Raw genomic sequence first — 72,089 nt, 5'->3', positions numbered from 1 at the left:
CAGATTCAGAATATATTTTGAAGGTAGGACTGACAGCACTTGCCAGTGGACTGATGTGTATGAGAAGCAGAGAGAGAAATCAAATGACTCCTTCGTTTTAGAGCAACCTGCTGAGTAACGGTGGAGGCATTTGCAAAATTGGGGAAGACAGCTTTGGGATTGGGGTTCATTTTGAACATACTGATTTTCTGAGATGCTCATTTGAATGCAAGCAGGATAGCAAGTAGGTAAATAACTTACATGTCTCAAGCTCTGGGAGAGGTCCAGACCAGAGGTATAAATTTGGGAGGCACCATTTTCTAACCAGTATGTGCAATGATATGGCTGGATGTGATCATCAGAGAGTATAAACCAGCAACAGCCAGTACTGAGCCCCGCAGCACACAAAGGAGATGGAGAAGGAACCGCCAATGAAAAGGAAAAACCCAGGAGAATATGAAGTTGTGGCAGCTAAGAGAAAAAGTGTTTCCCTGGGAAGGGAGTGACCCAGTCCTGGTGACAGAAGAGGAATGATGAGTGGCCACTGGGCTTAGCAACCCGCACATGGAGTATTTGGGTGGTGGGAGAGACAAGGCTCAAAATATATGGAGAGAGAAATGAGTCTGTGCAAAGTTCCCATTTATAAGCAGGGTGTTCATTTTCATCAACACATTGTCAAAATGGAAATTCTCTCCTGTCAAGAATATACTTGATATTGCTGTGAAGACAATTATTAACATAGGCTATTTATTTGCTTTTTTATGTGAATCATGTAAGATAGAGTTTATCAGAGTCCCTATGTTTGTTGGGTACAAACCTGCAGCAATAATACAAACGATGAAGGTAACGTTATGTCAAGTTGTATGTTTTATGTATCCCAAGTACCAATAATAGAAACAAATGTTGGTCAATTATTCTAGACGAAAGATTAAACTGTCTTTATATTCTCTCGGTAGAAAATTATATTACAGAATTTTGTCATGTGAGGAAACAGAGAACATGCAGAACCAAGAAAGGTAAGGGACAAGTTATATAAAACTGTGTCAGACACTTAAGTAATAAAAAAATTTTTTTCTGGATTTTGTAATGTTTGTGATCTCTACCAGCTTTTTAAAATTCTTAATTCGTTGTGACTTATTTTCTCATTCCACATATTTATTTTCATGCCTAGTTTTGTATTCATAATTTGATAATTTGATACTCTTACAGAGGCTTCCCCACCCAGAAAATTGTATAAGCTTCAGGTCCACAAAACCTGCATCCATCCCTGAATGGAGGGGACGGAAACCAGAATGGGATATGTTCAAGAAATGGTGGGAAGAAAAGAAGTACAGACAGCCACTATGAAAGCTCTTCAGTGGCACAGGAGTAAGGCCGGGGGGTGGGGAGCATGGAGCGTGGAGGAGGGGTTACAAAAGGAAAGTTAAATCATGGGAGGAGTGCCTGGGAAATGACACCACAGATGTCTCACATCAATTGGAGATCCTTGGCTGTCACATCTTCTGGAGTTTTCAGTGATGGATAACAAGGGAGCTGGGAGCTTGGAAGATAGACCACACACAACTGAGCATCACCAAAGAGCCTGTATCTCCAGAATTTCTCCTGGTTCCAGCCTTACACTCTGACCTTGTGTGGGCACCAGAGAGAAAGGGAGGTTTGGCAGAAGCTGCATTCTAAATCACCTCAGGGACACAATTTCAGTGGGTTTTTAGCCATTGTTAAATGGCATTTGATTTTTGTTTAAGTAAAAGAGCCTGTTCCATCAAAATCTTATGGGCACACCCAATATCTATCAGAGATTAAAACACAGACTGGGCTTCCCTGGTGGCGCAGTGGTTGAGAGTCCGCCTGCCAATGCAGGGGACACGGGTTCGTGCCCCGGTCCGGGAAGATCCCACATGCCGCGGAACAGCTGGGCCCGTGAGCCATGGCCGCTGAGCCTGCGCATCCGGAGCCTGTGCTCCACAACGGGAGAGGCCACAACAGTGAGAGGCCCGCGTACCACAAAAAAAAAAACTCCCAAGAGTGGTCACTGAATTCTGATTTTTACCTGAACAGTTAGAACGTGTGATTTTCTGTGTGAATGACTCCTGGTCTTACCCATTCAGCACTGCTCCCGCCCTCACCATAACTTGTTCTGCTAACCCCAAAGCACCTCTGGCTTCCACCTAGCAGGTACATGGACCACAGTTTCAGTTCAACTCCCATTGTGTCATTGAGGAAACTGAAAATCAGTTACTCTTCAGAGCTTCCAGATCCAGCTCTGAGACCAGAGCCAATGGTCTGGAGAATCCCCAAACATTGTTCTTTCCAGTGAAGTTGTATTTTAAAACATCATAATAGAATTGACAGAAAACGATTCCTTCAGGTGGTGTAAAAAACTTCTCCAACAGGAAGAATTGAGGCTCTGTTTCCACCATGGTAATTCAGCTGATTGCTTGTACACAGCTCATGTGTGGAGTGGATAGCAATTTGCATCTATATCACGGCAGTTACACTAAACATTTACCCTTTGCAAAACGCCAAAGCGGATGCAGAGAGTTCTGCAGTTTATTTACTGCACAGCAGTACTCAGCTCAGGGGCCCACGCTCAGCACTGCCTCTTTTTATAACTGACACAATGGTGTCATCTGCTCACCAAGCTGTGTACCCCCCAAGGCAGTGTCTGTGAGGAGGAGGGTGCCTCTTCTAATTCACACAAAAGCACCCCATGGACTAGCAGTGGCCCCCACAGTGAAAATGGCTTACACAGTTTATCTTAATCCTCAGTTAATTACTGCAACCTTATGAGGTGGCTCCTATCACGCACACTTCACAGCTGAGGAACCTGCCTTGCTATGGGTTTCCCACATTACACAGCCAGTAGGTGGTAAAGCAGGAATCGAACCCAGGTCTGCAGTGCCTAAGCATCTACAAAGATGTTCTGGTGCAGACGATGAAAAGCTGTATGGTTACCAGTGTCAATCTGACCTCACAACATTAACATACAGTCCCAGGGAGAATAGTCGCCGTGGGATCTTCCCCAAGTCCCCGTATGCCCCTTCCTCTCAACTATGCTCCAAAATAAGCATGTAAAAATGAAACCAAGTAAATTGGAAGGCTGTTGCATTAGCTATTTCATTGTGAAACATCACATATAAGAAAGCACATAAAACAAATGTATGTGCCACTAGAGATGATCATACTAAGTGAAGGAAGTCAGAAAGAGAAAGACAAATCCCATATGATATCACTTATATGTGGAATCTAAAATATGACACAAATGAGCATATCTACAAAACAGAAGCAGACTCACAGACATAGAGAACAGACCTGTGGTTGCCAAGGGGGGTGGGGGGAGGGAGAGGGTTGGACTGGGAGGCTGGGGTTAGTAGATGCAAACTATTACACTTAAGATGGGTAAACAACAAGGTCCTACTGTATAGCACAGGGAACTATATTCAATATCCTATGATAAACCATAATGGAAAAGAATATAAAAAAAGAACGCACATATGTGTATAACTGAGTCACTTTGCTGTAGAGAAGAGATTGGCATAGCATTGTAAATCAACTATACTTCAGTAAAAAAAAAAGAACAAATGTATAGTTTAAATAATAAAGTGAACACTCCTATAATCACCACCTAAGTCTAGAAATCACCAGCACTTCCGGAGACACCTTCCTATTAGTTCCTTCCCAGTCATAACTTCTGCCCGCATCCCTAGAGGTAACCTTCCCCTGACTTTTATGTTAAGGGTTTATCTTTTTTGATATCCACATATACATACCTGACCAATATGGTTAAGGTCACTTGGGCCAGAGTCTCTGTTCTAGGCATTTGAAATAAGATCCTTCCCCTCATGGAGCTTCTGTTCTAGCAAATTTGTGTCTGTTTTTGAACTTGATACAAATATCATGCAGACATATAGCACTGTATTTCTTCTGCACAACATTGTGATATTCACTCACTTTGTTATATGTTAGTTGTAGTTATCTTTCATTGCTCTCTATAGTAACCCATATACAAATGTTTCATAATTTATTTCTTCATTCTGTTGTTGATGGACATCTGGGTCGTTTCCAGTTTGGGACTATGAGCTTTCTCGTACATGTACCCAGATGGACATGAGAATGAAATCTCTAGTACATAGACCTATGAGTAGAATTGCTAGAGCATTAGATATGCAAATCTTCAAATTTATGACATAATAAAACTACTGTCCAAAAATGGTTGTACCTATCTACCATCTCACCAGCCACGTATGAGTTCCTAGTAATACACAGTTTTGCAAGTACTTGTTATTGTCAGACTTTAAAATGTTTGCTAATCTGATGTGTTAGTGATATCTCAGTGTGATCTTGTTTTGCATATCTCCAAACATGCATTGTTGGATTTCCTCTTTTGTGAAGTGTCTATTCTAGTCTTTTGCTCACTGACAGTGAAATACAGAAGCAAACCTGATCTTGAGTATATGTCTGATACTGTCAGTCTACAGGTTGTCATTATAATTTGGATGGTATTTTTTTTTTTTTTTGGCCATGCCACATGGCACACAGGTTCTTGGTTCCCCAACCAGGGATCAAGCCCGTATCCCCTGCAGTGGAAGTGAGGAGTCTTAACCACTGGACCACCAGGGAAGTCCCTAGATATTATTGTTGACATGATGACAGTTGTACCACAGGCTGATGGGGTCTAGAATTTGCTGAGCACCTATTATATGCCAGACACTATGCCAAGGAAGCTACAGCGGAAACTCACCTCAAAAGGTAATTCCAAGATAATTGTAAATAGAAGCAAAACAACAATGTAAAGACAACTTTTTATCATCTAATTCAAGATATTGGTCTAGCTAGAAAAATAAAATTGTTAAATTACAATGAAAAAAATTCATTTTTCTTTGAACATACTCTATTGATAGGACATTTGACTAAAGGAGAACAACAACAACAAAATGGAAAACAGAAGAAAAAAATCTTACTTCCTCAATCTACCAAGATCAAACGAGAATCTCATGTTATTGAAGGGAGCCAACGAGTATATTCCACTGTGTGAGAGAATTATAGAGAAACCCAGGGGCTTCTAGAGAAACTGGGACTTTGTGACATTTGCTCCCTGTTCGTGAAAGTAGGAGGGAATTAATATTGTTTATACACCAGGCATACATTACTTCATCTAATCTTCACAAACTCTACAAAATAGGTATTTTTTCATCTTACAGGTGAGGAAACGGTAGTTTGAGGGGTTATGACACTTTGCGGAGGTTACTCCCTAAAAAGTAGTGGATCTGCGAATTGAACTTGTCTGCCTCATTCCAGAGTTCTTTACATCTCACCACAATCCCTAGGCAGTGGGTCCAGAAAGCATGCCAAATGAGGACATTGTTGCCAAAGTCCAGGAGACCAACTGAGTCAGCAACACTGACAGGAGGCAGGGAGGTGGGGAGAATTTACCACAGAAGCCATTATTCTTTATGATTTATTAGGCTTTCAGAAGTGGGATGGCGAATTGCTGACATGATTTTCTGGTGCACTTTGATGAGCAGTTGAGGATACCAAAAGGACCCTCTATCTAAATTATCTCTCTAACCCACTATTCTATCTTTTTTTTTAAAAATTAATAGCTCTCCTTTTAAAATGAATTGCCTAGTTGGGGAGAGCAAGGGTCAAGAGCCCTGGGAAACTGCAGCTTAGTTTTGAGAAACTCTTGAGACATCCAGTGTCCATGGCAAGTAGGCGGTTATATAAATGGATTTGGGACACAGAGGACAGGTACAGGCTGGAGAAAATAAACTGTGGAACCATGACTGAAGTCACGTGCAAAGATGCGAGCACCTAAGGGATTAGGATAATCCCCAGGGCTCCACTATGTTCCTAGTGTTAATCAATTAATAGGCTGGAATTGGAAAATCCTAAAACACCAAAAGCAAATTCAGATGGTCCAAAATGACTCAAGATCCTCTCCCAGAATGTCAGTAGGAGAAAAATGCAATGATCTGGAGTCTCTATTTTTCCTCTAAAGACTTAACTGTTTCTAAGAGATCTGATCTCTTCAAATTTAACTCATTTGCAATCTAGTCTCTTAGTACAGGAGACCAGGATAAGTAGCCTAACTTCAGTTGTCTTTTTACAGTAAGAACCTAATCCTTCAGTCTGCGTTTCTTTGTCATACTGCACCCATCTCTTCTATTAATACAAGCGTAGATTCCCTCAGATGTCTAGATCCAAACCTAAAGTCATCCAACTGCCAAAGGCTGTTTCATGTCCCTATTCACGGGGAATCTAGGTTGGAAAGACTTGGAAATATCGTTAGAAAAATGATCATCTGGGCAAAAAAATGTCAAACTCATGGGCCAACATAATCCAAGAATATTAAAAGCCATAATTTAAGTCCAGGTGAGTCAATTACATTCCTAGATAAATTAGGAACTGATGCAAATGATTCAAATAATAGCCCTTTATTTCATTTACCTCCCTCATCAAAATATTTTGGACTATCTTCGATGTGATTATTTTGTTTAAATCAATACTTTTTTTAACTTCAGTTGCCCCTAAATTAAACTATACATCAGTGGAATGCCAACATATAAAGAGAAGGAAGTTAATATAGACTGGAAACCTTTCTAGTTTCACAAATAACCTTTTAAAGTATAAATTTTACTAACTACATACAAATGAACTGTGGACAGGTTGGAAAACTGGAGAGAAGTGGTTGTGCCGTTGGTTGAATTAAAACTGATGAAACAAAAAAGTCCTTGGAGGAGTTAGGGAAATGATCTCAAAGAACTCAACTGAGACTATTCACAGATTAAATTAAAATCTTTTCTGAAGCAACTTACATTTTAGGGTAAAGGGAAAAGGCAAAGGGTACTGTAGACTAAGCAAATAATAGACAGATTTGGGCACTGTCACTAAGGTACACACATATCTAATAATGGCAAAGCAAGGTGCTACCGAGAGTAAATCTAAACTTTGTAGATAACGAGATTTTCCTTAACTGTAATCTAATAACTCCATCCACTTTAGAATTGATTATATAAATTTGAAAATTGCCTATGAAAAAGATTCCTTACCACCAGATTCCTTGCTAAACCATCTGCGTTACAAACTTTACGGGTATGGTTTCTCTCGAAAATACATAAAAGCTGAGTCTACTAAAGATACTGAAAAGATAAGAGAACTTCTCATCTTCCCAACTGACAATACATCTCTTCAAAACTCTATGTGAGCATTGAAAAACTCAAAGGCTTTCAGAGGCAGGGCAAGTTACAAAGGTGAGAAGTGATCCTGAAATGGAAGGGTACATGCCCTGCCCCAAAGCAGAAAGGCGTTCAAATTCCAGATTTGTTTTGTTTACAAGATAGGTATTTTTCCCATTTACAGTTGAGGAAACAAAATATATACAGGTACATTCCTCCTGGAGTGGCCACTTTCAAACCCATGTACCAAGGATATTCTTCGAAGCATTATGTACAAGAGACTAGAAAAATCTAATGATCCAACAATTAAATTCTATGCAGTCATTTAAAACTTGTTTTCTAAGAGTTAATGATAGAACCTATTTTTTCAATTATTGTCATCATTTTACTTGCAAACATTCCTCAGTATTTAAATGGGTTTAATAGGAAAGTTGGATACTGTTTCAATAGTTAGATTTGGGGATAAGTTTTGAACTCAAATCCCCCTCTGCCACCAATTAGCTTTGAGATGCTAGGGAGGTTATTTAATCTCTAAGTTTCCTCACCTGTAAAATAGGCTAAATGATACACTCTTGTGAATGTTATGAGAATTAAAATAAGATCTACATAAAGCAATATGCATAAGTTCCTATAATACAGCAGTCAACAAATGATAATAAATAAATTCTAACGAATCTTTTGGCTAATCGTGGCTATATTTTGCAATTACCTCATTCTAGTATTACCAAGGACCAAGGGTTAGGATCAAGCAAATTCTATATAAGACACATTCTGGCAGATATATGTTGAGATTGGCTGGTTTGTTTTAAATAGATGTGTTCTATAACCCCTACCCTTAATTTGGGACGTCCAAACTCACTCTATTATACTGTATGACCCAGTATCTTGGAAATTTCAATTGAATGTTTACCCAACTACCCGAGCTGATTCAAAGCTTTTTTAAAAGATAATTTTGGCCTTACCTGTCAATCTCATGAGGCCAGCCTCAGATGACAGTTCCCATTCCAGTTGAGCTGAGACTGCTAAGTTTTCACTGCAAACTTTATGCTGTCATACCTTCTCTCCCGGCTCCCCAGCCACACACGCACAGAGGAACCGTCCTGCTCTCTACAGCCCGGCTACTCACACTGTGATCTATGGGTGAGCACTGTTAGCTTCACCTGGAGCTAATTAGCAATGCAGCGTCTTAAGCTCCTTCTCAGCCCTCCTGAATAAAAATCTGCATTTTAACTAGATCCCCAGGTGATCCATGTGCACGTTAACACTGGAGAAGCACTGCCCCACAGTACCTGCTGCTTTTTAATTAACAAGATCATCAGCGGGTTCCAGGAGCCACTGAGAGATACACAGTGAACTGAGTTTATGAGACCCTGAAGAAGTGACACAGACTACATGTCCTTTTCCTTTGTGTTTTATGTTCTCTTGCTCATTTTTATGTAACAGCAAAGAAACACACCTGGACCATATTATCGTGACCTCAGAGAAAACTGAATTATCTGACTGGCTGAATTATACCTCAAGTTAATTATTCATATACAATAGTTTCCCCCTTATCCACAGTTACAGTTTCTGGTTTCAGTTACCCACAGTCAACCAGAGTCCAAAAAATATTAAATGGAAAATTCCAGAGATAAACAATTCATGAGTTTTAAATTGCGCACCGTTCTGAGTAACATGATATCTCACGCTGTCCTGCTGCATCCTGCCCAGGACCCTCAACCATTGACATTGTCCACTCCTGACACCCAAAATCAACCACTATATGATCATGGCTTGATGATCCAGGATCACCCAAAGCAGATGATCCTCCTTCTGTCATATGGTCAGAAGATCAATAGTAGCCTAATGATATTCACAACACCTGCGTCACTCACGTCACTTCATCTCATCATGTAGGCACTTTAACATCTCACAACATCACAAGAAGGATGAGTACAGGTAAATATAAGATATCTTGGGAGACCACATTCAGGTAACTTTTATTACAGGATAGTGTTACAAATGTTTTATTTTATTATTGTTGTTGTTAATCTCTTACCGTGCCTAATTTATAAATTAAACTTTATCATAGGTATGTATGTATAGGAAAAAAACATAGTATATATAGGGCTCAGTACTGTTTGCAGCTTCAGGTATCCCCAGAGGGTCTTGGAACATATCCCATGTGGATAAAGGGGGACAAAAGGGGACTACTGTACCTCTGCAGTTTGGTTTTGGACATTAAAAGCAAATAACATCAGTTGAAAACTCTGAGTCCCCTAGTACAATTTTGTATTCAAATATATTCCCATCATTTGTAAAAGATATCTTATGAGGTTAAACACTATTTTCAGAAATGCTATTTAAAAGCAGAATGTATATGTGAAGTCACCATATAGTGAGTACTTACTATATACAAGACACTGTGCTAACTATTTTGTATACATTATCTTATTTACCTAAGTACACAGTGCTAGAACTATTTTACAGATAAGATGAAGCTCACAGATTATGAACTTGTCTAAGATCACACAATTGTTAAATGACAAACCTCAGATATAAATCCAAACCAAAACTTCATACTAAACACTACTGCTCGGTCCATGTGATCCACAAAATTCTGAGACTGAGCCATATAGGCAGTAAATGCTGTGAGAATTCCTGCAGTCAAAAACACATCAAATATCTAATTTTGCTTAATGGAGTATCACCAAAACTTATTTGCTCATGGAGTCCCCTCCTTTCCCCCAAGCCTATAAACTACTGTTAGATCACCCTTTAGACATGTACCACAATGTACTAACCTTTACAACATTTTTTAAATGTTTTTAGAACTCCCTGTCACTCAACATTTTTAAGGCATATTAGGGACGCTCCAAGAAGGAATTCAAATGCTTACATGTCAAAGATATGGGCAGAACTGGTAACCCAAGAAATTTTACCAGGAAAATAACTTCTGGAATACAAATATTTCCACTTAGTCAGATGTGCTTTGTTTAAAAAATGGAGGGACCATCTAGGGTACAAAGAATCCAAATGGGAAAACAAATTAAGGTGTCATACAGCACCTTAAACACTCAGATTTTGTAAAATACTGAATCTACTCACCAAATACAAGTTCAATTTACCATTGATTTTCCAAAAAATATCTTCTACCAAACAAAGTACATCTATACACTATGCTATAGCGCCATCATTTAAAATAAACAAATAAAACCTTAAGAGTCAAGGAGGGACTTCTCTCATGGCACAGTGGTTAAGAATCCACCTGCCAATGCAGGGGACACGGGTTCGAGCCCTGGTCCGGGAAGATCCCACGTGTTGCAGAGCAACTAAGCCCCTGTGCTACAACTACTGAGCCAGCGCTCTAGAGCCCGCAAGCCACAACTACTGAAGCCCACGTGCCCTAGAGCCCATGCTCTGCAACAAGAGAAGCCACTGCAAGAAGTCCGCACACTGCAACAAAGAGTAGCCCCCGCTCGCTGCAACTAGAGAAAGCCCACACGCAGCAATGAAGAACAAACGCAGCCAAAAATAAATAAAATTTTTTAAAAAAACTTAAAAAAAATGAGTCAAGGAGTTATTTTCTAGAGCATTATAAAATGAAGATCTGAAAAAGATTCTAATTATATGGATTCACCATTCCCAAAATAATACTTTAGTTTCAAGATGGCAAAGTCCTATCCACCTCCTCCTCTTGAAAATCACCCCCAAAATGAACAAGAAACTGAAAAGCAAACTCAACTACAGTGCACCTAGGAGACATTATAACTGCAAACTATAATGAAAAGAGAACAGATGGAGGAATGGCAAATGCCTTAGCAAAGGAAGGTCAAATCTAAATGTTTGCAGAGGGAGAAGCCCATGAGAAGCAGGCTGATTAACTCACACAGACCCCAGATGGGCTCAGGAATTGCAGGGACCATGTACCACAAAGGCAGAGATGAGTCACTGGGCTGAAAACCAAGGGAGACTCAAGGTGCTGGGATCCAGCAGTGATAAAAACTGGGTAAAAATCCTGCCCTCGTGAAGCTGCATTAGAGGATGCAGGCAAAAGTTAAATTTAAAAGTGCTTTGGAAAACAAAGCAGGGAATGAAAAGTATTGGGGGGGTGGGCACAATTTAAATAGGATGGTACCTGGTTCTCATTGAGAAAGTGACATCTAAAAAAAGACAAAGGTAGGGAAGAACGTGTAGATACCTGGTACAGCAGGAGTAGTATGAAATGTTTCACTTTTTTTCAAAAGGCTTATTCTGATTTTTTAATGGAGAAAAAGTAACGGTGTGAGGGCTTGAGGTATAACATTGTTAGCCCTCACTCATATCTGGTTGTCTTCTTCCTGAGCACTCAGAAGATAACACACCCATGCCTATTAGTTAGCACCATGCAATTAGTTCTAGCCAATAAAACATGAATGGAAAGCATGTGCTGAGGCATTATTATCTGCTGGGACTCCATGCTCTTTTCCTGCTGTAGTAACTTTAGAAACCGTGAGCTCAGAAGGTGGTGTCACAGAATATAGGGATCCTGATCCCTGTATCATCAGTGGAGGAGAGCTTTACTGATATACAATAGATTTTGTGAGAACAAGAAATAAATTTTGGTTAAATCCAGAGGTTTCAGGGTTTACTAGTAGTAGAACTTAGCTATCCAACTAATTCATGGCTAAAGAAAGAAGACCTGTTAGGAAAATATTATAATGATCAGGTTAGAATGTTGGTAATGGTGGAGGTGGGAGAAGCTGGATTCTGAGTATTCTGAAAGTCGAGCCAACAGGGACTGTTGGAAAATTAGTATATATAAGAAACAGTTAAACCCCACCCTTTCAGTTTCCCAGCTCCACCCTATATTATCAGATGATGACCCTCCCTTCCACCTTTCTCCTCTCCACCTGAGCCTCTACCACTACCACCACCAATCACTTCAAAAGAAGACAGAAGAGAAAGTCTCTGAAGAAAACTGCAAGAGTTCCTTATTCAGGGACAGTAAGTCCTCAGTTCCTAAGGACCACTATTCCGACAGAAGATTGAAGAACTCTTCTTTGGAGAAAAATGAATATCCCCAGAAGAAAGACCTGCAGAGTGATTTGGGGGATCTGGGGGCTGGAATCTAACAAAAGCCACCTCATCACTTGATTAAGTGGTAGTGAAGTCCAATAGTCAATAATCAGCCTTTAGTGCTTCAATCTTTAATAGAAATAGCCCAAAACATGCAAACAATTGAGAAAATGCTCTAACAGGGAAGTCAGGAAAAAAGAGTGGAAAACTCAAAGGAATAAAGTAACAAAGGGAGGAAAAAAATTTTCAGAAAAATAATTTAAAGTCTAAAAGTAGTAAAAAAAAAATACCGCATTAGTGAAACATGAACAGGATGCTATCAAAAAGAATAAGAATATGAAGTAGTCTAATAGTCACTAGTAAGACAGTTGCAAAAAGGTAGTGATATGAAATTAAGGGAAAGAAATCACCAAAGAAATAATACAAGAATGCTTCCCAGAACTGAAGGAAATAACCAAATTTCCAAAACATGGAACAGGGGAAAATAACACACACTAAGAAACATTACAAATTTTCAAAACAACAGAGAGAAAAACAGAAGCTAAAAGCTTCCAAAAGGAAAAACAGGTCAGAAACAAAAAAATCAATAATCAAAATGGCATCAGACTTTAATAGCAAGACTGGGTGCTAGGACACAACAGAACAATGCCTTGAAAAATAGGAAAATGATTTCAAACGGTTAAGTGGGAGGTTAGAATAAAGAAATTTTAGAATGCAAGATTTCCAAAAATTCTACCTTCTCCAAACCTTTTCTCAAGATACTTACTGCAGAATATGCTCACTAAAACTAGGGCATAAACCAAGTCAAAGTAAAACATAGGATCCAGGAAATGAGGTTCAACTCAGAAGAGAAGGATGGGTTATTCCTGGCATAAGGGCAAAGGGAAGCTGAGGAACCAGCTAGTAACAAGCTGAGGAACCAACTAGTCCATATTGGAACAGGATGACAAAGAGCTCTAGGAGAGGTTCCCCAGGAAAAATAAAAACATAGAAATATGTTTGATCTGTGAAAATGCCATATTAGAGGCATTTTATAGAGCTTTTGGAAGATGTAGGACAACTTAGCTAGAGAGCCAAAGAAAATTAGGTAAACAAAATAGGCACTTATTAACTCCAAGGGAAAAAAAAAGTTGTACAAGAAAGGTAGACATAACAGATCTACTTAACTGAATACTGAACAATATTTACTTAGAGAGTTAAAATCCTCATTTAATATTATAAGATGTTGGTAAGTAACATCTAAAATTATTAGGAGAAAATGAACATTACTATAAATGCAGAAAAAACAAGTAAGAGTTAATGTCACTGACTCTAGGGAACTGGAAGGGGTAGAGGTGGGGGATTGGGTGGCCTCTGTTTTTTGGTATGCATCTTTTACCGTTATTTGACTTTATAAACCCCGCATTTATTATTTTGGAGATATATAGATATACTATATAGATATTACTTAGAAGAGATAAAATACTTTTACAGCAGCTAACAGTACTCACCACTCTACCAAGGAAAGAAAGTTAGAAAATCAATGTTGCTCCAATAGTCTTAATAATACATGACAGGTGTACTATTCCAAAGGACGTTAGCTCTGTGCTTAAAAGACTTAAGGTCTTTTAAGGAGACCAAGACTTAGAAAAAAAGAAACCAGGTCTTCAGAAGCAGTCATATAATCTGGCCAGTGAGCATAGATTCAAACTCATCTGAACCACATTCCAACATAAACAAAACCAAGGAATTTTTTTAGGTCTTCTAAAAGCATGCGGTATGGCATTTGAAAAACTAACAAACCACTGCGTTCAGATAAGATAAACAAAGGAATCTAGGGAAAAAAAGTATTTTTTATTATCCACAGGCAGTCAGACTATATAATTCACTTATGGCACATTTCAATTTTATTTTGACAGTATGTTACAAACTTACTTCTACATGCAGGCATCAGTCTAGCCAAAACTTTAAGGGCACTTTTTTCTTAACCATAACACTTATTCTTCTCTATCCAAAGATATTTCCGACAAGAGATGGCGAACTCAGAAAAGAAGCAACTCCATTAGTCTCAAAGATGAATGATCTCAGCATAGAATGCCCAATGGGGAAGAGAAATACTAAAAAAAAAAAAAAAAAAAAGCTAAAAGGAAACAGTGCATTAGCTTTCTAACCCCTTTAGGAATCAAAATGATTCCTTTCATTTTTATGTGTTTTAGCATTTCAGAACATTATAAATACCCTCATTTAAGCAGCCAGCCAGCACAATGGCCCATAGCCTCCCTTCTTTTCCCTCAAATACACCAAACTCCTCCCCAGTTGTGCCAGTTATTCTCCCTTACGCCACCCGCACAACCACCACCAGATCCCTGCCTTCCCATCTCTGCCCCCAGGAAGATGATCCCTGCTGTGTGCATCTCTAGAGAGCGCTTGCTGGCTGGCTGCCAGTTGGGTTTGGTCAACAGGCAGCCCCAGCAGATCAGGTGGAGGATCTTTCTTTCTGACTCCCTCCCTGTCTTGGGCACCACATCTTTGGCAACCGCTGCATCCCATGGCATCCCTTCCTTCCTGTTCTCACTCTCCCTGAGATCTAGTAACACTATTTCCCCTTGACCCCCTTGCTCTAGAGGCGGTAATGGCTTTAGGCTGTGGCTAGTCTATCCAGCCTCTCACCACTGCTTGTTTCTTCCCTTCAGGCTGCCCATATCTCTAAGCAACTCTTAACTTCTTTTCAAGTGAACCAGCTAGGGTAATTCTATTACCAGCCAGAACTCTGACCAATTCATTATCTCAAAGCCTTTTTGCACTTCATGTTCACTATACCTAACGTGTTCTTCACTTAGCCCTTTTGTATACTGGCTCCTTAGAGATCAGGTGTCAAACTCCTATCACCCTCCTCAGAGGGGCTTCCCTGACCACCAAATCTAGTATTAGCTCCCACCTCAAGCACTCTCTTAGTCCCTTCCATTTTTATCATCTCTCTTTCCTAGAAATTAAGCTCCTAAAAGTAGGAGCCTAACTAGGCTGTCTTGTTCACCTTTTACCCAGTGTACAGCATGGAGTCTAATAACAGCAGGAGTTAAAGACTTCGTGTGAAATGACATGGTTTCAAATCAAACTTAAAAAAAAAATTCCTTCAAGTTTAATTTTTAAAGCAAAAGAGTCCCAAGACAATCTCCAACTCTTACGGGATGTTATTCCCATAAGCAGGTAAAACTCATTTAAAATGAATGCAAATGTTTGGTAGAACATAATTTCTTAAGAATATTCCCGCCTATAACACTAGTTCTCGATTGTTTTCTGTAGCAATCCAATAATTGATTATATTCCCACATGGGATACACTGTCAGGGTCTATCAGATAACGGGGACTAGTCCAAAGATTTAACAGGCTCAGATGGTGTTCAATCCCCCAAAGGTAGCTCTAAGTCCTACTACTTTCAAGAAAGCAATTGTGAATATGAGAATTAAGTTATTATACAGTATCACAGGGATATGCATGAGTCAACTCTTATTTATTTTAAAATTAAGACCCATCAAGCATTTGTAACAATTCACTGCAATTCAAACTTAACTACCAGAGCCCCATAACCCAAGAGTATGAATGTGAACTAAAGGGCCACTCATCTAAACCAAAATCTGACCTATTATGGATCAGAAAAGAAATACTAGACAAACAGATCAGTTTAGACAGTTGATCCTTCTACAACACAGGTTTAAACTGCATAGGTCCACTTATACATGGATTTATTTTCAGTAAACATGTTCTACAGTACTACACAACCCCCGGTTGGTTGGATCCTCAGATGTAGAACCGAGGATGCAGAGGGCCAACCATAAAGTTATACTCGGACTTTCAACCGCAGGCAGGGTGGACACCCCTAACCCCTGCATTATGCAAGGGTCAACTGTAAATTAGTTTCATGTTACGCTTCTGTAATGATCATCTCCACAAGAATTAAAGCTAGTAAATGCCCAAAATAATTTTATATAGAACTTTAGCTCTAAGTTAATATATTCAGTCAAACATCTTTTCATAAACTGTTCTTATTTTCCACATAAACACAGAGAATTCCTGGAATGTAGATTTCTATAATTATACTTAACTTACTTTAAGCTTTTATTAAAAATGAAAGAAGTCCAAGAGAACAATTTATATGCAACTATACCATGTTTAAGTGGCTTTCCTATTCCTGTTAAAGCTTTATATTTAAAATGTCTACATAATATGTGCTTCGCAGGCTTGACACTATCAAAGTTTACCACACATGTGACTTTAGCAGCTTTATTGCACAATGATCTACGTTAACACTGCATATTTGTTTAGCTCACCCTATGTCGTAAAGTGCTATTCATAGGTGGGAAAGGAACAAAGCTTACTAAACACTGAAATTCTCCATGATATTTCCTACCTCAGTCAGGGAAAAGAAAGCTAATTTAGTGCTACCAACCTGAATAGCAGATTTCCATTTATATATATATATAACCAGAAAGAAAAAAAAAAAAAAACAGATCTAAGAGTTTTGTTTAGTCAATTAAAATATGTCAAAAGAATTCCAAGATGATTAATGCTAAATGCCTAACAGTCTAGTTTCTGAATACTCTAACTTAAAAAAAAAACTAACCAGTTTAAATAAAACCACCCAAGAAAGAATCTTCCAAAAATGAAGATAAAATTTAGATAAAATGAGATTCTTCAAATTCAAAGAACTTTTAACTTTAACAAAGGGTACACACAGTCGTTATGATTTTAATTATTATTCCTAAACAATTAAATTTGTATTTTTACTTGCTTATATGACAAATGCTTACTACCAATGAGTCATAGAAAATGCCATACAACTGACCAGATAGTTACTTCACATTTTATAATATGTTTAATGACACTAAAAATGTATCAAGAACTTTTCAAACATGCGAACATAAACCAGAACAATCTGATATATAATATTTGTGCCAAAGAATGAAAATTACAAGACACAAAAAGAAAGCAAAAGTATATGACAATTATCAGTGTATCTTCACTAATATTTATGAAAAATAATTATTTGATATAAGCTCAAATATTTTCATAGAGGAACTAAAAAAAATTGAAGAAAAAAAATTTCCCAAAAAATCATATGAAGTGAAAAGCTTCGTATATTAGCCAAGAATTTTGTGTTTCCTGCAAGAAACCATGTTTCCTACACATGCAAGTATGGGCATTACAGCTAAGAGAACTCTTAAAAATGTCCTTAAGAATACAGTTTGTGGTCTTCAAAAAACAAAACAGTAGTATTCATTTTCCAGGCAACATATTCTGAATATTAAATACATAATTTTTCATTTAAATATACTACCGTTTCTATGGCCTTTTTTTACCTATCTATACCTTTGTTTTCCCATTAAAAAGGAATGCACAACACAAGGCTTAGTACTAATTTCTATCCAGAAGGCATTTAAAAAATATCTTCTCTTAGGACGTAAACATGATATAAAAATGAAAAACCAAACACAAAAGAAGCACAATAAATACTTTTGTATCCCTTCCCCTAACCCCGAAACAGGAATGTAAGTATCAGCAACACAAGCTGACATAAATAAATTAGATTTTCCGTGCATAAAAAGATAATCCAGTTAACCATTTCAGTGTTAACTATGAAAAAGTACCTTTTTCCCGGTGTTTGTGAAAGGCAGGAAGGCTGTTTAGGCTTTCGGTTTTAAGAAGAAACATACACAAAAAACAAGTGTGGCGACAGGATACTTAGATGATATGTAATGAGTTACAAAGGTTAACACCAAGGCATTATTTTGCTCACATTTTTTATCCTAAGTCACATCAGATGCTTAAACTACATGGTCTCTTGGTATTCTAGATATTTTGCTGTGATGGGTTCTTCAAGCTGAATTCCTCCACTGCCCATTAATGCAAATGCTGGGTACATAGTATGCGAACAGTCCACTTGGCGCTCATAAAGGCATTTCATGTGATCCATGTCATAGAAACCCACTTTGCCTTTATCATAGTCGAGGAAAACCCCTATACTTGTTGGCATGGGGAGAACTCGATTTTCAGGTTCATTAGAAGAAGTAGGTGACTTGGGAATAAAAAATTTCTTCATGCCTATAGTAACTAACGTAAAGGGTTGTGAAGAATCAAAACAGGTATCCTCACTTCCGCTGTCATGCCCACTGTCTTGCTCGTATCTAAAATACAACACAGACAGACAAAGCAGAATCTTATCTGTATCAGCACAGGCTTTCAAGTAGCTTCAAGACATTTTCACAAGATAGTATATATTGAGTTAAAATTAAAATCAATTGTACATCAAAACCTTTCTGGTAAACCATAATCAATTAAAAACATAAGGACTACACATTGCCACTTAGAATTACACCACAAACTCAGCCCCAAATTCTGTCATTCAGTAGCATCCATTTTTACCTATATTATCTGAGAACCTAAAAATAATAATTTTGGCCTATCAAAAATAAAACAGGGGGAAGGGAACTGAAGGGACTTGACAAAGATTAAATATTCCTAGCACAAAAATCATATACAAAACAATTAAAAACCAAGACAGGCCCCCTAATCCAAGGAATTATCAGACTAAGTAAAATAAATGGGCACTGCAAAATAATGCAGGAGAAAAAACCATGTTTCATTCTCCTGCTAAGAACTATATTTACTGGTTGGGAGCTCTCCATGGATCTATGATGCAAGCAAGTATTATGAAGGGTTTTTTCCCCCCCTTGATTATAAAACAGTGACACCTTGAAGAAAATTTTGATACAAAGTTCCTTCCATTTTTTCCCTATGCATAGATTGCTTCTTATATATTTGTGATAATACTACATCAACAACTTTAATCAGGTCTTTTCACTTCTAATATTTCTCATGTTGTAAATTTTTTTAGCATTATTAATAATAATCTACCAAGTAGACATGCCACTATGTTTAAGGGACTATTTCCCTATTTCAATTTTCGCTGTTATTTCAATTTCTCATCTTGGTGCAAAAAGTTTTTCCTATTACTCAGATTGTTAATCTGGGATTTCTGTAGACATAAATGGTCAAAAATTACTTGACTGGACTAGTGCACACTACACCATCTAACAAAAATAAACTGTACAGTCTCCATTAAGTAGTCAAACTCAAGAAACTGGAATTCTCTGCCATGGAAACACGTTTACCATGACCCAATTTTGTAAGTACTTACGGGACAGTTTAAAGAATTGTATCCTTTAACAAAAGAACAACTTAATATCAATTGTGAAATATGGCATTTAGAGGCATTTCACTATTTATGCAATTTTATCACATCATTAAGGTACCTGATTGAAAGACTTTGAAAATTCTAAATTGCGAAGCTATACCATAATCAAGAGGTGTACCCAAAACAGACTTACTTCCTCACAGCATGAGAAATTAACTGCTGAATCTCATTATTCACTGTGTGAATACAACACAACCTGACTCCTTTTCTTAGCCAGCTAGCTACATAAGCACAGCCAAAACACCTGAGTCTAAGAAATGTATACTCTAAATACTAAATACTCTAAATGCAACAAGTAAATCCAAGTCTATTTTCAGTCTCACCTTGCTAAACCAGGATGTTTACTTCCTAAAGAACTAAAGAATTATCAGTAGAAGAATCTACCTTGGACTAACTGTATCCCGGTGAGTCCGGAGCCATTCTTGTAGTTTATCACTGGAAGCAACTCCCACTTTTACCAGGTATGAATATGGTTCTACACGGAAGGCCCAAAAGTGCTTCCCTTTTGTAATTCCAACATCTCCAATGATGTAGTCTAAGCTTGTGTAGTAACCCACTTGGATCCGCTCTGCAGCAAGCAGAAGATTAAATCCAGCTCTGCTCTCTACATGGTCTCTCTTCAAGTTCAGCAAGAGGTGTTCATTATTGTAGCCGCATTTTTCATCAAAAAGGAAACTGAAAACTGTAAACAGAGCAGAAAATTAGTCTGCAAATTGTTAGCATTTCTACAATCTATGGTTAAATTTAACAGGTTTTTCAAATAGAAATTACTAAAAAGATATAGGAAGAGGAATATCTCATTCTACCCTACACAAACTATGACAAAACAAAACCCCAACTTAGAAATAATTTCCAGTAAATTCTCTGTACCTGAAAATCTTCAGAAATTTCAAAGCAGAAGAAACATTTTAAATGCATGAGAAATTTATGAATGCAGTTCCTTGGAATAGATATAGCAAATCTATCCTAAGTATTTTACACTCTTGAATCTGTCCTTTTATCCCTAAAATAAGCGGCTGTACATTTTCAAAAATATCTGTGTATTTTATTAAAATTTTATTCCAAATTTTATAAATATGGAAACTATTAGCAATTTTAATAAGGTCTTTTCCTTATCAATCAAGATGGCAGACATGAGAAACAGTGTACAGTGTTAAAAAAAAAAGCACAGGCTTTGGGTTCAGAGAGACCTGGGTTTGATGCCTGGCTCAAGCATTTAACTAGAGTTTAACCTAAACTTTGATTTCCTCAACTACAGAATGGAGATAATGTTGCCGGTGAATTTAACGTTCTTTCTTCGTCGCGAAAGAATTTGGAGAATTCCAAATTCAAGAAGTGGATTTATTTAGAGAGAAACACACCCCACAGACAGAGTGTGGTCCATCTTGGAAGGCAAGAAGCCTTGGGAGAAACACACTCCACAGAGTGTGGTCCATCTTGGAGGGCAAGAAGCCGTGGGAGAAACACATTCCACAGACAGAGCGTGGGCCATCTTGGAAGACAAGAAGCAAGAGGCCTCGAAATACGGCGTGGTTAGTTTTTATGGGCTGGATAATTTCATAAGCTAATGAGTAGGAGGATTATTCCAATTATTTTGGGGAAGGGGCGGGGATAGCCAGGAATTGGGCTACCACTCACTTTTTTTTTTTTTAACATCTTTGTTGGAGTATAATTGCTTTACAGTGGTGTGTTACCACCCACTTCCTGACCTTTTATGGTTGGCCTCAAAACTGTCATGGTGCTAGCAGATGTGTCACTAACATGCTAATGTATTACAATGAGCGTATGAGGCTCAAGGTCTACTGGAAGTCGAATCTTCCGCCATCTTGGACCTAGTTGGTTCTCACTAGTTTTCTTCATGTACTATGGCTACATCTTTCTTTTAAAGGTTGTGCCCTGCCCCTTCCCTCCTGTTTCAATAACACTACTCTTCTATCAACTTAAACCCATTAAGCCTAACATTTGGTGGCTGCTAGCCCCAAAAGTGGAAACATTCCAAACGCCCATCAATAGATGAATAGGTAAAGAAAATGTGGTATATACATACAATGGAATACTATTCAGCCTAAAAAAGCAAGGAAATTCTGATACATGCTACAACATGCATGAACCTTGAAATAAGCCAGTCACAAAAGGATTATGTGAATCCATTCACATGAGGTACTTAGAAAAGGCAAATTCATAGAGGCAGAGGTAGAATAAAGGTTGCCAAGCTCTGGGGGAAGGGTGGATGGGGAGTTACTGTTTAATGGGCACAGAGTGTCAGTTTGGAAAAATGAAAAAGTTCCAGAGATTGTGAGTGGTGATGGTTGCACAACACTGTTGAATGTACTTAATGCCACTGATCTGTAAAAATGGTTAAAATGGCAAATTTTAACTATACAATACCACAATTGTAAAAAAACTGTCTGCTAACAAGCTAAAACTATTCTCCATATGTGATTTGACCAGTCTTCCTGGTAATGCCTATTGCCCTGGCATGGCAATTCACACCGTCTCTCAATCTCAAAAGTCTCCCAGTTTGCAAAATAAATTCAAATGGTCACCCTATTCATGTGGTTTCTCTTGGAGAAAAGAAACACAGTTTTTAATGTTTCCTTTCCTCCATCCCCCTTCACTTTGTCACTGAAAACAGTAGCTACTTTCAGGTTTCCTTTTTCTTCCAATTTCAGTCAGAGACTAGAAAAGAAAGCGGAAACTGCATAAACAGTAAAATATTTACTTAATACTTGCAAATGGATCCTAAAACTCTCTTTTGGATTTTATTAAAATTCAAGAAAAATAATTTGAGGCAACCCTATTTATTTGTATTTCTTTTTAATTAGCCACAATGTACATGAAAAACAGAGTGAATAGTACACTCTGGACAAAAAGGGAAGGATGGGCAGAGTGCACAAAATATAGGTACATAAGCCACTAACAATGGGCAGGAGCAATGAGGTCTAAAAGCCAAATAAAGGAATCTCTGAGGCCGTGACCAACCGGGCAGAATGATTTCCTGCTCACCAGGATGAGCACAACTTTGGTTCTAAATGTCCCTTATCCACGGAGACACTGTAGTGAACATCAACTTAACCTGTAAGTCATTCTCATTCTATAAAAATTTACAGGTGTTGTTTAAGTAGTATCAGTGGTTATTAACTTGGAAAGGGGAGGGAAGATTGCTGGGCAGGAGGAGCTTTTAGTGTAGGAAAAAGCTATCCACGTGGTTCTAATACCTGCCTTCCATCCCCATGTGCTCGTAATCACTGAGTTAGAAAAGCCAGACAAGTCAGAATTAGGTAAATTAAAATTATTCTTCACATTGTTGTACCAATAAATTTTTAAAATATCTGCCTAGATCCTATGTTAATAGAGATTTCTATAAACTGATCAAAAATACAGAATTATACTATTTAATACTTGTAAGGTAGCATTTATGCTATTTTAATCCCAAATTAATAGCCCTGCTCACTCAAATGTCATGTTTTTTCTGTATCTGATGTCAGTCAGAAATCTAATCCTGTTCTCAGCCTAGATGGTGAAATTCAAGTATTCAGTCTATTTCTAAATCCTAGCTGGGTATGGAATCTACTTTTCTAGAGTATTTTACAGATGAGAGGTGGTTTTAATGTAGGTCTGCATGGACACATTAACTGGTTTATTTTTTATCACAGTCTTTTCCAACTCTATGCTTTTCTTATTCCCACTATTCACAATACCTGGAGCTGGAGGAGTATGAAGAATCAATTCCCTGCTGCAAGGACTGCAGATTGAACCCTTGTAGGCTCTTACTCTGAAAGCATAGTTACAATTACTTTCAAGATCGGAAATGACTTTACTTGTGCCACACACTTCTATCTCATTCCAAGACAACATTTCTTCATCTCTATTAATCTTCCGGTATTCGAGGACATAGCTATCAGCTTTATCCTTTTCTGGATGGTGCCAATTTATCAAAGCATTGTTATAAACTTTGCTCTGTTCCTCATTGATCTCTGGCACATCTATGCCTGAAAGAATTATGAAATAGAAAACAATGTTAAAATATTATTTCAGAACCTTTATTTTTCCTCAGTAAAAATGATTTATTGACAATAAAGGATTTCTCTGCTGTTCAAGAACTTTCTACATTTATAATACTGTGTATAAGAAAAAGAATAAATCCTGCAAATACAACAGGATGTTGGACTTTGAGGACATGCTAAGTGAAATAAGTGAGACATAGAAAAACAAATGCTGACTGCGTGATTCCACTTTCGTGAGGTATCTAAAGTAGCCAAATTCATAAAATCAAAGACTGGAATGGTGGTTACCAGGGGCTGAGGAGCAGGGAGAAATGGGCGCTTATTAATCAATAGGCATAAAGTTTCAGCTAAGCAAGATGAATAAGCTCTAGAGATGTGCTGTACAACTTGTGTCTGTAGACAACAATACTGTATTGTATACCAGATATAGAGGCTAGATCTCACGGTAAGTTTTATCATAATAAAATTTAAAAAGGAAAGTAAATTGAGATTTTTAAAAGGTATATTTATGTTTATAACTGAAAGGGGAAAGAAGAATGAAAAATAAGACAGACAAAATAAGTAAAACTCAATTTTAGCTTTACATATTAATTCTGAAACACCATAAATTAAAATTTTTAACCACATACTCTTCAATTTCCATCTACTGAATAACAACCCTAGACTTGAAATTTATGTGTCCTCCTAAAAATTATTTTAATAAATATTTTTAAATCTAAGTTTGGTCAGTATAATAATAAACAAACTTCAATAAAACATTATATAGTTTTCTTTCATATTATCTTCCACAGAGTTGCAAAGCAACTTATTTATTTACTTTAAAATTTATTTATTTATTTATTTGGCTGCACCGGGTCTTAGTTGGGCATGCGGGATCTTCGTTGCCCTGTGCGGGATCTTCGTTGCAGCGTGCAGGATCTTTAGTTGCAGCATGTGGACTCCTAGTTGTGTCATGTGGGATTCAGTTCCCTGACCAGGGATCGAACCCGGGCCCCCTGCATTGGGAGCATGGAGTCTTAACCACTGGACCACCAGGGAAGTCTGGCAAAGCAATTTAAATGACTTTTTCTTGGTATAAACAAGATACGTATTTTTTTAAGAAAATCAGAAACTACATAAAACACACACAAATTAAGTAACTCAAAGATTATCACTACAATAATTTTGTGTAGCTCCTGCCAGTGTTTTTCTTCCAGTGGCATTCCACTGTAGCAACATTTAACTATTTTCAGAAACATGTTTCCAATTTTTCACTAAAAATACAATGTTTAAAATATCACAGCTAAATCTTTGTGCATATTCATAATCTTTTCCATAGAATAAATTCCAAACAGCTTAACTGCTTTGGTCATATGGTAAAAATAAGCTATAGGAGTTACACATGCACACGCACACATAAATAAACACATATTTATATCAAATCACAGAGAAATACATGAAATGAAAAGCAGAAGTCTCCCTCTTCTCCTTATCCTCCAGCTATGTACAAGCAATGTACAGCATAAGTATGTCTGTGTGTGCATTTGTGCAACTGAATGTTATGCAGCCATGGGATCTGAAAAGTCATCCAAACTACATTTTAAAGTTAAAAAAGAAAAGCTAGTTAAAGAATAACATGACTGCAATGCTCTACGTGCATGCAGGAAAAAATGAGAAGAGCATCCATCAGCAGGAAGCTGGGTGACCAGCAGCTTTCCATTCTGACCCACCCGTTTTACTGGTCCTTCGTTATGCACTGGTATAACCCGAGATTACCCACACTCAACTTCCTTTTTCCAAAGACTGTTTTGGGACCCCCAGGGAAGGGAGGACCTTGTACTCCTAAGTAAACTAGCATGTATATAAAAAACAATTCAAGTATACATTTTGGAAAAAGAAGAAAGTACAGTATATGAAATAGAATCAGCATTTCGAATATCACCACATATTTGGAAAAACAAGATCATCATAATAGACAAGAAAAGTATATACCTGACAGAGATACAGGTATTGATTGGAAGAGAAAGGTGGTCATAGTAATAATCCTTCAGCGTGTTTAACTTTTAAACAAGACAAATTTCCTCTGACTGAATACAAATCTATGTATCCATACCTGTACAGTAATTAAACTATAAGTGTACTTTTCCAAGGACTGTAATTGTTCACCATTATTAGAAGAGAAATCTGAGGGAGATGAACAACGTGAGAAGAAAAAAGGAAAGGTAGACCTCCCTGCTGGGGAGCAGCAGAACACAAACACAACCAAATGTGAGGGGCTGAGTTGCCCGCCCTAAAACTCATATGTTGAAGTTGTAGGCCCTAGTACCTCAGAATGTGCCTTTATTTGGAGAGAGGGTCTTTAAAGAAGTAACACAGTTAAAATCAGGTTGTTAAGGTGGACCCTAGTCCACTATGACTAATAGGACTGGAGTCCTTATAAGATGAAATTTGGACTCAGATATATATAGAGGGAAGACCACGTGAAGACACGAGAAGACGGCCATGTGCACACCTAGGAGAGAGACCCCAGAAGAAACCAACCCTGGCGACAGCTTCATCTCAGACTTCTAGCCTCCAGAATCCTAAGGGAATTCCCTGGCGGTCCAGTGGTTAAGATGTGGGCTTTTACTGCCAAGGACCTGGGTTTGATCCCTGGTCGGGAAACTAATATCAGCGAAAGCCCCAAGGTGTGATTGATTGATAGATAGATTAGATAGATAGATAGATGGGGAACTAAGATCCCGTAAGCCCCAAGGTGTGATAGATAGATAGACAGATAAATAAATAAATAAATAAATAAAACCTTTTACTGCCAGAATCCTGTGAAATTAAATTTCTGTTATGTCACCCAGTCTGTGGTATTTAGTTTTGGCAGCCCTAGCAAACTCATACAACAATGTAAACACTTAAACATCTTAGAGTCATTTTTAGCCTGGAGATATCATTTCTAGGTTTCTGCCCTAGGGAAACTCATACACACGCACAAAGAAACACTGACAAAGATGTTCAACAGAGCATTGCTTACAACAGGAAAAAAAAACAGGAACAGACTGTCTCTCAGTGGGAAACTTACTTACATAATGGATTACTGTAAAGTTAACATATAGCTGTAAACCAGAGTTTCATGTATTAACAAATATTTATCTTAAACTTAATTTCTCAAAAAAACAAGTTACAAAAAAAGATACATACAATGTGGTGCCATTCACACAATGTTTAAAAACATACAAACCAAAAGAATCTAGCTTCTGTGCATAAAAACTTGGTTATAAAAACATAAATGGCATATGATTTTAGCATATGATGGTCTGGGCAACTGAGATGCTGCATTATAATGTCAAACTAAAGAGAATTTGTGTTTCTCCTACACAATGTGAATTCAAACTAAAAAAGTGAAGGTATGCTGTTACTAAAACTCACCACTAGAGAAAAAGGACAATTCTCCAAGAAGTTCTGTTTGTTTAGATGTATTAACAACATAGTCTTCAAAGGAAGTCTGAGCCGCAGGTCTAAAGCTCTTCAAAGATTCTGTAGCTTTCTGTATTCTACAGACAGACATAAAATATTTTACACAAAAATGATTCTTTAAAAAGGCAAATCAGACTAAGTATTTTCAATGAGATTAACAAAAGAAAACTTCACTCAACATTCAAGTTAAGAGTGAAGCAAGAAATACTGCACATAACACAGCATTCTGAACCACTCAGAGCTACAGCTGAAACATAAAGCAGCATTTAATGACACTGCTAGAGAGAGACTGTCAGTTCAAAGTTAAATACCTGAGGTGGAGCTGTTTTGCGGTCTGAACAAAGCAAGACTGATCTGTCTCCTTCAGCACTTCTTGAGCGTATCCCACGAGTCCGTTGTTCTCTAGCAGCCCCTGATACTCTTCCATTTGAGTCTGAAATTTGTCTAATCTTAGTTTCTTAGAAGCATCAATTGCCTTCAAAACAGATGATTTCCTTTCTTCTAGGATTTCAAAGAGCTTTTCAAAATGTGTAATTGCGTCTTCTTTAGCCCGCTCTCCATTACACTATTATAAAACAAGCAAAGCTTTACCTCATCTGCTAAATCCAAATGTCTTTTCAAGAAAGAGTCACAATTCAACAAAACGAACCCAAATACTGGAAAGAAAAAGATTTTGTCTGACTCCTTGTTTTCAGAACAATAATTTGGCATCAAATATGCTTACTAAGGAATGATCAGCAACTCTGAGACATACTTTGTAATTTTATAATACTATATTTCCTTAAGCTTTCAATCTCCAAAGTCCAGCAATAAACAATTTATTCAATGAAATAAGAAAGCAACGTTCAATTTGTATACAAAGGAACTTGAGCAGAAATGAACTGATTTAACCAAAGACACAGGAAAATACAATCTTGCACTTATTTATTTTCATTCATTTCTAATTCAGGAAATTTTATCCTTTCTACCATATGCCAATTTTTTAAAAAGTTAAGCCACAGCTATGAAACTCAAAAAAATTACATCCTATACTAATAAAAATGTAACTCTCTTCTCTTCAAATTAATATTTAGTTATATATAATTGTAATTAAGCTGTAATTTAATTAATATTGATTTAATTATAAGTTATGCAAATTAACTTCTTTATGCTTAAGTTTTTCCTCTTCTGAAAACTAGGGGTAAGAGAGACCATTTAGGTTTTTCTGAAGATTGAAAAAGATTATTCACATAAAATGCCCACCACAATGTCACATACTCGCAATAAACATTATTTTCACTGCACACATAGCTATTCCTCTACTTTGCCATGAAATGATCCTCTCTGTAGTGCTTATTAAACATTTTGAATGTCCACAAAATCAGAGCTCGACCTGATTTTGAAAATAAGACCAGCAAAGCACTTACAAGCATTTATCATAATAGACTCATAGCAGCAGCCAACAGAAGAGTCTTCAAGAACATTCTTAAAAGCTGACAATATATGGTAGAAGTGCATTGCTCATTTTCCAATGGCTTCTGGCCAACATTTAAAATGAAAGGAAATTTTTTCCAGATTTCCTTCTCTGATTCCTAACCTCAACAGCCAATTTTTTTAAAGGAGGATAGGAGGAGAGAACAGAGGGTAGTGACATTCTGGTAGTATTTCAGTGACATATCACATTAAGTTCAGAAATATCATTACACATAGATCAAGAGAAGACTTTTTCCAGCTAAGTATAATTATAGGTAAAAAGACAGTGTCACAGTCTTCACTGAGTAAAATTCAAGAATGGAGACAAATTCTCTAGTGCAGAAGATTCTTACTGATAAGCCTACAAATGCAGCTTAGGTCAAAGGCAAAAGAAGAGGTTAAATAATTTCTCCAGGATCCCAAAGCATCAATGCCTACATGAATACTTGATGCCTGAGTTCCTCAGTTTTCAACCTACTGAATGACAAACTCAAAAACAAGCACTGGGTTTCCTTCTCTCAGAAGTAAAGGCAGGCTGACTGAGAAAACCAATACAGACAAATCTAAAATTACCACAGACACAATCCCTGAAGCAACCTACTATCTAGATGATAATGTGCTATGTGTTCGGGGATTACAGTAAACTGAGAGAGTCTGTCAATCAGATACAAATGTGAGAAACAGAATCCTACTTTTAAATTACATGAAAATGCAATCTGTGACTAACAGAAAAATAATATTTAAAATATTAAAGCAATACTGGTAATATGGAGATTGGTTCAAGATGGCAGAGTAGAAGGATGTGCTCTCATTCCCTCTTGCAAGAACAACAGAATCACAACTAACTGCTGAACAATCATCGACAGGAAGACACTGGAATTCACGAAAAAGATACCCCACATCAAAAGACAAAGGAAAAGCCACAATGAGATAGTAGGAGGGGCGCAATCACAATAAAATTAAATCCCCTAACTGCTGGGTGGGTGACTCACAAACTGGAGAACACTAATACCACAGAAGTCCACCCACTGGAGTGAAGGTTCTGAGCCCCACGTCAGGCTTCCCAACCTGGGGGTCTGGCAAGGGGAGGAGGAATTCCTAGAGAATCAGACTTTGAAGGCTAGCAGGATTTGATTGCAGGACTTTGACAGGACTGGAGGAAAAAGAGACTCCACTCTTGGAGGGCACACACAAAGTAGTGTGCACATCAGGAGCCAGTGGGAAAGAGCAGTGACCTCATAGGAGACTGAACCAGACCTACCTGCTAGTGTTGGAAGGTCTCCTGCAGAGGTGGGCGGTGGCTATGTCTCACCATGAGGACAAGGACACTGGCAGCAGAAGTTCTGGGAAGTACTCCTTGGCATGAGCCCCCCCAGAGTCCACCATTAGCCCCACCAAGGAGCCTGGGTAGGCTCCAGTGTTGGGTCACCTCAGGCCAACTAACCAACAGGGAGGGAACCCAGCCCCACCCATCAGCAGACAAGCAGATTAAAGATTTACTGAGCTCTACCCACTAAAGCAACAACAAGCTCTACCCACCACCAGTCCCTCCCATTAGGAAACTTGCACAAGCCCCTTAGATAGCCTCATCCACCAGAGGGCAGACAGCAGAAGCAAGAAGAACTACAATCCTGCAGCCTGTGGAACAGAAGCCACATTCACAGAAATATAGACAAAATGAAAAGGCAGAGGCCTATGTACCAGATGAAGGAACAAGATAAAACCAGAGAAAGACAACTAAATGAAGTGGAGATAGGCAACCTTCCAGAAAAAGAATTCAGAATAATGATAGTGAAGATGATCCAGGACCTCGGAAAAAGAATGGAGGCAACGATCGAGAAGATGCATGAAATGTTTAACAACAACCTAGAAGAATTAAAGAACAAACAAACAGAGATGAACAATACAATAACTGAAATGAAAAATACACTAGAAGGAATCAATAGCAGAATAACAGAGGCAGAAGAACAGATAAGTGACCTGGAGGACAGAATGGTGGAATTCACTGCTGCGGAAAAGAATAAAGAAAAAAGAATGAAAAGAAATGAAGACAGCCTAAGAGACCTCTGGGACAATATTAAACAAAACAGTGTTCACATTATAGGGGTCCCAGAAGGAGAAGAGAGAGAGAAAGGACCTGAGAAAATATTTGAAGAGATTATAGACTAAAACTTCCCTAACATGGGAAAGGAAATAGCCACCCAACTCCAGGAAGTGCAGAGAGTCCCATACAAGATAAACCCAAGGAGAAACACGCCGAGACACACAGTAATCAAATTGGCAAAAATTAAAGACAAAGAAAAATTATTGAAAGCAGCAAGGGAAAAACGACAAATAACATACAAGGGAACTCCCATAAGGTGAACAGCTGATTTCTCAGCAGAAACTCTACAAGCCAGAAGGGAGTGGCATGACATACTTAAGGTGATGAAAGGGAAGAACCTACAACCAAGATCATTCTACCCGCCAAGGATCTCATTAAGATTTGATGGAGAAATCAAAAGCTTTACAGACAACCAAAAGCTAAGAGAATTCAGTACCACCAAACCAGCTCTACAACAAATGCTAAAGGAACTTCTCTAAGTGGGAAACACAAGAGAAGAAAAGGACCTAAGAAACAAACCCAAAACAATTAAGAAAATGGTAATAGGAACATACATAGTGATAATTACCTTAAACGTGAATGGATTAAATGCTCCAACCAAAAGACACAGGCTTGCTGAATGGATACAAAACAAGACCCATACATATGCTGTTACAAGAGACCCACTTCAGACCTAGCGACACATTCAGACTGAAAGTGAGGGGATGGAAAAAGATATTCCATGTAAACAGAAATCAAAAGAAAGGTGGAGTCACAATACTCATATCAGATAAAACAGACTTTAAAATAAAGACTATTACAAGAGACAAAGAAGGACGCTACATAATGATCAAGGGATCAATCCAAGAAGATATAACAATTATAAATATATATGCACCCATCACAGGAGCACCTCAATACATAAGGCAACTGCTAACAGCTATAAAAGAAGAAATCGACAGTAACACAATAATAGTGGGGGACTTTAACCCCTCACTTATACCAATGGACAGATCATCCAGACAGAAAATTAATAAGGACACACAAGCTTAAAATGACACAACAGACCAAATAGATTTAATTGATATTTATAGGACATTCCATCCAAAAACAGCAGATTACACTTTCTTCTCAAGTGCGCATGGAACATTCTCCAGGATAGGTCACATTGTGGGTCACAAATCAAGCCTCAGTAAATTTAAGAAAATTGAAATCATATCAAGCATCTCTTCTAACCACAACGCTATGAGATTAGTAATCAATTACAGGGGAAAAAAACATAAAAAACACAAACACATAGAGGCTAAACAATACGTTACTAAATAACCAGGAGATCACTGAAGAAATCAAAGAGGAAGTCAAAAAATACCTAGAGAAAAATGATAATGAAAAGACTACAATCCAAAACCAATGGGATGCAGCAAAAGCAGTTCTAAGAGGGAAATTTATAGCTATACAAGGCTACCTCAAGAAACAAGAAAAATCCCAAACAAACAACCTAACCTTACACCTAAAGGAACTAGAGAAAGAAGAACAAACAAAACCCAGGGTTAGCAGAAGGAAAGAAATCATAAAGATCAGAGCAGAAATAAATGAAATAGAAAACAACAGCAAAGATCGATAAAACTAAAAGCTGGTTCTTTGAGAAGATAAACAAAATTGATAAACCATTAGCCAGACTCATGAAAAAGAGGGAGAGGACTCAAATCAATAAAACTACAAATGAAAAAGGAGAAGTTACAACAGACACCGCAGAAATACAAACCATACTAAGAGACCACTACAAGCTACTCTACACCAATAAAATGGACAACCTGGAAGAAACGGAGAAATTCTTAGAGAGGTATAACCTTCTAAGACTGAACCAGGAAGAAATATGAACAGACCAATCATAAGTAATGAAATTGAAACTGTGATTAAATATCTTCCAACAGGGCTTCCCTGGTGGTGCAGTGGTTAAGAAACCGCCTGCCAATGCAGGGGACACAGGTTCGACCCCTGGTCTGGGAAGGTCCCACATGACGCGGAGCAACTAAGCCCATGCGCCAAAACTATTGAGCCTATGCTCCAGAGCCCGAGAGCCACAACTACTGAGTCCATGTACCACAGCGACTGAAGCCCACGCACCTAGAGCCCATGATCTGCAAAAAGAGAAGCCACCGCAATGAGAAACCCGCACACCGCAACAAAGAGTAGCCCCCACTCGCTGCAACTAGAGAAAGACCACATGCAGTAACGAACACCCAAAGCATCCAAAAATAAATAATAAAATAAAATTAATTAATTAAAAAAAATCTTCCGACAAACAAAAGTCCAGGACCAGATGGCTTCACAGGTGAATTCTATCAACCATTTAGAGAAGAGCTAACACCCATCCTTCTCAAACTCTTGCAAAAAGCTGCAGAGGAGGGAACACTCCCAAACTCATTTTATGAGGCCACCATCACCCTGATAGAAAAACCAGACAAAGATACTACAAAAGAAGAAAATTACAGACCAATGATGACTACAGATGCAAAAATCCTCAACAAGATACTAGCAAACAGAATCCAACAACACATTAAAAGGATCATACACCATGATCAAGTGGGATTTATCCCAGGGATGCAAAGATCCTTCAATATATGCAAATCAATCAATGTGATACACCATATTAACAAATTGAAGAAGAAAAACCATATGATCATCTCAATAGATGCAGAAAAAGATTTTGACAAAATTCAACACCCATTTATGATAAAAACTCTCCAGAAAGTGGGCATAGATGGAAGCTACCTCAACATAATAAAGGCCATATATGACCAACCCACAGCAAATATCATTCTCAATGGTAAAAAACTGAAAGCATTTCCTCTAAGATCAGGAACAAGACAAGGATGTCCACTCTCGCCACTATTTTTTATTTTTCGCCACTATTATTCAACATAGTTTTGGAAGTCCTAGTCATGGCAATCAGAGAAGAAAAAGAAATAAAAGGAACCAAATTGGAAAAAAGAAGTAAAACTGTCACTGTTTGCAGATGATATGATACTATACATAGAGAATCCTAAAGATGCCACCAGAAAACTACTAGAGCTAATCAATGAATTTGGTAAAATTGCAGGATACAAAATTAATGCACAGAAATCTCTTACATTCCTATTCACTAATGGTGAAAAATCTGAAAGAGAAATTAAGGAAACACTCCCATTTACCATTGCAACAAAAAGAATAAAATACCTAGGAATAAACCTACCTAGGGAGAGAAAAGACCTGTATGCAGAAAACTATAAGACACTGTTGAAAGAAATTAAAGATACCAACAGATGGAGAGATATACTATTTTCTTGGATTGGAAGAATCAATATTGTGAAAATGAGTATACTACCCAAAGCAATCTACAGATTCAATGCGCTCCCTATCAAATTACCAATGGCAGTTTTTACAGAGCTAGAACAAAAAATCTTAAAATTTGTATGGAGACACAAAAGACCCCAAATAGCAAAAGCCGTCTTGAGGGAAAAAAACGGAGCTGGAGGAATCAGACTCCCTGACTTCAGACTATACTACAAAGCTACAGTAATCAAGACAGTATGGTACTGGCACAAAAACAGAAATATAGATCAATGGAACAGGATAGAAAGTCCAGAAATAAACCCACGCACCTATGGTCAACTAATCTATGACAAAGGAGGCAAGGATATACAATGGAGAAAAGACAGTCTCTTCAGTAAGTGGTGCTGGGAAAACTGGACAGCTACATGTAAAAGAATGAAATTAGAACACTCCCTAACACCATACACAAAAATAAACTCCAAATGGATTAGAGACCTAAATGTAAGACTGGACACTATAAAACTCTTAGAGGAGTAGGCTTCCGGGAAGATGGCGGAAGAGTAAGATGTAGAGATCACCTTCCTCCCCACAGATACACCAGAAATACATCTACACATGGAACAACTCCTACAGAACACCTACTGAGCATTGGCAGAAGACCTCAGACCTCCCAAAAGGCAAGAAACCCCCCACGTACCTGGGTAGGGCAAAAGAAAAAAGAATAAACAGAGACAAAATGATAGGAAGGGGACCTGCAACAGTGGGAGGGAGCCGTGAAGGAGGAAAGGTTTCCACACACTAGGAAGCCCCTTCGCGGGCGGAAACTGCGGGTGGCGGAGGGGGGGGAGCTTCTGAGCCGCAGAGGACAGCACAGCAACAGGGGTACGGAGGGCAAAGCGGAGAGATTCCCGCACAGAGGACTGCTGCCGACCGGCACTCACCAGCCCAAGAGGCTTATCTGCTCACCCGCCAGGGCGGGCAGGGCTGGGAGCTGAGGCTCGGGCTTCGGTCGGAGCGCCGGGAGAGGACTGGGGTTGGCGGCGTGAACACAGCCTGCAGGGAGTTAGTGCGCCACGGCTAGCCGGGAGCGAGTCCGGGAAAAGGTCTGGAGCTGCCGAAGAGGCAAGAGACTTTTTCTTCCCTCTTTTTTTTCCTGGTGTGCGAGGACAGGGGATTAAGAGCACTGCTTAAAGGAGCTCCAGAGACGGGCGCGAGCCGCGGCTAAAAGCACGGACGCCAGAGACAGGCATGAGACGCTAAGGCTGCTGCTGCCGCCCCGAAGAAGCCTGTGTGCGAGCACAGGTCACTCTACACACCCCCCTTCTGGGGAGGCTGTGCAGCCCGCCACTGCCAGGGTCCCGGGATCCGGGGACAACTCCCCCGGTAGAACGCATGGCGCGCCTAAGGCTGGTGCAACATCACGCCGGCCTCTGCCACCGCAGGCTCGCCGCACACTCCGTGCCCCTTCCTCTCCCCAGCCTGAGTGAGCCAGAGCCCCCGAATCAGCGGCTCCTTTAACCCTGTCCTGTCTGAGCGAAGAACAGCTGCCCTCTGGCGACCTACATGCAGAGGCGGGGCCAAATCCAAAGCTGAGCCCCGGGAGCTGTGAGAACAAAGAAGAGAAAGGGAAATCTCTCCCAGCAGCCTGAGAACCAGCAGATTAAAACTCCACAATCAACTTGATGTACGCTGCATCTGTGGAATACATGAATAGACAACGAATCATCCCAACTTAAGGAGGTGGATTTTGAGAGCAAGATTTATGATTTTTTCCCCTTCTCCTCTTTTTGTGAGTGTGTATGTGTATGCTTCTGTGTGAGATTTTTGTCTGTATAGCTTTGCTTCCACCATTTGTCCTAGGGTTCTATCCATCCTTTTTTTATTATTATTTTTTTTTCTTTTATTTTCTCTTAATTATTTTTTTATTTTAATAACTTTATTATATTTTATCTTACTTTCTTTTATTTTACTTTACCTTCTTTCTCTTCTTTTCCTTCCTTCCCTCCTTCCTTCCTTCCTTCCTCCCTCCTTCCCTCCCTCCCTTCTTTCTTTCTTTCCTTCCTTCCTTCTTTCCTTTCTTCCTTCCTTCCTTCCTTCTAGTAATTCTTTCTTTCTACTTTTTCTCCCTTTTATTCTGAGCCATGCGGATGAAAAGCTCTTGGTGCTGCAGCCAGGAGTCAGTGCTGTGCCTCTGAGGTGGGAGAGCCAACTTCAGGACACTGGTCCACAAGAGACCTCCCAGCTCCACATAATATCAAATGGCGAAAATCTCCCAGAGATCTCCATCTCAACACCAGCACCCAGCTTCACTCAACAACCAGCAAGCTACAGTGCTGGACATCCTGTGCCAAACAACTAGCAAGACAGGAACACAACCCCACCCATTAGCAGAGAGGCTGCCTAAAATCATAACAAATCCACAGAACCCAAAACACACCACCAGACGTGGACCTACCCACCAGAAAGACAAGATCCAGCCTCATCCACCAGAACACAGGCACTAGTCCCGTTCACCAGGAAGACTACACAACCCACTGAACCAACCTTAGCCTCTGGGGACAGACACCAAAAACAATGGGAACTACGAACCTGCAGCCTAAAAACAGGGGACCCAAAACACAGTAAGATAAACAAAATGAGAAGACAGAAAAACACACAGCAGATGAAGGAGCAAGATAAAAACCCACCAGACATAACAAATGAAGAGGAAATAGGCAGTCTACCTGAAAAAGAATTCAGAATAATGATAGTAAAGATGATCCAAAATCTTGGAAATAGAATAGAGAAAATGCAAGAAACATTTAACAAGGACCTAGAAGAACTAAAGATGAAACAAAAAACGAAGAACAACACAATAAATGAAATGAAAGATACTCTAGATGGGATCAATAGCAGAATAACTGAGGCAGAAGAACGGATAAATGACCTGCAAGATAAAATAGTGGAAGTAACTACTGCAGAGCAGAATAAAGAAAAAAGAATGAAAAGAACTGAGGACACTCTCAGAGACCTCTGGGACAACATTAAACACACCAACATTCGAATTATAGGGGTTCCAGAAGAAGAGAAAAAGAAAGGGACTGAGAATATATTTGAAGAGATTATAGATGAAAACTTCCCTAATATGGGAAAGGAAATAGTTAATCAAGTCCAGGAAGCACAGAGAGTCCCATACAGGATAAATGCAAGGAGAAATACGCCAAGACACGTACTAATCAAACTGTCAAAAATTAAATACAAAGAAAACATATTAAAAGCAGCAAGGGAAAAACAACAAATAACACATGAGGGAATCCCCATAAGGTTAACAGCTGATCTTTCAGCAGAAACCCTGCAAGCCAGAAGGGACTGGCAGGACATATTTAAAGTGATGAAGGAGAAAAACCTGCAACCAAGATTACTCTACCCAGCAAGGATCTCATTCAGATTTGATGGAGCAATTAAAACCTTTACAGACAAGCAAAAGCTGAGAGAGTTCAGCACCACCAAACCAGCTTTACAACAACTGCTAAAGGAACTTCTCTAGGCAAGAAACACAAGAGACGGAAAAGACCTACAATAACGAACCCAAAACAATTAAGAAAATGGGAATAGGAACATACATATCGATAATTACCTTAAATGTAAATGGACTAAATGCTCCCGCCAAAAGACACAGATTGGCTGAATCGATACAAAAACAAGACCCATATATTTGCTATCTACAAGAGACCCACTTCAGACGTACAGACACATACAGACTGAAAGTAAGGGGATGGAAAAAGATTTCATGCAAATGGAAACCAAAAGAAAGCTGGAGTAGCAATTCTCATATCAGACAAAATAGACTTTAAAATAAAGAATGTTACAAGAGACAAGCAAGGACACTACAAAATGATCAAGGGATCAATCCAAGAAGAAGATATAATAATTGTAAATATTTATGCACCCAACATAGGAGCAACTCAATACATAAGGCAAATACTAACAGCAGTAAAAGGGGAAATTGACAGTAACACATTCATAGTAGGGGACTTTAACACCCCACTTTCACCAATGGACAGATCATCCAAAATGAAAATAAATAAGGAAACACAAGCTTTAAATGATACATTAAACAAGATGGACTTATTTGATATTTATAGGACATTCCATCCAAAAACAACAGAATACACATTTTTCTCAAGTGCTCATGGAACATTCTCCAGGATAGATCATATCTTGGGTCACAAGTCAAGTCTTGGTAAATTTAAGAAAACTGAAATTGTATCAAGTATCTTTTCCAACCACAATGCTATGAGACTAGATAACAATTACAGGAAAAGATCTGTAAAAAATACAAACACATGGAGGCTAAACAATACACTACTTAATAACGAAGTGATCAGTGAAGAAATCAAAGAGGAAATCAAAAAATACCTAGAAACAAATGACAGTGGAGACACGACGACCCAAAATCTATGGGATGCAGCAAAAGCAGTTCTAAGAGGGAAGTTTATAGCAATACAATCCTACCTTAAGAAACAGGAAACACCTCGAATAAACAACCTAACCTTGCACCTAAAGGAATTAGAGAAAGAAGAACAAAACCCCCCCCAAAGTTAGCAGAAAGAAAGAAATCATAAAAATCAGATCAGAAATAAATGAAAGGGCTTCCCTGGTGGCGCAGTGGTTGAGAGTCTGCCTGCCGATGCAGGGGACATGGGTTCGTGCCCCGGTCCGGGAGGATCCCACATGCTGCGGAGTGGCTGGGCCCGTGAGCCATGGCCACTGAGCCTGCGCGTCCGGAGCCTGTGCTCCGCAGCGGGAGAGGCCACAGCAGTGAGAGGCCCGCAGAATGCAAAAAAAAAAAAAAAAAAGAAAGAAAGAAATGAAGGCAACGATAGCAAAGATCAATAAAACTAAAAGATGGTTCTTTGAGAAGATAAACAAAATTGATAAACCATTAGCCAGACTCATCAAGCAAAAAAGGGAGAAGACTCAAATCAATAGAATTAGAAATGAAAAAGGAGAAATAACAACTGACACTGCAGAAACACAAAAGATCATGAGAGATTACTACAAGCAACTCTATGGCAATAAAATGGACTACCTGGATAAATGGACAAATTCTTTGAAATGCACAACCTGCCAAGACTGAATCAGGAAGAAATAGAAAATATGAACAGACCAATCACAAGCACTGAAATTGAAACTGTGATTAAAAATCTTCCAACAAACAAAAGCCCAGGACCAGATGGCTTCACAGGCGAATTCTATCAAACATTTAGAGAAGAGCTAACACCTATCCTTCTCAAAGTCTTCCAAAATATAGCAGAAGGAGGAACACTCCCAAACTCATTCTACAAGGCCACCATTACCCTGATACCAAAACCAGACATACATGTCACAAAGAAAGAAAACTACAGGCCAATATCACTGATGAACATAGATGCAAAAATCCTCAACAAAATACTAGCAAACAGAATCCAACAGCACATTAAATGGATCATACACCATGATCAAGTGGGGTTTATTCCAGGAATGCAACAATTCTTCAATATACGCAAATCAATCAACATGATACACCATATTAACAAATTGATGGAGAAAAACCATATGATCATCTCCATAGAGGGAACTTTCCTCAACATAATAAAGACCATATATGACAAACCCACAGCCAACATCATCCTCAGTGGTGAAAAACTGAAAGCATTTCCATTAAGATCAGGAACAAGACAAGGTTGCTCACTCTCACCACTCTTATTCAACATAGTTTTGGAAGTTTTAGCCACAGCAATCAGAGAAGAAAAGGAAATAAAAGGAATCCAAATCGGAAAAGAAGAAGTAAAGCTGTCACTGTTTGCAGATGACGTGATACTATACATAAAGAATCCTAAAGATGCTACCAGAAAACTACTAGAGCTAATCAATGAATTTGGTAAAGTAGCAGGATACAAAATTAATGCACAGAAATCTCTGGCATTCCTATACACTAATGATGAAAAATCTGAAAGTGAAATCAAGAAAACACTCCCATTTACCACTGCAATAAAAAGAATGAAGTATCTACGAATAAACCTACCTAAGGAGACAAAAGACCTGTATGCAGAAAATTATAAGACACTGATGAAAGAAATTAAAGTTGATACAAATAGATGGAGAGATATACCATGATCTTGGATTGGAAGAATCAACATTGTGAAAATGACTCTACTACCCAAAGCAATCTACAGATTCAATGCAATCCCTATCAAACTACCACTGACATTTTTTACAGAACTAGAACAAAAAATTTCACAATTTGTATGGAAACACAAAAGACCCCGAATAGCCAAAGCAATCTTGAGAAAGAAAAACGGAGCTGGAGGAATCAGGCTCCCAGACTTCAGACTATACTACAAAGCTACAGTAATCAAGACAGTATAGTACTGGCACAAAAACAGATAGATCAATGGAACAGGAAAGAAAGCCCAGAGATAAACCCACGCACATATGGTCACCTAATCTTTGATAAAGGAGGCAGGAATGTACAGTGGAGAAAGGAAAGCCTCTTCAGTAAGTGGTGCTGGGAAAACTGGACAGGTACATGGAAAAGTATGAGATTAGATCTCTCCCTAACACCATACACAAAAATAAGCTCAAAATGGAAAGTCCTAAATGTAAGGCCAGAAACTATCAAACTCTTAGAGGAAACCATAGGCAGAACACTCTATGACATAAATCACAGCAAGATCCTTTTTGACCCACCTCCTAGAGAAAGGGAAATAAAAACAAAAATAAACAAATGGAACCTAATGAAACTTCAAAGCTTTTGCACAGCAAAGGAAACCATAAACAAGACCAAAAGACAACCCTCAGAATGGGAGAAAATATTTGCAAATGAAGCAACTGACAAAGGATTAATCTCCAAAATTTATAAGCAGCTCTTGCAGCTCAATAACAAAAAAACAAACAACCCAATCCAAAAACGGGCAGAAGACCTAAATAGACATTTCTCCAAAGAAGATATACAGACTGCCAACAAACACATGAAAGAATACTCAACATCATTAATCATTAGAGAAATGCAAATCAAAACTACAATGAGATATCATCTCACACCAGTCAGAATGGCCATCATGAAAAAATCTAGAAACAATAAATGCTGGAGAGAGTGTGGAGAAAAGGGAACCCTTTTGCACTGTTGGTGGGAATGTGAATTGGTACAGCCACTATGGAGAACAGTATGGAGGTTCCTTTAAAAACTACAAATAGAACTACCATATGACCCAGCAATCCCACACCTGGGCATATACCCTGAGAAAACCATAATTCAAAAAGAGTCGTGTACCAAAATGTTCATTGCAGCTCTATTTACAATAGCCCAGAGATGGAAACAACCTAAGTGTCCACCATCGGATAAATGGATAAAGAAGATATGGCACATATATACAATGGAATATTACTCAGCAATAAAAAGAAACGAAATTGAGCTATTTGTAATGAGGTGGATAGACCTAGAGTCTATCATACAGAGTGAAGTAAGTCAGAAAGAGAAAGACAAATACCGTATACTAACACATATATATGGAATTTAAGGAAAAAAGATGTCATGAAGAACCTTGGGGTAAGACAGGAATAAAGACACAGACCTACTAGAGAATGGACTTGAGGATATGGGAAGGGGGAATGGTAAGCTGTGACAAAGCGCGAGAAAGGCATGGACATATATACACTACCAAACGTAAGGTAGATAGCTAGTGGGAAGCAGCCACATAGCACAGGGAGATCAGCTCGGTGCTTTGTGACCACCTGGAGGGGTGGGATAGGGAGGGTGGGAGGGAGGGAGACGCAAGAGGGAAGAGATATGGGAACATATGTATATGTATAACTGATTCACTTTGTTATAAAGCAGAAACTAACACACCATTGTAAAGCAATTACGCTCCAATAAAAAAAAAAAACTCTTAGAGGAAAACATAAGAAGAACACTCTTTGACATAAATCACAGCAAGATCTTTTCTGATTCACCTCCTAGAGTAATGGAAATAAAAACAAAAATAAACAAATGGGACCTAATGAAACTTAAAAGCTTTTGCAAAAGAAAGGAAACTACAAACAAGACAAAAGGCAGACCTCAGAAAGGGAGAAAATATTCGCAAATGAAGCAATGGATAAAGAATTAATCTCCAAGATATATAAACAGCTCATGCAGCTCAATATTAAAAAAACAAACAACCCAATCAAAAACTGGGCGGAAGACCTCAACAGATATTTCTCCATAGAAGATGGAAAGATGGCCAAGAGACACATGAAAAGCTGCTCAACATCACTAATTATTAGAGAAATGCAAATCAAAACTACAATGAGGTATCACCTCACACCAGTTAGAATGGGTATCATCAGAAAATCTACAAACAACAAATGCTAGAGAGGGTGTGGAGAAAAGGGAACTCTCTTGCACTTTTGGTGGGAATGTAAATTGATACAGACACTATGGAGAACATTATGGAGGTTCCTTAAAAAACTAAAAATAGAATTACCATATGACCCAGCAATCCCACTACTGGGCATATACCCAGAGAAAACTGTAATTCAAAAAGACACATGTGGGCTTCCCTGGTGGCGCAGTGGTTGAGCATCCGCCTGCCGATGCAGGGGACAGGGGTTTGTGCCCCGTTCAGGAAGATCCCACATGCCGTGGAGCGGCTGGGCCCGTGAGCCATGGCCGCTGAGCCTGCGCATCCGGAGCCTGTGCTCCGCAACAGGAGAGGCCACAACAGTGAGAGGCCCGCGTACTGCAAAAAAAAAAGAAAAAAAAGACACATGCACCCCAATGTTCAGTGCAGCACCATTTACAATAGCCAGGTCATGGAAGCAACCTAAATGCCCATCGACAGACGAATGGATAAAGAAGATGTGGTACATATATACAGTGGAATATTACTCAGCCACGAAAAGGAACAAAATTGGGTCATTTGTAGAGACGTGGATGAATCTAGAGACTGTCATACAGAGTGAAGTAAGTCAGAACAACAAATATCACATATTAACACATATATGTGGAACCTAGAAAAATGGTACAGATGAACCAGTTTGCAGGGCAGAAATTGAGACACAGATGTAGAGAACAAACGTATGGACACCAAGAGGGGAAAGCAGCTGTGGGTGGGGGTGGTGGTGTGATGAATTGGGAGATTGCGATTGACATGTATACACTGATGTGTATAAAATGGATGACTAATAAGAACCTGCTCTATAAAAAAATAAATAAAATAAAATTCAAAAAAAAATTTACTGGTAATATGGTGCTAATTCACATAATTTTTCAATGATTTTTACCCATTTTTGAAAAAAATTTGTAAGAAATGACAGTCTCCTACTAGCCAGAGTATTTTTATATTTAATTACAAAACATAAAGTGATCAAGGGTAATGGCTCTTCAGTTTATTTCAAATAGAGAAAAGAAATAGGGATCAAAATCAGTGAAGACTATTAGGAATTTTAAAATAACCCAGTCCTATCCTCTCTTACTATATTTTTAAAGTGCTATCAGTTTTTAAAATTTTTTATTGAAGTATAATATGCAAAGAGGAAAATGTACATATAAGTGTAAGGATCAGTGAGGCTTTGCAACCACACCCATGTAACCAGCATCCAGATTGAACAATATTACCAGTATCCCAGAAGCCACCCTTATAACTTTTCCAGGCACTAATCCTCTCTCTCTTCAGTAACTCCTATCCTGAACAACACAGTCTTGTTTCACCTGTCTTGGAATCACCCAGCATGTACTCCTTTGTATTTGGCATCTTCCTTTCAATATTAGTGCCAGACTTATCTACATTGTTGCACATAGTTGTAGATATTCATCCTTCACTGCTATTTATATTCCACTGTTAATGAACATTTGAGTACTTTCCGTTTTGTGGCTATCACAAATAATGCAGCTAAGAACATCTTAATACATGTCTTTTGGTGAACATATGTGACAGGAATATATTTCGGAGTATCTGGAAACTTAAATAAACCTGGTCTTATTGACATATAGTATATTTTTCAAATGCAATCTGTTAGTTTTATAAGATACAGATAATCATAAAAGCTATCATTTTCCTTATATTGCTACTTTGGAGAACTCGTTAACTGCCACATAAAGAATTAGTCATTCTTTCCTCTGTGTTCAAATATCATTTAATCACAACCTCTATCAGCACCGATCACATAGCATTATATTTTACATTTGTTTTCTTAGTCCCAGAAAAGCAGGAGTGAGATCTAACACAACTTTGTACTCCCAGCTCAAATAATACCCTCTGGATTTTATGAACGAATAAATGAATATCTAAATGAATAAGTGAAAAATATGCAAACCAGCTTATCACTTACCTCCGTTTCTTTCATTAACAAGTTCAGTTCAGAAATCTGACTCTTCACCTGGCTCTCCTTGCCAATAAGGTAATCAATATCTTTTGAAAGCTTTTCCTATTGGAATATATTAGAAACAGAAATAGAAGTGTAACAAAGGCCTTCCAGAATTTCTTTTAACACAGTATCCTCTTCTCTAGCCTATGATGAACAGACAGTAAAATCAACAATGGTTATTATCGTTATTAACCCAGCGTAAACAGTCACTGGCGTTGAGCACACAGGCCTAAAGATACATGAGGGATTAGAAGCAGTTAGAAAAAAGAACAAGGTAGTGATGCTCAGATTAGTAAAAACTCCTGAATACACAAATAGCATATTTTTGTTGTCTCATCATCACTCCCAGAATGCTTCCTCCCAAGGCTTCTAAGTAGATGGAAGGGCAGCAATCCAAATAGTGTTGTCTTCCACCAGATTTTATAATTCACTCTCACACACACACACCCCACACACAACAGGAAAAACAACAAAGACCCTTCCAAAATAATCTTCAGAGTCCATCCCAGCCTAGACGTTCACTAAACAATTACACAATACACAATAATGAAAACACAGATTTATAAAAATGGTAACTTCAAGAGCTTATTGAATAGTTTGTTCATAAAGTAGTCATTTTGAAACTGGTATAGTTTACCATAGAGATAATGTCATAGATTTTGGTGAGATCACTAGTGTGGCCCAGAAAACATTAATATACCTGAAATACATTTAAAAACAAACAATAATACCCTGAAACACCACAGGGTACAAAGCAGTAAGAGACAATGTATCCTGAGACTAAGTGAGAATAAGAACACCCAGAAAACACCTCCCATGCTGTAGCCCTGACAGGAGGATCTGAACATTTCTTGCTCACAACTGGACTAAGGGTTGAAAAGAGTTAGGAAGAAGAGGGGCAAAGCTCCTAGGAATTGTAGAAGTGAGTCTCCTTCTTATATCATCGTCCTCTTTTTTTACTTAGACCATGTTACAGGGTAAGAGAACGTATGCAGAAATGAAAGTGACAGGTCTCCAGCATGGCCCATCTTTAACTCTTTGGGACACCCAGCAATCAGACCCAGCGAGTTTCCTTGATGGCTCACTGGAGGGACAGAGGAAAGACCTGTTAGGCAGAGGAACAAGATTTCTGAGAACTCAAGGCAGGATGGGACCAAGAAGGAAATCATAGGATGTTAAGGATAGGAAGAGACATTAAAATCCTGCATTTTAATCCAGCGTTTTACAGATAAGGAAACCAAAGCTCACTGAGTACAAATATCACATAGTCAATAGCTGAACTAGAAAACTCCTCACCACACATTAACCATGATGTCACAGGCTGAGAGGTGCTTCCTCAGCACCAAGCTGCAAGGAAGATGATAGTTCCTCCAATACCACCGCTGTCAGGCCCATGTTAGGACCAGACCTACGGGGTATGAGTGCTGGCACTCTTTTTAGCTATAGTAGCAAAGAAAGGAATTTGGCAATTTAAACTGAAGTAGGGCTTAGTTCTGAAACAGCTTAAGTTAACAGTGCTAAATAGGCTAGAGAAGAATAGAGGACAGAATTCAGAAACACCATCCAAGGTCTAAGTGGTTCCAGTGAGCTGTGATGCTTAGACCAAGTCTCTGGCCAACCACAGCCTTTATCTGAGATGGCTCCAGTCTTCTCAGTCCCCTTAAACTTAGGCAGTCTGTGTTAAGACTAGATCTGTCTTAACCAAGAATCAGTGGTCCATTTATTCATAATCCTCAAAAAAGTATATGCACCGGACACTGATACTAGGCGTTTTATCCAAGAAGTTCATCTAACGTGAGAAGCAGGTTTAAATCCTTTAGTGTTATTAGGACCCCAGTTCTCTAGGAACTGATCAGAGGCTAAATTCCCAAGGACCCCAAAGTTGCTCAAAGCTTCCTCTAGAGCAGTGGTTCTCAAATGCTGGTGTGCATCAGTCTCCTGAGAGTCCATGAAGAACACAGAGGCCCAAGGTCATTAAAGTAGTACAGGCCTGGCTTCCATAGTTTCACCAAGTGTTCCAGGTGATTCTAACACCCAGCAGAGTTTGAGCTCTCTTCCTGCAACACTCAAGTGAGTAAAAATGAAAATGATATTATAAACCTACCTATGTCACCTACATCATGAAGGCCTCCAGCTTAAAATCTAAAACAAGTAAAAAGGAAGATCTAGGGAGATCTGTTTACTACTTTCAGCAAAACTGAATGATTTTACTCTTACTAAAAAGTGAATAAATTGAAAAATCCATTATGGAGTCTCAGTTTTAAAAGTGTGAAACATAAATGGGAGAAATTAACAAGGCAAAGGGTAACTTAAGTGTATGCTATTGTCAAATATTGATTCCAAGTAACAGAAAAAAAAAAATTTGGACAACTTATATAATATCCAACCAATAAGAAACAAACAAAAAAGGTGTCAAAGTTAAAATTAGCAAACAGTGTTATTGCCACTGTGAGGCACAACAGGGAAACAAAGACTGGATTTACTCACCCACTTGAAACAACTAAAAAATCCTAACAGAATAAATGAAACAGCTCTCAAGACACTGGACATCAAGAAACAAAAAACAGTGTCCCTGAGGGATGGGAAACAAGATGAGCCTATGATTGCTCTCAGCTTATTGTCAAGAGAAGGCTTCCCAGGCCTGGTGCAGAGAACTCAAATGGGGCCCAGGATCTCCCGTGAGATGAGGTGATGAAGCTGGGAGTCTGGGGAGGCCAGAGTTTATAAAACATAACACCTAAGAAGAGGTGGCCATAAAGAGAAAGAACTCCAGAGATTTACCAAGCAGCCCCCTTGCTTATTCATATGAGCTTTGATCAATTTTTATGTGTGAGGAAATTGCCACAGGCCAGGGCAAGTATCACCCAAAAGAATTAGAAGGAAGAATTTCAGAGCTCACACATGCCGGAAATAGTGCCTGTTCCCCACAAGCCAGACTAAAAAAAAAAAAAAAACCTCAAAATTCATAGGGCATTGGGAAGAGTAAACAAATAGCTTTACTTCAATAATCACATAAAATTAGTCCTAGAACAAAATGCTGCTCTGTCCTAACAAAGCTTAACAGCAAGACCAAAAAGGAACAAATTGTTCCCAAGTAACTTCATCACACAACAGAAGAAAACTCAAGAATATCTTTAGGAATATAAAAATATCCAGTGCCCAACAAGGTGAGCTTTACAATACCTGGCAGCCAATCAAAAGTTGCCAGGCTTGCAAAGGAGGAGGGGAATACAACTCATAATGATAAGAAAAATCAGTCAAAATTGACCTAGTAATGACACAGATAACAGAATTAGTAAATGAGGACGGACAATAAAACAACAATACTGTAACCCATGTGTTGAATGTAGAGGGAGGACTGAGCATGTCAGACATACAAAATACAAAATATGAAACTGTATGTATAGATGCAAAATAGATACAGGTCAAAAAATGCATACACATATTGTTAAAGGAATCAAAAATTTAAATGGGTAGTAGATTTATAAATGAATTGATTCCCTTTTAAAAAGGAAAAAAGAATGAAACAAAAAAATAGCACTATACCACTGCCTACTTGGCTGTAGATTATCAAATTTAAAAGTTTTAAAAGGGCCATGTGGGCTTCCCTGGTGGCGCAGTGGTTGAGAGTCTGCCTGCTGATTCAGGGGACACGGGTTCGTGCCCCGGTCCGGGAAGATCCCACATGCCGCGGAGCGGCTGGGCCCGTGAGCCATGGCCGCTGAGCCTGCGCATCCGGGGCCTGTGCTCCGCAACAGAAAAGGCCACAACAGTGAGAGGCCCGCGTACCGAAAAAAAAAAAAAGGCCGTGTATAAGGTTAACAGACAGTAAATAACTCAGTTTTAGCTGGAACCCACCAGAATAAACAAAAATGCTTATACTAATTCTATTGGCAGCAATAAGAATCAAGTGTCTTAAAACAGCTACTACCCTTCAAAGTGTGTCACTCCCGTAACCACACTCAATGTCGTGGCATTGGGCTCATGTAGGGATGGATCATAATGAAGTGTCCTTCATCCCTTTCTTTCCTCAGAACTAGATATCAGTAGGACAAAGAGCTGCCTGGTCAGAAATACTAACAACCTAATATTAATAGATCATTAAGTAACACTTTAGATTATTAACTCATTTCAGTAAAACAGACCACACAATATGCACAGTATGATTTTATACAGAAAAAGTTAAAGGTCTAAAGTTATAAAGGATCAAAATTTAGTTCCAAAAATAAGTTCTACCTTTAAGGTTTTGTAGGCACTGCTCATAGTGGTTACACGGTGGTTGGAATGATTACCACCCAACTTACAGAGATGACAAACTGGCCTCTTACATAATTCACAGTACATGTTTATTCTCTCCGTTTCATGTTCTGGGCACATTAAAATCTATTGAATAAAGAATAAAAGTGGGATTAAGGGTCTTCATAGCTTACATGGCACTCAAAAGATTTCAAGTAATTGGGTAAAGTCCCAAAACACAAAGATTTGCTTTATGAAATCACTAAATAAAGCCATTTAAAGTAATGAAAGTGTAAAAAGAAATAAAAGCATTTGGTACATTATATGAGAATTCTCTACATTAGAATTACTGTTTTTCAATTTGAGGGTTCAAACGGTCAATTAATTATGTAAGTGTTATTTCCTCTAAACCTGCTGATAAGAAGGTAAAAATTTACTTCCTATAAGACTTAAGTGAAATGCTTAAACAAGCTAGAAAGGTCCTCTGATCATAATGACTAGGTAAATTCTTAATGATCATGATCAATATTTTTTAAGGTATCATAACAAATAACTTATGAGGACCCATAGCCTCATTATCCTCACAAGAAATCTGTTACTAAGAGAGTCTTGGAACACTTTATAAGCTTCCAGATGTTTGCTTTTACATATTGATTGCACACACACTGACCAAATTTAGAACTGTGTTCTCCTGATTTAAGTTTCTACCTTTTTGTTTACTCTGTAAACTATCATCATAGTTACACTGAATTTTTACATAATGTAGCTGTTTTCATTTGGAAAAGAAGGAGGATTCTTTTAAACTAGTGTGTTAATGGAAATCAAAAAGCTGTCCATTATTCCAAAAGATTAGATTTTAAACAACTACAACTGGTCTGATAACTTAGAGAAAATTTTTTTTAATTCCATTATAAAAAGTCCTAATACCAATGTGTAGCTCCAGGAGAAAAACTGGAAAAGATTTCAAATTTCTAAGCATGCCCAGGTTCCTACATTCTCAAAGCCATTACATTTAAAATAGAATATAAAGTCAGGCTTTCTGCAAGGAATGCAAGAACTCAAAGTTATAAGGCAAATATTCTATAGGATGAGACACCTTTTTAGAATTTGACTATAGTGAATTACACTATTCACTATTTTGTTTCATCTATAACTTCATTCATAAAGTTTTTCTGTACGTTACTATAGAAATTACCCAGAATATTTAAGAAATGCAAATTCCACTTTAAATACTATATAACCATTATATCATAAGCTTCAAACTATTAGGCTGTAGTTACTCTTATTTATTCATAATACAATTTTAGGTAACTAAAAATGTCAGAATGTTTCCCAATCACATCTTTTAGACAATTATGGATTTATCATATTAAAGCACAAAAGCTTTTTAACTTTAACCATTTCAATCTTAGACAGTATATCTGACATCACCTTTCCTCTCTTACTCAGTTATCATTACAAACATTCATATATTGTATTGTATCACACTGTATTGTAATAGAGTGAACCATAATATTGCCTTCTAAGCTCTGGGGACGTTCAGCAACATACTAAATAACTCCAACTACTAGGCCTTAATTTCTTGTTCCAGCTTTTAAAGTTATTTCCCTTCTTACTGTCAGGTTCTAGACTTGTTACAATTTATCTTATCATATTAAGTTTAATACTCTAACTTAATAGAAACTTCATTTACCTTGGGTCTAAAATTCGTAGTTGGGCCCACATATTCATGCTGTGCTTTTACAGTACCCCAAGGATGATAAATTTTGAAGCATTCATTGCAGTAGCTTGCACTACAGTCCATGCAACTTTTTGTGGATTCTTGAGGTGGTGGTTTACAAAGGTCACACATAATGGCTGTGGCTGCCCTGGCTGCCTGACGATATCTTTCAACAATAGTTTCCAAAGTGAAATTTCGAAACAGACCGTTGATTCCCCGTTCTCCAAGATCCACATCATGCTCACAGCCAGGACACGGAAAAGTAGTTGTCCTAGGGGTCAATGAATTGCGCTTCCAGCCTGTGTAATTAGTTAAGTCCTTGTTTAGTTACATCAGTAGGAAAATGGATAGAATGAAAACTAAGGAGTCATGTTTTGGAAAGATACATAACTACAAACATATTGCAAAAACATAATACTCAAAGTGGCTCCATATAAATCAATTTATGTACTGAAAATGCTTTTTTTAAAATGGTTTTTCCTTGGCATACAAAAGATAAGCCCAAGTTATTAAACAGTGATCAAATCAAAAAGGAATGAAATTATTCTGTAATAAATCCCATATAAAAACCATATTAAATCAAACAGATATGTGGACAAAACATATAATACAATACTACACAGGGTCAAGATCTTTTGAAATTATACAATTAATGTTTATAGTTAATTTCATATATCATTCCCAAAGGAATTTGGCTTGCATTTAAATGAACACAGCCTTGGCTCATTGATAGGAACTGAGTTTATACATAAAAGAGCAAGAGTCCTTAACCCAGCCAGGGTCCATGGATTGACTCCAGGAAGAGTCAAATAGTTTGGTAAACTATTTGAAATTATATGCAAAATTTCGCATGCATGTATCCATACATATTTTCTGGTTAAATAACCCATAGCTTTTATCAGAGTCTCAAAAGAATATGTGACCACAAAACTGTTAAGAACCACCGCAAGAGAGGGTATCCCACTGTAGTATTGTTTTATCTAGAAAATTCAGTAGGCAAAATCATTAGTTAATTGAGTGCAATCTATAAAAGAGTAAAAAGCTCATTCACAAATCTAGAATCTAGTGACTTTAAGAGGAACCAACCATTTAATATCTTCTTATGACCTGAAAAAAAGAATCATTAAGATTATTTAATTCAGTAAGCCAGAAGATACACCAAAAAAATTACAGATAACTTTACAATATATAAATAATACAATGAATGACCTTAAACATCACACTCTTCTTCAGTATTATCCTGATTTTAACAAATCAAGAAACCAAGGCATGACGGCCCTTACCCACAGGTTCACAAGAATCTGGGGTAGTCTGTTTAACACAGGTGTATGCCTATCATGTTCCCTCCTCTTCTGTATAAATTTGAGTATGTAGCCTTGGTTGCCTGCAAAATAACTTCCTAAATATAAACACAAAGTTTTTAACCTACAGCCTTCTTTCATACTACTATGTAACCAGTACCAAAAGTGAATGGTTAAACTTAGTATATGACATTTAGAAAAGGTCTTTAAACAGCTATATTAATATTGCCTTGGCAACATTACTATCATCACTGAAGACTGTCTTAAAAGATATCTGGCATATCACTACATAAATCACTACAGGTAAAATTTAGTGATCAGCCCACGATATTATTCATTTGAAGTGACTTTACACCATGCAAAATGGCATTAGGCCCCCAAAGCTACTTATGCAACAAACATGCAGCTACACTATTTTAAATTTTAAATATTTTCAAAATATTTAAAGATATTTTTAACCTTCACATTTTAAAACATACCCAAAAAAGCATACAAAAAAATCTGCCCCATAAAAATTTGAAAATCCGACATAAAATATACTCTTGTAATAATTCTAAAAACATGCAATACAGTACAAGATATTTCACACCACAGCAGGCACATAATAAAATAAGCAGCAGAGCTACTTTTAAAACACATGCCAATGAAAATTTTGTTTAGTGAAAAAACAAGCCAAATAATTCTGGAAGTGATATAGTACAGTGGTCAAGTTTAAACAAATGGAAATTCATATTTAATTGCATGCTTCCACACATGAACTAGGTGATATAAATTAAAATGGATACCTAATCTCAACAGTCAATGTTTTTAAAAAAATGAATTATTGGTTTTATGAATAGAAGATTGTGATCAATTATGTAATGGGGAAAAACAAAAGTAAATTATGCCAGTAAAATCACGCTTTAACACATACACTGGTGACACCCAGATTTTGGCCTCATGTTCAGAAATTTTAGAAAAAAAGTTTTATCCCTTTTCTGTAAACCTCTTTTGTTTTTATAATAAAAAAAACAAGGTATAAAGCATCACACTGAACTTCTTATATCAGAAAAAATATTAAATCAATATATCTGCTAAAGAACTTTTATTTCATCTGTCTTAACTTCTACCATTGTTTTCATAAAAACAATCAATAGAATATATATTCAGGGCAATAAAGAAAACAGGACAGATCTAAGGATATTCTGGGAAGTGAGCCTGATGGAAAAAAATCAAGATGGTAGAACTAAGAAAAAAACATAACAGAATCAACACTTCTCTATAACTCTGCTAATATAGTAAACATTAGCCAAATGTGGCTATTTAAATTTAATTAAAATTTAATTTAAAATTCATTTCCTTAGTTGTAGTACCCACATTTAAAATTCTCAAGAGCCACATATGGCTAGTGGCTACCATCTTGTATGGTGCATGGTCAAACATTTCTATAATTATAGAAAGGTCTATGGGACAGTACTACCCAGTAGCATGATATAATGGGGAAAAAAAGTAATGATGTCTTAGAAAGGTAAAGAAGCAATATAGGCCAAACAATGCAATTTTCTATGTCAAACTCCATTTGCGGGGTCAATAATATTTGCTAATTATCTGAACACTGCCACCTCACAGAATCAATTCTTTACCCCATACCTTTAACTTCAACGACAGATTAAACTAGTTAAGCATAAACCACGACACAATTATAAAATGAAGACACAATAAAAATTTCAAACTCGTTTATAGCAAATCCCCCCCAAAAAAGTCAGCTTTCCATCATATGTTTTACCGTTTAAATGATCAAAGAGAATAATAAAGTATTTCAAAACAAAGAGAGTCAATTCATAACAGGTTCCAAACCTGTGCCAGCTGCATCTTCTCCCATATCCTGGCTGCAAACAACTTCCCCACTGTTAACACCTGGACACGTTAAGTAGACTATTTCTCCTCATGCTGGAAACTCACGTTGGGCTTCCTGGTGTTGTGCATTGGACTGATGCCTTATGCTTCCACCTTAATGCTTCCACATTCTGACCATCTGATGCCTATGAGTTACATTTACCCTTTGAGTATTAGCATTTTCAAACTGCAAAAACTTTTTCTCGACTACCCTCTGAAGCAAAAGTAGGTAACAAGGTAATTTTTTAAGCAAACTGTTCCTATCTTTCCTCCTAATTATTAACTTTCAACACTTAAAATTCTCAGGGACTCACTAAAGCCTGTAAGAGAATGGATTACACGTGGCTTCTAGAAGTGGCTGTACGATTTTAAAATCGAGGCATGTAGAAGCAGGTGAGGAAACCAGAAAAGGGATACATTTCAGGTGTTTATTTTCTCCACTAAAATTTAAGGTATCACCAGCATTCCTGAAAAAAAGTAGCCAATTTTACTTTAAAGGTCAACTGGAGTAAAAAAAAAAAATTATTTTAATAAAATGGGTTGGCCCACCTTTCACACAAAAGCAATGTACGTTATTTACCCACAACTGAGACCTGAGTGTTAAAACTCTGAACCCAAATACCTTAAAATAAAAACAAAAAATACACCATACGCATAAACAAGCAAAGATTATGGTATTAACTACAAAAATTATCAATACCTTTAAGCAAATTTTTAAATACAGAAGAAAGTACTGGCTTATTTAACCTCCCGAAGGGTAATATGGCTGTCAACGTAAGCTTTGTTCCACTAAGTAAATGTAAAGCATTTTTAAGGTAACATTTAAAAAAAACAAGGGATGTCATTTTCTTTAAAAATATCCCATAATGGATATGTGTGTGTGTGTGTGTCTGTGTGTGTGTGTATACATGGCAAAATGCAAGCACTAATAATCAGAGCTCCATTTAAAAACATCAGAAATTGTTTGGAATTTTAGTCCTGTTGACCTTTAAGTCATGTCAGCCAAATTTGTTCACTTTCTACATGATTTTGAAGACTTGACCACTGATATTTATTTTAAAAAAAACTTTATCTATATAAAGTTATTTAATTTAAATCTAACACTATACTGCCTGCGGCCATACAAGCAATAAAGCATTTTCTACCTCTCCACCCCAAAGATCTCCGTTGTGATGCTGTGAACAATGAACAGAAAGCTGGATTTAGAATTTAATTTCAAAGAGAAGATTCACAACATGTTAACAAAAGATAAAGCAGTAACTGTGTCCTACACATAATACAATTACTGAATTAACAGTAAAAAAAAAAAATGTCTTTCCTGGTACGCATGGTATTTATATAAAGCCACCAATGTAAAACAGTCATCAAGCTTATCCTATCACGGTTCAGAATTAATCACTGTTGGTGCATCACTTAAGAGACCTATACTTTATCCTATAGATTTGTATTTTTAAACAATCACACTTCTGAAAACTGTTGAATATATAAAGTAAAAATCAAGCATCTCTTTTCTGGTTTTTTTAAGTGATCTAAATCAACACAGTAAATAAAATTACTACCAATGATTGTATCTTAATGACAACAGGTAATACAGAATGGGAGAAAAGCTTGCATATATATGACCAAAAATGAACACTTATATAGCTCTTTTATTTTTACACAATTTAACATGCTAGTGTTATACACACAAATCTTACTCTCCTTTCAAAGGCATGCTTTTATTTTAAAATCTGTCAAATGACCCATGCAATGCTATTTGAAAGGAATATGTGTGAAAGTGTAAGCCACATATGTCATTTTACATTTTCCAGTAGCCACAAAAAAGTAAAAATAAACAAGTGAAATTAATTTTAGTAATACATATTTAACCCAATATATCCAAAAACTCTCATTTCAAAATGTAATATAAAATTATTAGAGGTATGTTATATTCGTTTTTTCACTCTAAGAGGTACAAGTGCATATCTCAATTCAGACTAATGTGTCTCAAGCACTCAACAGCCACCTGTGGCTAGTGTACTGGACAGATCTGGAATTTTTGCTGTGAATATACCCAGAGTACTACTACTCTTCCACAAGGCAGCCATCATATTCTGCAGTCATCCCTTCACCAAATATTCTTATTTCCTATAATTGATCTCCACAGAGAAGCTTTCTAACTTGCCCCCCATGAGGACATAATACAGCTTAACAGGGCTCTTCCTAAAGAAGAGGGAGGAACATCTCGGTAAATCTAGTTTTGATCTCTTGTTCTGGAAAAATGCCATCATCAATAAATATAAGCCATCATGGCATGCTCTGTACAAATCTTATAGCAAACGTTTGTCATTCAACATCCACTCAACACATATTTATTAAACATCTACCAACTACTGTGCTAGTTAAGTTCCTGAAAACAGAAACAGTTAACTATTTTTCATCTATATTTCATTCATACTTTATATCGATCACATAAAAACCAAATCTTAAGATTCAAAGCCTATATAAAACACAGAATTTCATGAAATACACATGTGAGCTCAATCTAATGATCAGTAGAAATACTAGTATTTAACTACAATTTTATTTCATGGTCTGTGTTGAATATTAATATACAAAAAGTGAATCTTCTTGGTCAATCAAGCCAGGGTCCCTAATTATCCAATGAGGATCTAGCAACAGAATATGAATTTTTATCTGATAGAATGATTTTAAGCTATCACTGTCTTTCCTCCCCTCCTCAGTATGCCAGTTTCCTAACAGGGACGAAAACATAAAAGTGATGACTTCACAAAGAGCATAACCCTCTCCAACCTCATACATCCTGCACTCCCATCGTTACCTAATGCTCCCTTTTTTGTATATACGTATAATTTTTATGTGTGTAAAATATCCTCCAAGGAATTGGTGATTACCATTTTAAAAAAATTCATGTTTTTAAAATATCATAATACCACTCTTAGAACAAATCTCCTCTTATACACTCTCTGATGGAGCACATAGACACAAATATTGCCCAAGGAGACTCCATATCACAGCATGGACCAAAAAAGATGGCATTCTCTAACATGCAAATGAGGAGAAAAAGATTCTTTTCTGATTTTAAAAAAAGGGGTTTTTTTTACAATATTAAAAAGTTACTCCTATACTAAAGAGGGAGAAATGGACAGAGTAGACAAAAGGATTAAACTGAAAACCTCAAAGCCCAAACTGGGCAGAGCTGAAGCCCTGAAGTCTGGTGCTCATGGCCGCTCGAGGACTCTCCTCCATAGGAAGGAAGTGCTGAACATGATGCTGTGGTATTTCTACCCAAACCTCTACCTCCCCTTGACCCTTACTGCCGATTTTGGCCCTTAACTTCCCAGTGGCCCTGTTCCCAATGATTTTAAATTAATTTTGATCTACATTAATCCTGCAATAGATGTTCAGAAGAAAGAAACACCACCCCTATAGGAAAAAATTTAAACACCGGCTATATAATAATGGTATAGGACTTCCCTGGCGCCGCAGTAGTTAAGAATCCGCCTGCCAATGCAGGGGACACAGGTTCAAGCCCTGGTCTGGGAAGATCTCACATGCCACAGAAGCAACTAAGCCCATGCGCCACAACTACTGAGCTTGCGCACCATAACTACTGAAGTCCGTGCGCCTAGAGCCCAAGCTCCACAATGAGAAGCCACCGCAATGAGAAGCTCATGCACTGTAATGAAGAGTAGCCCCCGCTCACCGCAACTAGAGAAAGCCCACACGCAGCAATGAAGACCTAACGCAGCCAAAAATAAATAACTTTATTTTTAAAAATAAATAATTTTTAAAAATAAATAAATTTATTTTTAAAAATAAATAATGGTATAGTACATGTGCTATACATCTAATTAGATCTACTTCTACACACTACTACAGAATTCCACTACTGTTTAGCTGATGTTCAAAATCCTTACTTTAAAATTTGGATTAAAAAATGGCTGAAGAATAAAATGGAATAAAATGATACCAAATAACATTCCTCTAAAAAGTCTTCTAGAACTGGGCATTATGTAGTCTCATCCCTTAATTCTGCATATTTATTTACCTATTACCACACATAGATGGTTCCCTAGTAAGTACTTCAGTGGTCCATTATTTCATTCCTCATATAAAGGACTTCACAGGGTCAGAACACCCCCTAAAATACAGACACAGTTAATAATGGGTTCAATACAAAATTCGTGTTCAATATCCAATATCCATTTTAAATGCATACCAAAAGACAATAAAAGTTCATTTTGACGTTTTAAAAGTTCATTTTAAAAGAGAGAGGGATTCTTTTCTAACTATAGTTTTAATTTATTCACCTGGAATGATTAACCCCCAAAACAACGAAAATAATTTCCCTTCCACAATTATCACTGAACATATAACCAAACTCCACCACCCCAGGTTCTACCACATACCTGGTCTGCTAATTCTGTCAATTTTATCCATGCTAGGGGAGGGAAGCCGAAGTCGAGGACTGCTCTGATTGGAGTTGTCTGATCCCACGTCATTGAATGAATCATCAAGCATCAGTAAGAGTTCTTTTACACATTTATGACAGATACTATGTTGACAAGGGAGAATCAACGGGTGGGTAAACAGCTCCTTGCATGCCGGGCAAATGAGCTCTCTTTCAATATTCTTAATGGTAACCTTAAGTTGAGAAAAAGAAATCAGAATCAAAGGCTTTTAGTGTAAATACATTTAGTGTAAATACATTTAGTGTAAATTAACATGCTTATACCTCTTGTATAAGTACATGTGTTAACCTTTCAAAAAAGAATTAAACAGATTTTTTTAAAGTCTGATGTTTCATTTTGGTTATGAAAGTCTATACCATTAATTATGTCCCCCTCATTATCCATTGCCTAGAGGTGAAGGGGCATGAAATGGTTAAAGAAAAAAAAAAAGAGAAAACCTGAAGTATGAGAAAAATTAGCATAAAGTATTAGGGGACCATAATATTTCATCAACAATTATTAAGTTATTAAATCATTATTAATTAACTGATTTAGGACTTCAATGAAATCCTGAAAGTAGATTACTTCAATAAAAATTAAGTATATAGCACTAAGAATAGGATTATTCCTATTTAGCACATTAGCTCTGTAACTGGCAAGTAACAAGAGCTGGTAAAAACTGGGTTAGCCATTATGTTCATGGAACTCTACTTGAAATCTATTTACAAGCTGAATTATCTGCAACTTTCTACATTAAATGTGACCATTTTCCACATGCTGCAACTGTAATGTAGGTAAGAGTTTCTCAGGCTGCATATCAAAGCAGTTATCTTAAAAGCACTTTATGAATACTAAAAGGGTATAAGGGATTAGAAGGAACCATTATAAATGCTCTCTCGATACTACAGGCTTGCAATATTTTCAGTGAGAAACATTTAGACTCATCACAACTAAAAAGGTCTAATGACCTCATACCAGTTTTCCCATTCTTTGCCTGTGTAGTTTTTCCCCACGGATCCCAAACTTCAGGTGCTATGAATCTATATTTAGCATACCTGCAATTTTAATGATGGTAGAATTTTAAAGTACTCATAAACCTGTACAGTCATTTCAACTACTGGAAACACAGAGAAAATTAAAACTGAATTAATTCACTTGTTTTAGTTACATAAAAATGCATGTGAGTATTCCCCTTAAAATGACACCAAGTGCTTTAATAATCCCTGACAATAGCACTTCAGCCAACTGGCTTTATCACTGTCAATGGGTCTTGTGATGCAGCGTTTCTTGATGCATCTCACAATGTTTAAAAAAAGCCCACATCACATCACAGTTTTAGTAAATTTGGAGGATATCCACACCTCACAATTCACATCAAACAATTCAGAATATTCACATCCTCTCTCATTTCGTAAAGAATTTGACATCTGATTCAAAAGGAAATTATTGTCCTGAATGTTCAGAACAGGCTCTCACGCCCCATTTTATGAGAGGTGTACTTCCCACTGAAAGATCTAAAATCATTTCCACTTTTCTTGTACACAGAGCAGTGCATAAGCTTGCTAATCACGATGGATATAAAGCAATTCTTACGCAAAAGAAAAATTTAGTGCTCATTTTACACTCATTGAGAGGAAACAACCTGATTAAGAGAAATGTGATGTGCTGGCTCCCCCAATTAAGCTATTTCAAAATAAATGAGGTTCTACGGGAAACTAGCAAGTTGGAAAGAATTGCATATCCGACCCCTTGAAACAAAAACACTTGTACCCCGACAGCTGCTGCAGTAAGCCCGCCTCCCGCGAGCAGGCAAAGGCGGGGAGGAGCCACTGCTCGCGGTGACTGCGGGCCCGGCCCGCGAGGGTCCGAGGGGGACTCGAGAGCCGCCGCCACCGCGCTCCCAGACAAAGGAAGGCGGGACACGCGCGGGACACGCGCCCCGGGCCGCGACGGGCACCCGACTCCCTAAAGCGAATTAATTCTACAATCTGAATACCATTAAAGAGCCCCGCCCAAACTCCCCGAGGTTCTCAGGTGAGCCATCACCGCACAGGAGTGGCACACTCTTCCGGGCCCCGGTGACCCCGAGTCCGACCGTCCCACTGAGGGGCAGAAAGGGGGCGCCCCGGGTTGCGAAACCCTGCCCGGGGCGGGAAAGGCGAAGAGGAAGCGGGGCCACCACACGCCCGCCCTCGCTCCTCCGGGGGGAGAGGGTCCCTCACGGCTCAGGGCAGAGGGGAAAGAGAGACCCAGGGGACCCGGCGCGCCGCCACCGAGGCGTTAGGCGGCCGTCCCTCTCCCCCACTCACCAGCGAGTCTGAACCATCCCCCTCCATGGTAGCCTTTTGCCAGGTGTCATCAAAGGCAGGATCCAAACAGGCAGACGGGCGGCCCCTGGCTGGGTCTGGTGAGCGGGTCCCTGTGGCAGCCTTGGAGCCTCGGTTCGGAGCCGGAGGGCGAGCTGGTCAGCCGGACCCGACCAGCGGACCGACGCGGCGAGGAGGAGGTCAAGGCGGGCGAAAGCAAAGACGCCGAGAGACGAGCTTTGCTCCCTACGGTGGCTCCGTGAATCCCGCCCCGCAGCCGGCTGCAGCGACGGCTCCTGCGGCCTGCGGCTGGGCGGGCAGCCACGCGGAGACCAGGGCCGGGGTCCGTGGAGGGCGGGGCCGGGGCGGGGCGGCGCCGTCGCCCGAGCAACAGCGCCCACCGCACAAAGGAGGAGGGGCCGCGGGCGGGCGGGTGGAAGGCCCAGCGGCGGAGCAGTGGGCGGGGGTGTGGCAGTCGGCGGGGTTCCAGCTCGCTCAGCCACCGCAGCTGCCCCTTCCCCGCCCCTCCTCACTGCCGCCCGGGCCGCCACCTTCGCCCCCTGCCGGGTAGGAAGTCTCGGAGGGTCGGAAGTGAGGGCGGGGAAGGGGCGGTGGAGGCCGAGGGCCGAGCCGGGGCGGGGCCGCAGTGGGGCGGGGCCGCAGTGGAGCGGGCCGCGGTAGAGCGGTCCGGCGGTGCTGCCCCGGACTACTGCCCTGGCCATTGCTCCGCGCCGACCCTCTGCTCTTCATTTTTCTTTCCGTGCGCTTTGTTAAAGCGCGGACTAAGCATTCAGAGACAAGCTCCATTTCCTGACTCTAGCCGGGGCGGCAGGGAGAGGGCTGGCCCAGGCCGCCTTCCCGTGCCGTCGCACCCGGCACACAGAGTCGCGCGCGGGGGAGGCGACCAGGGCGAGACCCAGCTCACCCCGCCCCAACCGGGGCCGGGGGTTTCCCCTAGAGGGTCCCTGTCCCCGCCCCGCTCTCCTCCTTCTCTTCCGGCCCGATTCGTAGCGTGAACTTCACATTCCCTGACTGGTCACCAACCACTCGTTTTCTGCTTCTGCTTTTACACAGCAGGGCGCCGCGCTGCCACGCACGGCACGTTCTTGCCAAGTGGCGCGGGGACAAGCCGCAGCATAGAGGTCCGTCTCCCGGGTACTGGCCGGGAATTAGAGGCGGCAGCTCCCTGCCCCGCCTAGAGTGTGCGTCCCGCCGCCGCCGCCGCCGCCGCCACCGCCGCCGCCGCCGCCGCGCGGTTCCCACCCCCGGGCACGGAGGGTGTGGGGAAATCGGGACAGCTGGTTGGTCTTTAACGGCTCCGGCACCCACGCACCCAGGCGGTGGGCGCCCGCCCTGTGTTCAGGCACCGTTTTTCCAGGTCGGAGACTAGCCGCATAAAGTTCACCTGCTGCGGTTCAAGCGCGTTTCTTCCAGTTTTCAAGGCAAACCGAAAACACATTAACGTGGGGTTGTTGGAAACCGTATTGTTAGATCACGCCACCGCCCTCCCAGCTGGCTAAATAATTCCATCTCATGTATAGACTGAGAAAACAGGAGCTCTAAGCAGCTGGGCGAAGGGACCACAGAGCTGTAGCGCGGCATCCCGTTTAGGTTTTGACACGCTTCCCACTTTTATTTCCCATTTGGGACAAGTCTCTGTCTGTGGCAAGTTCCGCCGTCTTCCCACAGCACTGTCAGCAGTAATAGCCTCTTCTCCAGCCGACAATTAAATAACGCTGTGGCAGTGCAGAATTAAGAACAGCAAGGGACCGTAGCAATTGTCTTTAATGGAATACCCTCAATTTACAGATGAGGTGCAGAGAGGATGAACACCTTGCCAAGTAATGACTGGACTATTCTGATCCAGATTAATGCCCGCTGCGTGGCCGAACATGCTGGAGTTGAGGCTGCTTCCTCCCCACAGGTTCTGAAGCGTCCTAATCAGAAGGGAACTGAGGAAGATAACAAAATGCGTGTGTAATTTAGTTACCTATATGATGTCCTACACCATGTTCCCATTTAGATTTTAAAAGGCTCGACCATTAAAAAGCATTATAAGTCGGTTTCTGTCTTTAATTCTGGTCTTTGGGTTCAACAATACCCCTTTGGCTGTAATCTCACATCAGCACACTTGAATAGTGCTTTGGTCCAAAACTAACGAAAGTACAGAGTAAAAGAGATTAGAAGGTTTCATTAACATGAACTAAAGAAAAAACTGTATAGACAATACTTGGCTGAAAATAAATTTGAAAGCCCTTCCATTATGCAAATCAAATGACAATGAGTTATTTTCCACCTGATTCTCAAAGTTCAAAAAATACGTTAATACACTTGGTAAGAATGTGGGAAACTAGACACTTTCAAACTTTTTTGTAACAGTGTAGATTGGTCCAGCTTATTTGAAGGGAAATTTTGTAAAACCTATCAAAAAATTTCAGTGTTTCTCCTTTTAAGCAATTCCACTTCTAATAAGTTTCCCACTGAAAGACTTGCATTGTGCACAAAAACATGTACAAAGATCTCAGGGGGACTTCATAGAAATTAAATATCAACTATCCATAATGTACATCCATGCCATGAAAAGGATTTCTAAAATAGTGTAAAACAAATATAAAACCATATGGATTCTGTATGTTGCCACTTTGGAAAAAAAAAAAAAAAGGTGAGACAGGCAGGCATATTGCTTACATAGGCAAATAAGTAAATAAAAGTAAGTCCGAAATGGAGCACAAAACTTGGTAACAGTGTTGTGGAGAAGTAAGGGGATGGAGTCAGGTGCGGAAGACACTTTCCACCCACATTGTATTGTATTATTTGCACTTTATAATATGTGTATGTTTTACTTCTAGAAACTTTTTAATGTAACTTAATCCATAAACTTTTAAATCCATATTTATTTAAACTATTTAACCCATATACTTTTAAAAGCAAAACGGGGGAGGGGGAATATTGGTAAGAAGATAGCAAATATGAAAACCAGCAGTCTAAATGACCACTCTCCCATTTGCCTAGTCATTTCTCCCCCCTTGGCTGCCATGCTTTGGGGCATCTCATCACTTTCTCTCAACATCCATTCATCTCAGCCTCCCAGTTATCAAAGATACCAAGAGCCTTCCCAGTTCCTCAACTTAAAATCCTGTGTGGTTTGGGTTTTTCGTTTTTTTTTTTTTTTTTTTTTAATTCTTCTCTTTCCTTTCCCCGTACCTCTCTCTGACAGTCTTCAAATCCTCTTACAACAACTCAAAATGAATCTAGTATAGTATGGAGGGCCTAGAATTACCATGCTTCTTCTCTGTAGACATTTGAAGGCGTTTATGTAGGAATGACATGAAAGATGTGTTTTGTTTTGTTTTTTAAATCATTATTCTCCCAGTTTGTACTGCATACACCATTCCTTGGTGCCTGCCCCTCCCCAGTTTGGAGTATCCTAGCACTTTCTTTTCCAGTAGTTTCTTTTAAAACATGGGTCAAAATTCAACACAAGGAAGCCTATTCCACATCTATCACCCCCTCCAGTCTACAGACCTTCAATACTCCTGCCTATATTATGATATCTTGTGCTTGGTGTAATTGCTCTTCTATCACAAGGGTGTGAGCTGTCTCAAATCTATCTGCTTCATGAAGTCCAAAAGGTCAATTTCTCCTCCTTCACCTGCCATCAACCACCACTCCCGAAACACACACACACATACACTATTCAGGTCTGGTAAAACAGACGTTCAATAAATGTTCATTACCTCACACTTAAAATATAAACCTGATACCCTTTAGTTTCTACACTATTCACTAAACTGACTTGCTCTCTTTCCACACTGACTCCTAATACCCAACAAGAGCTTAAATTCCTGGCCAAGTCAGGTCCTAATGACCCTGGTGCATATTTGAGTCAGTGCTGTGAGGCTCTTAATCTGTTTGGTCAGAGGTCAAACAGCCAGGGTACCGTTCTGTTAGTATATCCTGAACAAGAACAAGCAACAAGGTCCCATGGCCAGCATATTTCTAAACCTTGCCTCCTGGTGGAAACAACCTGGGTTTTCAATTAAGAGAGCCCCTGGACTTAGGGGAAGTAAAGAAGGTGGCAATGAAGTCAATTAATGAAGTCAATCACAGGGTTTCACAGTGGACTGCCACATGCACTGTCTAAGCTGCTGGGTATCGGGAGGTTACAGGTGAAGGCACGACAAATGACATTTACCAATTATTGACCCAAGCATCTGACAAGCCAAGCTTACCTGTCATAAAGTGTTTCTGTGGGAACAACCTCAGGGGAGAGGAGTCCAGCAAGCCAGGAAGTTCGGATTTCCCTTGCCGAGCCAACTCGAGCTCATCTTTCAAGGTGCAAATCTAGAGCCTGCATCCTCATTAGTCTAGTTCTCATTGATCAGCTCCCTTTACTCTGAGTTCCTCTAGCACTTAGAGTCTTACCGCTCAGTTTAACACGATTAGGATGCTCTCATTTCGTACACTCATGTTTGATGTTTTGTAAGCCTTATCTTCCCATCCATTTCAAGCTTTTGTTTGTTTAAGAGAAAATCCAGGAGGCATTTATCTGCTAACTGGTAGCACCAGACCAGCGATTTGAGAGTTGATGAGAGGTACAGTGCTGCTCTGGCAGACACTTCCCCATTAAAGGCAGGAGTGTATTGGCTGCATAACTGGTGGGCAAAGGGGTCCCTTAGCCAACTTGGGGTGTGAACAATCTCGATAATATTCAGAGGTTGTTAGCAGGTCCCCTTTGACCACATCTTATTATTCCTACACTTAGGGTTGCTAGGTTTAGCAAATAAAAACACAGGACATCCTGTTAAATTTGAATTTCAGATACATAATGAACTTGTTTAGTATATGTCCCAAATATTGAATGGGATATACTTACATTAAAAAATCTGTTGTTTAACTGAAATTCAAATTTAACTCTACATTCTGTATTTTATCTGGCATCTCTACCTCCCATTGTTAATGATCATAGTTTGCATATAAGGGGTCTCAAGACCCAACCCTGTTGTCGAAGTAGCTAGATGTAATAGCTTTACTTACTGAAGGCCTACTATGTGCCAATAACAGTATTAGGAACTTTGCACAGAATATTCATTTAATCCTTGCAATAACCCTGTGAAATAGGTATAATTCCCTTCAGAGGGGACATGTAACAGTCACAAGTCCTCTCCACCTCTATTCGGAGATTAAGTAATACCCTCAAGGTCACATGGCTAGATACCAAGAGCCAAGATTCAAACCTGGGTGTCACTCTAGCATCCCTACTCAGGCCCACAGGAGTGTCTAACATGCAATTTCAATTTAATAGAAAATATGATTTAAACATTCTTTGACAAAGCAGTTTCAGAGACAGTTTTTTTCCCCCCAAATTATCTTTCGAGTAATGTAGTAAAAACATCAGAGGAAAATTCTGATATTTATAAAATTAGCTATGTTCAAGTTATCCTGCTATCATCTAAATCTCTTCACCTTTCCTCCTCCCCACAACACACACACTTTACCCAATCCCAAGATATAAAAAAATATTTTAAAGGATACTTTGCAGTGTGCACAACCTTAGTATTATCACCCAGTTTAGATTCAGTTGTGTGAGCAACTATCTATTGAGCCTTCTGAAACAGATCATTTGGTGGTATGTTTGTTTTGGTCTCAGGAGATGTTTAAGACTTTACATTAGTCAAGATGTGAGGATTTTCTAAACGTAATTCTTTCAGAGTATAAGCATCTTCTTGAAAGCAAATTTTGTGTTTATAAAATTCTTGAATCTTTTGTGCCTCAAAGATATTCAAACTTAAAAGTAATAATTCACCAAGTAATGGAATCATCACCTGTTTCTCGATTAAAATTAAATGTAAGCTTTCCAAAGCCTCTTTATTTTGCTCAAACTATTGTACTCCTTGGATGTACCTGAACAGTAATTATTGAACTGTGGGACACAAGAAGTGCTTTCTGGCTGTGAATACATAAATATAAGTATGTTTAAATGCTAAATAAAGAAGCATACTGAATTTAAATTCTTCTATGTTCCTTGTCATCAAATCTTCATTATATGATTCTAGAAAAGTGTGTGATAGTGTGAAGAAAAGAAGTGTATGAAGATGATAAAAAATTAATAAGGTAAATCTTTCTAGAGACCAAAACAGTTTGAAAATACTGCTTTGTGTAATCCTAGATATTGACCACAGAGTTGGAAAGCTCTCTTTTAGCCCAAAGAGATGAGTTACAAAAGAAAAACCAAAACAAAACAAAATAACAAAACCTCAGAAAGCAGCTTCCAGAAATGGTACAAATTTCTGTATTTCTGTGATAGTGAAATATAAGCAAGTCCATTTACATTGATTTTTAAACCTCTTGAGAATTATCATAGGTATTAACCATACTCATAGGGTATTGTTTGATGAACAGAAAGACTACAATGGTAGAGATCACTGTGTACTTTAAATATTAAAGTCATCATCACAATAGAGTAAAACTAGATGATCAACTTTGTCATGTGGGTTTTATGTTACTCTAAGATGAAAGGCTCACCTCCCACATTCAAGAACACAACAGTAAGCTAATTTAATTTGAAATAGACACACAGCAAACTGCTGCCCCTGGGAGATGCAGTGGATTGGAGGTGGGAGTGAAGTTCCACCTTTTACTCGTAAAATTTTCTGTAAAGTTTGAATATTTTGCAATGAGCATGTATTAAACGTTGTAAAATTTTAAAGCCATCAGAGACAAGTGAAAGAAATTAGGATGATGGTCAACCCACTGGTCTCAACTTTGAAGGAAGGGAAGGAAAGGGCAGGGGGTTAGGAAGACAAGAGCCTCTGCTCTTTTTTTTTTTTTTTTAACTCCATGAACTTGGCATAATTAGATCAGTTTCACATTATTTTTCACCTTACCAACTTGAGCTACAAAGTGGAACCTAACTTCTCAGAGGAAAATAAAGCAAGTCAAAGGTCTGCTAGTCCTTGGCTAATACTCAGCGAGGTATTCGGTGTTCAAATCCTGTATAATCACATATATAAGCAGGGTTTTAAATAGAGTTAGGGGGCGGAGCTGTGAGGAAAGTGGGCAGAGAATAAGCTTGAATTGTCATGGTTAGGAGGCTACTCCTGACCCCTCACGCCCCACCCCGCCAAATACAAGGCAGAGGGAGGAACTGTCCTAAGATCTCACTGTGAGAAGCTACTTCCCAACTCCAGAGATTTCACAGGGATACCTGCCTCTCTAACTTTGGAAGTCAGCTGACCTCCGGCTCCTGCTTTTGCTACAGGCCCATTACTGAAACCTAGTGAAGAGGGTCCGCCTACTGGAGAGCGAGGCAGAGAAATTCGGTGGATGAAGCCAGAAGGTTATTTGGGTTCTGTTTTTTCATTACAGTGAGCATATTGTGAAACACAATGCTAATTCTGAGAGGTTTGTTTTTGTTCACCTGACTCTATTATAAGAAGTTTTAAGGGTTCACTAATGGTTCTGCCCTACTCGCCCATTTAGTATTCATGAGAAGTTCACCTGCCTGCTTCATAATCACCTGGGATGTCAACTTGCAGATCCCTGGTCCCACCTCAAAACTATTCTCTCCGTATATCAAGTGTTGCCTGCTATTGAAGGAAAGTATTATTAACCAACTAATACAATTCTGGCTTACTCTGAAGAATGTCTGAGCACCACGGGCCTAAACTCACCTCTCCATCATCCTATTCCGATCCCATCAAGAGTGGTACATTTGTTTTACAATCAACAAAAGGCATCCTCTTTCCTTCTCCCCGCCCCCCGCCCCCCGAGTTCCTAAGCAACCAGGGTCCTGCTGTGTGCTTTAGAGGGCCAGTTTCTGGCCCTCTTGCGGCAAGCCTTCTCGCTCAGGGCCAGCACCTCCTCCTGGACTTCTTTCCCCAGGGTCGGTCCTCCAGAGGGTAGAGAGGGCTGTAGTACGCATCCCAGACGGGGCGGGGAGGGGCAGGGTGCTGGTGGCCAAGGGGAAGCTGTTTGGGGCGACAAGGAGCTTGGAGATGCTGGTCAGGATGTCCCTATGCATGTGCAGGAGGCTCCTCGAGTTGTAGGATGGAGCCCCAGGATTCGAAGAAAAGTAGAACCAGGGTCCTCCATTTGTACTTCTGGTCCGGGGTGTAAATGATAGGGGTGGCCCGAAGCACAGCCTCTACCTTCGAAATGTTAATAAGTATTCTGTTTCGGAAGAGTGTTCCGTGTTTGCAGAACAGGAGAGAGAATTCAGGGAGGCTCACAGTTCGCCCGGGACGCTTTCGTCTGGGAGGGCGTTAAGCGGCTCCCCAGCCCCGGGAGCCGCGGGACTGTCTGGCCTGAAGCATCCACAAAGTTGGGGTTAGTGAAGTATGAGACTGATGTTTCAGGTGCTCGCACCAGAGCTGCAGATCATCCTTATCCTTTCTGATGACCGTGCGCAGGGCCACAACCTTTTCTCGAAACTCCAGGTGCAGAAGACAAACGCAGACGCCGTTTCTCGCCTTCTAGCCACAGGCGAATCCCGGCAGGCCGCGCACCGCGCAGCCTTCGCATTTCCCGACACTTCCCGCCTGTAAACCAATTAGGTGCCTCTCCAGGCACTTTCTCTGAGGCAGCGCGGAGGCCCGCCTCCCCGCAAGGCTTTCAGCTTAGGCGCGGCGCCACCCGGCCCGGCCGAGGGCGCGGTCACCACGCGTCACCGACAGCGCAAGCCTGGGTTTCTAAAGGGCTCCGGGACAGGTGCCTGGCTGAAATCCGGTGCCTTATCATCTCTTCCTCCCCACCAAAGGAAGGATGTTTGAAATGTTCCCGACCTGGGACAACGGCCAAGGACCTGGAAGGAGTGCTGATAACGCCAAGGCTTGGCGAACGGGGGTTCTTTTCCTATTTATCCGCCATAAGGTCGGACTGCTTGCTGAACCCGATCCCACCCTCCTCGCCTATCCACCGTCTGGTCCGACCCTCCCTCTGCGCTCCGCGCCTGGACGGGCGACGTCAACCACTCGATGTCACCACGCTTAGGAGCCCTGGGTGCGTCAAGGAGAGCCCCCTGGCCAATGCCCGACCCTCCTCCCCATCTTCGCAGGCTGAGATCTTGACCCTCGCCGTCCCGAGAGCCCCTGCGGTCGCCCAGCTGGCCAAGTGCCTTTTGGCTCATTTCAGAAATGCCGCGCAATTAAAAAAAAAAAAAAAAAGAAAGCGTCTACTTTGCATTCTGCAGCTGCTGGGGCGCCCTGGCTGAGAGCGCTGACCTGGGACTCCAGCCCCGCCCTCCCCGGCGGCTTCAAGGGCCCGGGACGCCTACAGCCACAAGCCGAGCAGTGCCTGGAGTGGGGGCCACAGGCTGAGTAGTGCCTGGAGTGGGGGCCCAGTCCGCGGCTCCGCGCGCCCCGGCACTTACCTTGCCTCTGGCTAGCAATTCCATGATGTAGCCAAATTCACTTATGTCCCCCGACTCAGACATGGTTACGACCCTTCGCAAACTCGGGAGGAACCAGGCAGGTGCATCGAATATGTTCTTTTTCTCTCTCTTGCTCTGTTTTTAGTCTGAGTTTTGCCAAGCGCCCCGCCTGTGTGCTGTTAACGAGGAAAAATGAGAAAGCGGGGGGAAAAAGCAAAAAGCGGGGTTGGGTGGGATGAAGGCCATAGAGGGCTCCTGGGCAGCCACGTCTGGCGTTCTTAGCTCCGGGCAGGGCGACGTAACGCAACAAACGAGGGCGTCGGCGGCGGTGGCGACCGTGAAATCCTCACCGGGCGGAGCAGGGCGCGGAGGCCCCGCCTCCTCGGGGATCGCGGCCCGCGCCTCCTGCCAGGGGTCGGAAGGCTGCGGAGACAAACACCTACACAAAAGCTTGTCTGCTCCCGGCGTGGCGCCGCCCCAGCCCGGACACCCACGGGACAGTTAAAGCCGTCCTTTATGCGATGGCTGAGACGGTGGCTGTCTGGAGCTCTCAACGCAAGGACCAGGAAAAATCCTCACCCCACTGTCTGGAGGTGCGAGGGCAGAGAGAATGAATGCAAAGCAGGCACAACAAAGGATCTGGCTGACAGCGCCGGAAAAAAAATAAGTGAGGGCCCAGGAAACGGCAACGCCGCATCTCAAGTCAGCCTTCCTGAAATCCAATAGGTAACAAAGACCAAGCCAGAGCTTCTGAGATGAGAACAAATACCAGGATTGTATTTTAAACACTCTAAGTGTGTAAGGTCGATTGTATCTCTATATCCTCTTGATACTCAACTTTCCTTTAATTTAAAAAAAAAAAAAAGGATTCCTGCCAGCAAGATTCCTGGACATTCTCACTCCTAGTTACGACTCACTTTCCAATTATTTATTTCATTGATTGAGTTAAACATTCAGTGCATGTTTCTCACATTTTATACTTCTTTTTAAAATAGCAGCTCCCCTAGAAGGCTGCAGCTGAAACGGCCTCTTAGTCTTCTCCCTGCTTCGCTCATACCTGACTATCTTTGCTTCTCTTGAGAAGAAAACTTGGCGGAACAAAGTCAGGACTACTCTATTCCTCCACTATAGGCAGTCTCTTATCTTTCTTGAAAAGGAGGAAAGTGATAAGGTCATGACCTTTTCTTTAAATAAAAAAAAAGAGAGAGAGAGAAAGAAGAAAAGAAAAGAAATGCCAGCTATGATTAGATTAGACCCAACTATAAGATTTACTGCAAGAATGAAACCATTTCCCTTAGGGGTTTTTCTTGTTTGCCTTTTCTTTGGGTCATTTTCTGATTTCTCTTCTCTGGTCCAGAAATCCAAAAGTATATAATGATTTCTTTCTTCTTTTTCCTGCACACAAAGCTCCAATAATGTTGCTCCTTGACTCTTCTTCCACTAGAACTTTGCTCCTTCTTCAGTGTGTTACTTTTCTCTCTAAGTTGGTGCCGATCGCCTCTTAGAGCAAGCAGCAAAAGTTAATGTGTTGGATGTTCACAGTTGGGCTCAGTAGGAGATAAGACAAAATCATAATGCTTCTTGTTTAGAAGCTTCTTGTCCTTCTCAAGTTCTCCAGAACCCTGTGTATGCCCTTTGCTTCCATAAGGAAAACTAAACAGAATTCAAGAAAGGTCTGTAGCATCCATGAATGCATTCCTCCCCAATATTAGCAATACTTGACAGATTGCCAGAAAGAGGTATTGCTTTAAAAGAGAGTTTTTCACACCCAGAAAGTATTTGGGCACATAATAAAAATCACGATGTTAGAGCCAAACTAGTCTTAAGTCAGGCATGACAAGCAGGAAGGAGGAAGGGAGAGACAAAGGAACAAAAAAAGCCAAATGTTTCCCCTTAAAAAGCTTACCCCCAAAACCCCATCCAATGACCTCCACTTACATCTCCCGTATGAGAACAAGGACATATGTCCACCCATAGTTACAAGGAAGGCTGGGAAGGTGATTATTTTACTCTGGGAACATTGCCACTCTAAACAAAATCAAGGATTTATTAGTGAGGAAGACGAAGAAAGAGATATTGAGTAGGAAACTGTTGGTTTCTGCTACCCCTGGGGTAAGTCCATGCAGTTTCCTGAGTTTCTTTCTTCTTTATTTTCACTTTTTTGCCAGCACCACGCGGCATGTAGGATCTTAGTTCCCCGACCAGGGACTGAACCCGCCAGGGAAGTCCCAGTTTGCTGAGTTTCAATTTTCTCTTCTGTAAAATGACTGGTTTTGAACTAAATGGTCTCTAACCTCTTCCTCCTCTTAATGCTAATGTCTCCAATCTAAGGATCCCTTTACCATCTGGCAGCACTAGCTGCTCCTCTTTTCCCTGAATAAGTTCCTATTATAAAAGGTCTGTCCACGCGATCACTTGCTATTAGGAAATACTCCAGGCAAAATATGCTTAACAGTTGCCTGGATTCCCACCCAAGGCCAAGATGGGGCTGGGGGCAAGGGTCTTAGAATCAGCTGCTGTAGTGGCAAGAAGTGGAACTGCCCATAAGAGTCCAGATTGGTGCCCACAAGTTGGACACTGAACATTTACTCAGATGCCTGGTGGTATTTACCACTCTTTATTTAGTCACTGAGTGAATAGCACTATGGAACATTAAGAACCTTTCAAAGATGACAGGCATACAAAATGAAGACTGCATTAACATTTCCCTTGAAATTCTCTGTACAGACT

The 72,089-nt window shown here is 39.5% G+C and overlaps 2 protein-coding genes across 6 annotated transcripts; one reads left to right on the top strand and one right to left on the bottom strand.

Moving 5' to 3' along the window:
• Positions 1 to 14,019: 14,019 nt before the first annotated feature.
• On the bottom strand, positions 14,020 to 60,125 carry TRIM36 (tripartite motif containing 36). Of its 4 annotated transcripts, XM_049707503.1 has the most exons (11): positions 59,993 to 60,105; positions 58,617 to 58,738; positions 57,642 to 57,864; positions 50,027 to 50,352; positions 48,334 to 48,480; positions 44,062 to 44,157; positions 27,191 to 27,444; positions 26,832 to 26,956; positions 23,127 to 23,417; positions 19,810 to 20,107; positions 16,904 to 18,355 (listed from the first exon to the last, which is right to left on the bottom strand). In XM_049707503.1, the coding sequence occupies exons 2-11, from the start codon at positions 58,626 to 58,628 to the stop codon at positions 18,001 to 18,003; spliced, it is 2,127 nt and encodes a 708-aa protein (XP_049563460.1). In that variant the 5' UTR covers positions 58,629 to 58,738; positions 59,993 to 60,105; the 3' UTR covers positions 16,904 to 18,000. The 4 variants fall into 4 exon arrangements, with proteins under 4 accessions (XP_049563461.1, XP_049563460.1, XP_004267512.1 ...); XM_049707504.1 differs by lacking the exons at positions 16,904 to 18,355; positions 58,617 to 58,738 and adding an exon at positions 14,020 to 14,290 and having other exon boundaries at positions 57,642 to 57,876; positions 59,993 to 60,125; XM_004267464.3 differs by lacking the exon at positions 58,617 to 58,738 and having other exon boundaries at positions 57,642 to 57,876; positions 59,993 to 60,125.
• LOC125963884 (atherin-like) lies at positions 60,018 to 62,050 on the top strand. Of its 2 annotated transcripts, none has more exons than XM_049707512.1 (2): positions 60,018 to 60,556; positions 61,799 to 62,050. In XM_049707512.1, the coding sequence occupies exons 1-2, from the start codon at positions 60,018 to 60,020 to the stop codon at positions 61,800 to 61,802; spliced, it is 543 nt and encodes a 180-aa protein (XP_049563469.1). In that variant the 3' UTR covers positions 61,803 to 62,050. The 2 variants fall into 2 exon arrangements, with proteins under 2 accessions (XP_049563469.1, XP_049563470.1); XM_049707513.1 differs by having other exon boundaries at positions 60,018 to 60,580; positions 61,799 to 61,814.
• The last annotated feature ends 10,039 nt before the right edge of the window (positions 62,051 to 72,089 follow it).

The sequence above is a fragment of the Orcinus orca genome, chromosome 3, assembly GCF_937001465.1.
Source record: "Orcinus orca chromosome 3, mOrcOrc1.1, whole genome shotgun sequence".
NCBI lineage: Eukaryota > Metazoa > Chordata > Mammalia > Artiodactyla > Delphinidae > Orcinus > Orcinus orca.
Note: the sequence above shows the minus strand (reverse complement) of the source record. Positions and strands in the feature narration are given on the sequence as shown.

What these genes read in the sequence shown, in the direction of transcription:
- TRIM36 (XM_004267464.3), bottom strand. Translation starts at nt 60,019, where the DNA reads ATGGAGGGGGATGGTTCAGACTCGCTG. An exon ending in GGGATGGTTCAGACTCGCTG is followed by an intron (nt 57,877 to 59,992) that starts GTGAGTGGGGGA and finishes TCTCAACTTAAG; the next exon opens with GTTACCATTAAGAATATTGA. An exon ending in GTGCCTACAAAACCTTAAAG is followed by an intron (nt 44,158 to 48,333) that starts GTAGAACTTATT and finishes ATATTCCAATAG; the next exon opens with GAAAAGCTTTCAAAAGATAT.
- LOC125963884 (XM_049707512.1), top strand. Translation starts at nt 60,018, where the DNA reads ATGGTAGCCTTTTGCCAGGTGTCATCAAAGGCAGGATCCAAACAGGCA.